This window comes from Cupressus sempervirens, chromosome 2 (genome assembly GCF_028749045.1).
Source record: "Cupressus sempervirens isolate cs-2001-9-10 chromosome 2, ASM2874904v1, whole genome shotgun sequence".
Lineage (NCBI taxonomy): Eukaryota > Viridiplantae > Streptophyta > Pinopsida > Cupressales > Cupressaceae > Cupressus > Cupressus sempervirens.
The window spans coordinates 505,902,733-505,974,821 of NC_143119.1; the positions used below are offsets into that span (position 1 = coordinate 505,902,733).

Sequence of the window (72,089 nt, forward strand, 5' to 3'; positions counted from 1 at the left end):
ATATAAAACTATAATTAAGTTTGTTATTATATTAATTATATTGATGACTAGACATGTCCCATGAAGGGATATGTCTCTTCTCTTGGTTTAGTCCTCATACAAATACAAGAGGACACTACCACCAGACATTATGGAAGTGCTATTATATTTGTCGAGATCCTTTAAAAAACTAACAAGTGCAAGGTGAAACTCTATTATAATCTTCCTAGAATTTAATAATATTGGTGTATGTCACTTTGTATGTCTCAATATATTTGTATCAATTTGTTATAGATATATTTTGATGTTCATTTGTATAAAGTCTCCTTTTAGAGTGTTGTGTTATACATTACTATTAAATCTGGTAGTTCCTTGGAGAGATCAATAATTTTTTCTCAGAATCAAAGGCATTTTAAAAATAATTTTAATAATATACAAGCTAAATTAGTGCCACAATCCAAATATAAGACTAAATTTGTGAATTTTTATCTATTTAATTTCAACTGATATATTCTCTATATGGGTTGGGAACTGAATCTAATAGTTGATGCTTGTAGGCATGCCTCTTTCAATGTTTTCTACAAGGATAGCTACCATCCATTTGGTGCCCCTCCTTGACTGCATCAATCACTAAGCATTTAATGTCATCGAGGAAGAAGATAAAACCTATTCATCAATTGTGTGCACATAATTGACTTCCTCGCTAAATAGATAATTAGGAATGACATGAACCAATATATCAACACGTAATAGATCACTATGTTTACCCATGGGCATTTCATATGATGTCAATGAATAACCATCATGAATTGCATGGAGGATATCATCATTATTATGTCTAGCATCATTAAGAAATAAAAGAGATAATCACACAAGTCCTTACTCTTATATAAATAGAAATAATAAAGTTACATATGTAAAGAGCTAAACCACTATGATATACCACAAAAGAGTTATAATCATCGATATGATATTGGGAAAGGCATTCTAAAAGTTTGTTTAGAATGGAGTTGAATACAAAATCAAGACAAGGAATGATCCAACAAGTACAAAATCTAGTAATTTGAAAAGTACATAAGGATTGGATTAAAAAATAAAGTCAAATAAAGTGATAAATAAACATTAGACAAATCAATACATGTGCTTAAAAATAAATTAGATTGGGGAAAATGGATTGTGAAATTAAAAACTAATAGATCTATTTAAATAAAAAGTGAAGACAAATACTTAGCAAAAAATACTAAGTTGGGTATGAAAGTGTAAGTTCACCAATATATATATAAATGTCTCACGTGTCCTATTGATTATGTTAGGGGATTTAACTTAAATAAATATAATCAATAATAATATCCTTTTATAATTCATTGAAAGCTAAATTTGATATATATGAATATGATAGCAATCTAGAGGGATTATTTGTCCTTATCTACTTTAATGTGATCGTATTATTTTATATGATCATTTAATACACTATGAATAACATGATATATGTTAAATACATAATATAGTGAATCAATGCTTAGACATATTTGATCATTGATATATTTTTCTCGCAATTGAGGTTATTACACAAATGCATTTTGGTCATTAGTGTGTTTCTATATTTTTTGGAGTGGCTTTGTTCGTCTTGGTACACTTGTGGTCTACTTATCTCCTCATCACCTGAAGCTTGTATAATCTATCTTGCATGCCCCTATTTTTCATTTAAAACTGGGTAATATTGGGAAACATCTTACGATTTTTGCATATGTGTAGGAAAATGATCATCTATCAAAACTCTATCATTGAAATTGTATAAACATTGGAAACAACTATCACAAATTTGCCAATGCGGTGATGTAATGGTAATAGTTTTTTTTAATAATAATCTTACGTTTATATTCTCTTTCATTATGTGCAATTTTGGAAGTTGAATCGAAGGCGTGTGAAATACATTATTTGAAAAGTGAGGACAAGGCCTTGGTATGAATTAGTACCAAACACATACCACACTAGTGGTTAAGTCTAAAGTAAATGAAACATTAGAGGAAGGGGGGGTGGTCTTTCACTATTGGTTAAGGGCAGATGAAACATTGTAGGGGGAGTGAATCTAGAGTTATAAGTGAATAATTGACCGGTAAATTCAAATTGATAATAACAAACCTATATGTAAATTGAAAATGTTAAAAGACTATATACATTTTTATGGAAGCAGCTATCCTCCATCCAAACCATAAGTTGACCAATTTTCAAAAGATCGAAACATCATGGATTTTTCTGAAAATTTCAGCATTTGATCTTCATGATCAAAACAACAAAAAAATTGGAAGAAAATCACTACGTTTTCGTGAATCTGAAAAAAAAAGTTTGACTTTGTTTTATTTTAGTACATTTTGGATGGAAATTAGCCTGTCTCCATTTTTATTACACCTAATAGATTAAAAAATTCCATGAGACCACTCAGAGAACTATGGAGCATTCATATTCACAATCACCTCATATATCAACATGAAAATGAAAGTTGCAGATCTAGAGAAAAAACAATGAAAAATTGTGCTCACCCTTTGGAGGAAGAAGAAAGGCTTCGTTTCAAGGTGATGAATATCCCAAGCAGAAGAAGCACTCCCTCCACCGCGGCTCCCACCGCAAAGCCCTTCACGCCCGCACTCACTATACGCTCTATACTTCTCCATTTTCTAATCATTCTCCAAACGTAACATAAAAAACACGGTTTTGAATTTTCTGGGTCTATAAAGAATTTCCTTTTTCCTTCCGCACCAGCATTCATGCAATTCTTTACATCCGTGCTTCTTATTCTCTGTTCTGAATGTTTCAAGTTGCAGCAATTTTTCTCTGACAATAATTTCATATAATTTTGCACTCTTAAATCGCTTGCTTTCTCCATTGTGCTCGCTTTTTGACCGCCCGTTCTCTTTAGCCATCCCTCAGATCTTGAATGTAGCTTGAAAAATTCAAAGAAATAGAGTTTTATCGAATTCTTGCCTCTAAACAATCAAGAAAACGGAGTCTCATAATGTAATCTAACTGATTGTCCGAAAATGAGTGATCCGAATCATATACTCTGGTGTGAGAATGCCCCTTTTTCAGATTGCACAAAATTCTTTACTGGCTTTTTTCCCCCGAACAATCGAAAAAACAGAGTTTTGGTCTGAATCATATACTGTTGAGCTTTAACTCTGGTTTGATAATTTGGGTCATGGAGAAAGGCTGTTTTTTCCATTCAAATTATGATGGTTTGTGACAAAATTTGGCCAAGAAAACAAGAGATCTTAGCGGAGATGTTGAAGGACTCGGCTGAGTTTCCAATATATCCCTACGCAAGTTTCTTATTTAAAAAATGGGCAGTGGAACATTTTACTGAATTTTTTTTGTAACCGTTTAGATAATAATTTTAAAACTAGCAGGGGTAGGCCGATGGTATCTGAAAAAGGTGAAAAAGGTGAAAGTTTATATAAGATGATTGCATATATTTTTATTTTTGAAAATTTATCTAACATCATGAATACTTGGTTTTATCTAACATCATGAATACTTGGTTTACTACAGATATTTTGAAGTCTTGAAAGGATTGAAATCATGCAAGTCATTGATTCTCTTTCTTAGAAATCATAGTCACAAATGGATAATGAAAAATAAAGGTCGATTAAGTCAATCATTTGAGACATTTACATTCCATGTTAGTTTCCATATTCTTTTAGGTTGCCAATAAATTGGTGGTTGCATCCTCAACTACCCTTAGTTTGTGCAAGATATAAGTCATCCATTTGAGGTGAGATTTATTTTGAGTTGTACATTCAAAAGGATTTTTAAGAATAATTAAAGGAGGTCTTCTAGGAAGATTCATTCAACCTTCTGCACATATATCCCTAAATAAAAGTCTCATTTTGAGAACTTATGACAACATAATTAGGAACCTTAAGATATAATAGTTGTTATTTTGTGGTTAGGCATGATTCTTAAATCCAAACTAATTATATCTAGTATGTTCTTGTAGCTATAGACATGGAAAGGTTGATGTTATGCATTGTTTACCTACTTAGAATAACGATCATGGGTATCAACATAACATATTCTTGAGAGTCAACTTGTAGCTTCCTCATGATGCTCCACAAGAAAGTGACACAATTAAATTGAAAATGCCATAAACCTCCCTTTATGAAAAACCACACACATACCCAGAGAGCAAAGTATTATATGACCAGCTTAATAAATGTAATTCTCCAACTCATCATGAGAATAAGGAATGGGCTTATGGGTCCACAAATGACTAATTAATGAAAAAGGGGCATTGCAGGATAGGCATGCCCCATCACATGTTTTTCCAAACAAAGTAGACATTAAATATGTTGGCCCGACAATGGTGAATGTGAATCTAGGGACATACAATACCTTGAAATTTATCAACATTTGCAAAATTGGTAACCATCAGGATCCAATGATAGAGGTTGCAACATTCCACTGATACAATGCATATAAGGGAGAGGACCTAGTAGTTGAGCGCGTTCCAATGGTTGTGATAGTAGTTGTTAACTTAACACCCATACTTGTTGATTTAATATCCAAATTTTTTGACAAGATTGTACCAATAATTGTGATTTTAAAGTTGTCCTTGCTAATGATGACTACCCATAATTGAATGAAAAGTGTCTCTTTTCCCAAAAAAGGGCCAATGGTGTGATGCCACATCAGTTGCACAAGTATGGGGGTCTCCAATGCACTATGACTGGTCTCACCTTTTTTTTGGGCTGTTTTGGACACCTTGACAAAAAACACGCTGATGTGGCATCATATTTGATGATGTGGCTTTGAAACCTTAGTTATAAGTAGGGGACTTGCCAAGTAAGCTACTATCAAAAAATGGGAGTGACTGAAATTTCCACATGGGATTTTGAGAAGTGTGAAGTTAAGGTGCTCAACTACTGGGTCCTCTCCCTTAGTGTGTTCTGAACACTTGACTCCAACTAAAGTGGTACATGTAGCCCCAATTTCTAATCCCCTCTGGACATGGAGTCTTTAAATTGCATAATATATAGTATCCAACTTGAGGTGAAACTGATGAGGTCATATACATATCCTATGTGACTTTGACAGAAAAGGTGGCACTTCACTGTAGCATCAAGGTAACCTCACACAAGAAATAGACAAATCAAAAAAGAAACTTTTGGAAACAACTTAAAGTTGTGACAAAAGTTAATATTTTGAGAAAACTTGGTAGGACATTCCACATCCAACATGCAATGTTTTGAAGGATGTCAAAAAATGAGATTAGTCCTATAAAAATTTGATTAAGATTTATCATTGAGAATTTGAGATGGTTAAAATGACCAAGTTTAGAAGATTGTGCAAATGATAGGAAGAGCATAAATTAAGCACATATTTCACTTATTGTAATAAGGTTCAATAAATATCATCGGTACTTTTGTCTGTACATTAAATGGGGAATGAAAAACAAATAAGATAAAGAAAAGTCTTGATTCTTGGTTGTCAAATTAGAGCTTAAAGAAGCAAATATGAGCCAAATAAAAAACATAATTGTGTGCAATTAAATTGAGTTGATGAATCAACAATATCATTAGAAAACATATCATCATCCATAACAATGAATCCGAAAATAAAAATTTTACCAAACAAACTTGCTTATGGAACTCCCTTAAAATGGAGCATAAGTAGAAATAAATTAAGTCATATGCACCTGTACAATGATTGAACCAATAGAAAGAAACCAACACAATATTAAAAGGGACAAAGAAACACATAGCTAGTGGTCAACATCGAGGACATACTCTCACTTCCTCTAAAACATGCCAAACAAGAATCATAAACAAATAAACATTTATCCAAGAAATCATAAAGGTGCATTTTCCAAACTTGCAATATTTTCCCACTCTTCATGCTTGACAGAAGTTTCTTGCACCAAACATTCAACAATAGATTTTGCATTGTAGTAATTCACCCCAAATATACTTGCATTATGAAACTCCATCTTATTATCTATCAGGGTGCCTATCTTGTCAGAGAATACATACTTGATTTGACCTAAATCTTCATTTATGTTCAATGAACGACATTGGAACCTTAATTTGAATTGCTATCATACATCTCTTGATCCCCAATCATGAAATAGGACTGTCCCAAATGGACTAACTCCATTGATATATACAGAGATATCGGTATCATTATCTGGAAAACTATGACAAAACTTAGAAATGAAATTAAAACCTGCATTCCAATGACATAATAATTGTATTTTTCTCCACCCTCATTTTCATTTGTAAAAATTATGTTTCTATAGTATGGAGAATAATCAAGTTCCCCACTCTGCTTGAGAAGCCACATAAACATTCCAAATGCCACCACAACACACATAATAAATAGAAAGACAAATAACCATATTATCTCTATGTTCATGTGCCCTTCCAATCTGCTTCATTTTGAAGGTGCTCCTGAGCTATTCAACATTGCTTTGGTCTCTTGACTAGCATAAACAACGACACCAACTATCCATGCAATATTTTTCAGCTGGCAACCTTGGAGCACAATGTTTGATGGCCCAAGGGGAATCATTTGGTCATCAATTTTCATGTTTGCAATGAAACCATATATGTTTCTATTTGGTTGTTCGCAACAAATAAGTCCTGAAGGGGGCTCCTTCTCAGGCCTCTTAACTGCAATTTCTTGTTTGGCATATGTTGTTTTCAGATTTGATTCTCCATCAAGATTAATTGCCTGAACATACGCAATTCCATTAGGATCACTCATCTCTAACAAAATAATATCACATGGAATTCTTTCATTTGCATGTATCTTCAAAACTTCACCTACTCTTATGTTCTTCCATTTCTTAGAGCTGAACATGGTACCCTGTAACACTGGTACCTACCTATTATTCTCCTTGTTATTAGATCGATGTCACCGCCAATCCTCCTACCCATCCTTGATAGCTATCACACATAGAACAAATAGCAAAGGGAAAAGTGATACGGTTCTCCCAAAAACTACAAGCTGCGGAAGCTGATTCAAGGTAGCTATCACCGAGAAATAAATGTAAGCAAGTTGATGAAATTGAACAAACAGATTCTTTAGTAGGAATTTAATGACTGTGAATTTTCTAGTCCGAATCTCATTTCCAGTAAACTCATATTTTTCATTTGTCAATTTGGGGTCATTGATATATATGAGCCTATCATTTTGATTTTCACCATTTGTTGTGGAATGTTCCCCCTCCAAACCTCTAAAACCTTGCCCTTTTGAAGAATCTATCTGTCGCCTCACATTCTCTACTTTATGAGCCAAAGGAATGTCTAGCATGTTAGAAATCTCAAATGTGTTTACACAATTATGAGTCTCTGGGGAATTAACTACAGAGGCATTTGGTGCAGAGGCACCTTAATTTCAAGAGAACACAAATATAAAAGCTAGAGAAGCCATTTGTAATAAGTTGTCAAAGGAGGTCTTAATATGATAAATAATGTAAAAATGTTTATTTAATAGATGAATGGATCTATTGGCATCCATCTAAAGTCATTTGAGTCATAATGTTGGTCTAGGTTGGGTTTGTATGAAAGTTGAAATGTAAAAATGCATAAAGTGCATAAAATGTTGTCAAAAATGCAAAAGGGTTAAAAGAATGTAATGGGTTGGTTTAAAGGGTGGTTTGGAAGTTATAAACAACCACAAAATCTATAAAAAATAGATGTATGGTCGAACCAAAGAATTAATGAAAGGAAGAGATACATTTTGAAACAAATTTGGTAATATCCTGAGTTGTTATTTTGATTGTTTTTCAGTTTTAGTGTTGGTTCCAGGTCTTTTATGACCATGTAAATCTTGGAAACCATGTAAATCTTATATATTTGGATAGAATAGTGAATAATATTTCTTTTGGATTTGGTTTGGATTTATTTCATCTAGAAATGAAGAAGTTATGCACATTTTGGTGAAAGTTAGTATTTGCAGATTTGAGAATTTTAGGAAATAGTCATGTTGCAGTGTTTTGTATGGACACATTTTGATGAATCAATACCTCTAAGAATATTCATTGGAAAGATATGTGAATTAAATTTCTTTCCCTTTTGATTTGAGTCATTTTTATGTGGATTTGTGAAATTTATTAGCATTTTAGTGGAAACTGGTTTTTAAAGATATCCATTCGAGATGAAGGCAGTGATTTGTACTTGAAAAATTATTTATGAATGGAAAAAATAAATGGATTATAGATTTGGAAACTATATTCACAAATGGATACTTTGGAATTGGTTTGGTGTCATTTTAATTTTTTTTGTGAAATATATTTGATGCCCTAGACAAGATTACTTCTTTTACTTTTGGTTTATGACAGAGATAATGGATCTAAGTACATAGACTATAACTTGCAGCATATTTTTTTTTTAGGTTCATCTTGGGATATGTTTTACTATTCCTAATTTGGAACAACTCCACCAAATTGTTTTTCAAGAATATATTTAGAACTGAAGTTATGAACAATGCAATCACATATAGAAATCAGGGTATGCAAATGGAGAAGGGTTGATATTTTTGTGTTGAAAAATGTTTTGTTTTGCCTTATGAGATGCCTCTAATACTAACTTTCACAAAAATTTGCATAAATTCTTCATTCATAGATGAAATAAATCCAAACCAAAGCCAAAAGAAAGCTTATTCACTACTCTATCCAAATATACAAGATTTACATGGTTTCCAGGTTGTACATGGTCGTACAAGATCTGGAACCAACACTAAAACTGAAAACAAATCAAAATAAAAACTTAGGATATTACCAAATTTGTTTCAAAATGTATCTCTTCCTTTCATTAATGCTTTGGTTTGACCATACATCTTTTTTTTATAGATTTTGTGGTTGGTTATAACTTCCAAACCACCCTTTAAACCAACCCATTACATTCTTTTAACCCTTTTGCATTTTTGACAACATTTTATGCACTTTATGCATTTTTACATTTCAAATTTCATACAAACCCAACCTAGACCAACATTATGACTCAAATAACTTTAGATGGATGCCAATAGATCCATTCATCTATTAAATAAACATTTTTACATTATTTATCATATTAAGACCTCCTTTGACAACTTATTACAAATGGCTTCTCTAGCTTTTATATCTTTGTTCTCTTGAAATTAAAGTGCCTCTGCACCAACATTCGATGGATACATGTTGTCAGCTGAAAAAGCCACAATCTGCTCTTCAATCTCACTCTTAAAATTGGTTAATCAAATTTGATTTGAGATTCAATTTGTAAATCGATTTGTAAATCTAGTAAAATGATAAAAGATATCCTGCTTCAGATTTGGTAAATCAAATTTGATTTGAAATATGATTTGTAAATCTAGTGATACGATAAAATTTATTTTGCCTTTATTGCAAAAGATTACAATTGTGTAGAGTACTTGGTCTTTCATGATCTTGCATTTACTGAAGGAGATACATGACCCATTAATCCAATCTTACTACAAACCACCTCTTCAAAACAGTTAGTTGTTTAAATTGCCGACTAGTTTTGATGAAATGCTCACCTATAATAGCCTATCGGCTAATTACTCTTAGTGAAAAGAGTTCATTTAGTTTAGTTTAAAATTAATATCTAGGGTATAGAATAGAGTTTTACCAAAGTTTAGAAGGTGAAAAAATTGCTTTTTTTATTAAAGATGAAAGAATGTTAATGAAACTTGATATTCTATTATCTTGTTTTATGAAATGTTAATTTTTTTAATTTAGTTTGATAATGAATCTTGTTAGGAAATATATTTTATTGTTTTTTTTTAAAATAGTAATTTTTTTATAGGTAAATGGTTGAAGCTTAGATTATTTATTATTATTTGTTATTATGTGTTAAGTTCGAGTATATTTGAACTCAAGACCTCCTAGATGAGATGTTTACAATTCATCATTGTATTATAGGCTTTTGTCTTTTTAAATAGGAAATATTATATGTTTATACATTATACAATTTCAATGTATTTGTATCTATATTCTTCTATTTAAATAGCATATATTTTTTGGCCAAGTTGTTATATTTAGGAGAGAAGGATGTACATGAAAACTAAATTTATGAAAGGATTGTAATTCAATTGCTTGAGTACACTTGGTGAGGGTGGTAGTATGTTTCTTGATTGTGTCATCCACCAAGGTTATACGAGATGAAGTTGAGATCATGCTTTAGGAATTTTTTAAAGAATATATGGGTGAATGTACCAAGACACACAACTCAAATTTCTAAATTTCTGAAAGTGTGCACACGCTTTTGAAGAATTCTATAAATGGGTTGCAAATTCGTGACCCATCCCATTTTCTCTTATTTCTTTGTGCTGGTTTCTTCTTTCCCCTCAACAACGCGCACACAGATTATGGAATTTGAAGAATTTTCTCATTCTCCTTCTCAAAATGGCTCCTCGTCATTGGAGATCAAGATTAGGATCATCGAGTATGCTTTCTACTCTTCTTTTTGCATTGTTTTGTATGTTTTTTGCATTGTTTTATATGTTTTTGCATTGTTTTGTATGTTTTTGCAGTTTTGCTTCAAATTTGTTTATTTATTTAAAATGCAATTGGTTTCTTATTAGGAAATTCGAATAATCAATCACCAAATCCTCAGCCTGATCAACAAAATCAAAATCAAAACCCTCCATAAGAAGAGCAAGAAATTCTGCAACCTCCACCAATTGAAAGACCTCCTCCTGGCACCCAAGACAATATAATGAATGAAATAGAAAGAGGAAAAAATGAATTGGAAGCAATCATTGGTAGGTTGAAAGCTTGCAGGAAAACTAATCCTGTAAGAGCATAATTGGCATCCTCCATTAAGTCCATTATGAGCCATGTAGCTTCTGTTAGTGGTCAGTTGGATATTTGGCATGTTAAGAGAAAAGAACAAAGAAGATATTATGCAAATAAATTATCCTATAAAGATGTAAGAAAAAAAGACATAGCAAAAGGTAGCATATGTGCATTGTTTAAAAAGCCTAGAGAACAAGACACTATTAAACATACAACGAAAAGATCCCCCATCCATTGTCGCATACACGATGATATTAGAAATAACTTTTAGGATATATGGTGGATGGTCTTTGATGCCCCTTCTTGCAATAATCATGAGGTTCCAATGTATTTCTTAAAGAAATTGTATTGTGAATTTGTCCTTGGGGAGATCTCCAATTATTTTGATATGTTAGATTCTTAGGGTAGAGGTGGGGGGTCATCATTTGAGGGGCCAGGGGCATGTCATGACCCTAATGTAATTAGGGTGCCTGTTGTCAAGCCATAGGGTGAACATGTGATTGTTTCTTCAATTGTGAAGGAACATGTAGAGACTAGTACTTTAGGGACTATCAATTCTTTGACATAGACCCTCATTCATTGTGCCAATTCATTAGTTGAGGAGGAGTCTTCTTTGCATCATGATCACATGTGCACATCATGTGGATCCTTATGCACATTTGGTAGTCATGTTGGAGACACTATGGATGATGAGCTAGTCATTAATGAGTTCCTGAGTGACACATTTGACATTGACACAGATGTAAATTACAATTATAATAAACTAATTTGATCACATTTTATATGTATAGTGAATGGCTAATTAATTAGCATGTCTTGCCATTGTTCAAAATTTAGGGTAAGAGTGTTGATGGCCCTAGTACAGATTCCCTGACCCCATTTTACGTCTCATCGATGAGTCAAGAGGTATGTATCAATTTAATCATTTAAATTAATACATATATTTATTAAGTAATCATATGAAGGTTTGACAATTTTTTTTTTATCCATGTGCATTAGTTCTCTAATGCACCATCAACATTCACAAGGGACTCTAAACCTAGACATGATACAAGCTTTGTAGAGGTACATTTGTTTCATGTTAATTTAATTCATTTGATTATATTTGTTTCATGTTTCATGCTACATGTAAATTGTATTATATGATTTGTAGTTGTTGACATCTGAGACTTCTCATCTTTGCTAGTCCATCGATCGTGGAGTTACTACCATGATGTCTAGTTCAGAGCCATTGACTGCGGTATGAAAGAGTTTCATAGTTTTAGTTGTTATTTATAATAGTTAGTATTGAAATTTCAAATGATATTTATAAGTATGATCGAGTGATTATATTGATTGAATTGTTGTAGGGCCTTGTTACTCCCTATCATCCATGAACCTTTTTAGGTGGATGTACAAAGTGACTATTTGATGGTGGTAAGAAAATAATTAATTTGTGTGTAAATATATTTGATTTATGTAAGAATATATAGTCCACTAATATAATTTGGGGGGGGCGGGGGGGGGGTGTGAATCAATTATCCAACTATCATCACAAACATTAACCTTAAACAAACTTAACTGTGCGAGTAATATAAACTGAAAGTACAACAAGATACTCATACACAATTAACACAAGATATGTTAACTAGGGAAACCCATGATCAGAGGGAAAACTCCAGTAGGGATGGTACCCACAAGATGATGTACTAATATAAATATTCTTTGTTAGAGGATAGATCCTATTAGGAGTCTTTTACAACATTTAGGACATATGAATCCCTATTAGGAGACTTTGAATCCCTGTTAGGAGACTTGAATCCTATTAGGTGTTGTGTTTACCTTGTTAGGAGTTTTGGAAGATAGCTATACCCATTGCCCAAACAACTTAAAGGTTAAGATCAAAGAACCCACTATCCAAATGATCTCTATATTATTCCTTATAGAATAATAGAATTGAAATGTACTTCCTTCCTCTATCTTTGTCCTGTCAACTAAATTTTTTCTCCTTCAGAGCTTGTAACCATATCTCATACTGTGCATCCAATGATCCCTTGGATTGCTTACACACATTCAATAAGCATTCTACTCCTCGCTTTGCACACTAATACTTCACATTACACTTGATCTTATTCTTCTTCAAGATACCATACAAATGAGGAAAACAACTTTCCATTATACCTTATCTTCATAATAATTGCTTGAGTCGGCCTTGAGGCTTTCCCATTTAATTAAAATTAGAAAATTCATAATTACAATAGAATTTTTGGCTCACAGTCTATACCAAACTTCAAACGTGTGAAACCATTCCTTACACACACGTTGGCATCACCATATGACTATCCTCTATCATTGTGTAATTGTGCATCTCTTCATTACATCTCATATGAAAGATAGTGATGGATCATTAGAACTCTATTTTCCAATGCTCTGTTTTTGCACCACTTCCAATAAATCAAGTGTAACTTCCATACACCATTGAATTAGATTTATTCCTTTTAACCACATCATCAGGATAACCTTAGGAAAATATCCTCTACTATGCATCATCTAAAATGTCCTCAACTTCTACACATCATAAGATTGCTGACTACTATTCTTCCAGTCTTAAGAGAATTACTATGTTGACATCAATGAAAAATATAGTCATGAATGAAACATATCAATACTCTACAATGCTTAGGATACTCTCCCAATGTAGTATTATTAATTTCTAAAAAATTTAAATAAATATTATTCATTTAGTTGAAGTGAATGTTAGTAATATTAGTGATTCTTTAAGTCTAATTAAACTCTTAGTTGCATATAAATAATTTAATATTTACATGCTAAAAATATCCCCCTTTGGTATTGATGGCAACATAGATGAAAACCATCTAAGTTCCAAGAATACCAAATAGTACTTTGCTGGTGTTGGTGCTATTCTTATCTTCTCAAATCCTTTTCATCAATCGAATCTAAAATTCTTTGGAACATTGCTTTGTTCATCTACTTCTTTTAGGATTGGCAATAATTGTTCACAGTAAACAACTTCCAATACTTTATGGGTGCATTTGTGCACTTCCACTTTCTTCTACACACTTACATTAATATTTCCTATATCTATGCACTTACATATCCTTCTACACACTTACATATTCTTCTGCGCACTTACATGAATCTTTCTAAATCTCCTTAAAGAGATAACTCTCTCGCATCGCCATCTCAGCTGGTGCTTCTCTTTCCATTTCTTATTTAAATTTTCTCAATATGTTTTTATGAACATTCTCTTCCCCATTAACATAAATGTCAAAGGTGTCAACCACAATTATCAATTATTAATCAACTTCTCAAATTATCAACTAGCTCGAGTGTCCAAAGACACTCTTCACCACCAATTACCAAGATTCCTTCATGACTTAGTACATACTAGATACTTCCCCATTTAGGAAGTATCAACATTTAGTCTAGTCTAACCATAGTGTTCTATACCACTGGATTGATGTACTCCTTGCATCATCTATTCTGAAGTAGGTAGGGGCATAACCCCTATAATACCTCTTAGGTACTCAAACGTATCTTTAGGCAAAGGCTTCATAAAGATATCTATAATCTGATATTTAATACTTACATATTCCAATCTTATTTCCTTCTTTGCTACATTCTCTCTGAAAACATAATACTTAATGGATAAGTGCTTTGTCTTAGAATGAAATATTGGATTCTTAGACATACTTATTGTACTTGTGTTATCATAGTAAATGATAACTATTAGAAATGCTTTAGAATAACTGAGAGGGGGTGTGAATTAGTTATTCAAGGTCCAAATGTCCTATTCAAACTTTTCACTAAGTATAGTGAGCCCATTCATTCATTCATCCAAGCTTTAACTTTTATAACCAACAAGTTATTGTAAATCAACATGCAAGCATAACACATAGAAGATCAACACATAACACAATGATTTATGTGGAAACCCAATTTGGAAAAAACCACTAGTAACATGTTACTGAATTCTCACTCTTCTGAAGTGATCCCCTGTGAAAGGCCTGCCCTGTTAAAGGCTTACAACACACTGTTAAATGTGACCTTGTTAGAGGATTTAACCACCTTATTAGAAGTGGGCTTGGTTAGAGGACTTTAGAACACTCACTTGGAATGCCACCCTGTTAAAGGATTTACAAATGGCTGTTAGGCCAACCTAAGTCCATATGATTTTTCTTTATCTAATACAATTTCTAGAGAGTATTAGAAATTTTTTGACCTGACTATAACATACAACTTATCTTGCAGATCTTAGATCACTTTTTAGCTCATACCATTGCCTGGCCTTCAATCTTTGCAACTCTGACAGCTTGCCCTCCTTTCAAGCTTAGGCTCCTTGAATCTTCATGCTCACTATACTAGTGCAATCATCTATTCATGACCACTTGTAGAAGTAGACCCTCTGTGCTCTTCCTACTTCTAGATGTCTTCTCCTTGACACCCTTCTAACTTTTTCGCAATCTGGCTCTTTTGCAGCAGCAACATCAGTAACATTTGCTTCTTGGTCTATGACTCCTTAAATAAAAGTCTTGAAATTCCTTTTTCCACTTGATTCTTCCATTCTTTAATTTCAATTGGTATGGATTAGGTAGGATTCATTGCATTTAACCCATATTTTGTTTCCTCTAGAATCTTCTTCAACAATCATCTTGAATTCACCTAAAAATAGTTTACATGGATTTCTGTGCCACCAGCTCATCATCCTCATCTTCCAACTAGTTCACAAAATTCAAGGTAACCACTTTTTTGGCTCAAATTTGGCAAATCTTCGTTATTTGAAATAATGTAGCAGCTTGGCACTATTGAAATACTGGTGCTCAACACATACTGTGTTACTTGGCATTAACTAAGATTTTCTAATGCTCGGCACCTGAACTTCACTCGACACTTGAAGATCACTCAACACATACTAGGATTTTATGATGCTTGGCTTCAACTAACTTTCTCAGCACCCACTAATGATCTTAGTTTAAGCTTTGCAGTCAACCTTGTTACAACTTCTGCATCCAATGTTTCTAAGTGTGACCAACCTCTGTATCTTGAAGTATGTTATCAATATATCATTTAATCATTGTCTTAACTGATCCTTGCACTTCATTACAACATCATAACTCAACCTTTCCCTTAGGTGCTTTTGTTACATCTTGTTGATCAAATCCTCTTCATCAATCAACTAAGTGATAATACTTGGATCTTATAAGAAAATATCATTCTTACAAATAGTAGGTTTGACATCAATGACAAAGCAATGATTGAAAACATTATTTTAACAACAATCTTCCTTCTTTGCAACAATCTCCTCTTTTTGATCTTCAACAATGAGCTTTTCAATCAGATTTCTAACAATCTACCTCTTTAGCAATCGATGGCAAACAAAACTGATCAACCATTAGACTAAACTATTCAACCCCAAGCTAACTAGGTTAGAATAGTAAGTCAAATGCCAAAAAGTAAATTGTATTTTCATTAGTTTTCACATCTCCTTCTACTATCTTGATTGCTTCATTACTACTTCTCCCTCTTAGTTGTTGTAACCTTGTTCTTTTGTTCTTCACCCTCTATTTTTCTCATCTTCTTCTATTCTAATCAACCTTTGATTATCTCTATCAAATTCTCCCTCTATCAGTATTTGACAACTTCTCCCTTCGTTTTCATTCTTTATCTTCAAAATTTGTTGATCAATTTTTTTGCTATTTCTCCCTCTTTGACAACAATGCCAAAGACATATTAGCATCTTAATATACAAATGTAGCTTTTATAGGTTCATTCAATTTCTCCCTCTGTCACCTTGCGTGTGATTGATTTGGAACTTCAACACTTCTACTACTTTAGGCATGAATCCTAAAGTAAACATTCTCTGCATCAATGTGTAAAATCTTCAAAAATTAGCTCATTTGATGCAGAACATTCTTGATTTTTATTCAAGTAGCCTTGGCTAGGGGTATCACCCCTAACTTACCTCTAAGATAATCAAAAGCATCTTTAAGTAGTGCTTTTGTGAAGATATCAATAATCTATTCTTTTGAACTAACATATTCCATCTTCACTTGTTTGTCTTCCACCAACTCTCTTACATAGCGATACTTGATTGCAATGTGCTTGGTTTTAGCATGCTTTACAAGGTATTTTGATATGTTGACAGCACTTGTATTATCATAATAAAGTATCACAAGCTTAGTTACATCGTCCTTCACACGTTGCAACAAATATTTGATCCATACAATATTGGTGCAATTTATAGCAGTTGCGACATATTCAGCTTCAACAGTGGACTGTGAGGTACAACTTTACTTTTTGCTGGTCCATGTAATCAACCTTTTTCCCAAGAAAAGTGCTCCTCCACTGGTGCTTTTTCTATCATCAATGTTACCTCCCCAATCTGCATTAGTGTAGGCTTTCATTTCAAAATTTTCACTCCTCTTGTAGTACAAACCAAAGTCATCAATTCCTTTTAGGTATCTTAGTATTCTCTTAACTATCATTAGGCGATTTTCTCTTGGATTTGTAGAAAATATTTCCACTATTCCAATAGCTAATGCAATGTATGGTCTACTATGTACAACATATTACAACTTTCCAATCATTGATCTGTACAATGTTTGATTCACTTCAACAGACTCATCATTTTTGGATAGCTTATGTCCTATTGCCATTGGTGTGCTGATTGGTTTTGACTCTTCTAATCCAAATGTTTTAAGTATCTCCTTGATGTATTTAGATTGGGTCACAAATATGCCATGCTTCAATTGATGTACTTGTAATCCAACAAAGAATTTGATTTCTCCAAACATTGACATCTCAAACTCATGCTTCATTTGATTAGCAAAATATTTGCATAGAACATCTTTTCCTCCAAATATTATATCATCAATAAAGATTTTTGATATCAAAATTTCTTTGCCTTTTTCAACTTTGATGTACAAGTTTTTGTTGTCATCTGTTCTCTCAAATCCAATTTTCACAAGATATTTGTCTAGTCTCTCATACCATGCTCTAGGTGCTTGCTTCGATCCATAAAGTGCCTTGTGCAATTTGTAGACCATGTCCTGATTCTTGTGATCTAAAAATCCCTCTGGTTGTTCTATGTGGACATCCTCTTCTAGTATACCATTCAGAAAAGTAGACTTAATATCCATTTGGTAGACTTTGAAACCTTTGTATGCAACATATGCGAGCAATGTTCTTACTCCTTCCATTCTTGCAATAGGGGAAAATGTTTCCCCATAATCTAATCCTTCTTCTTATGTATAGCTCTTGCAAACTAGTCTAGCTTTGTTCCTTGTTATCTCACTATTCTCATCAAGTTTGTTTCTAAACACCCATTTGGTACCAATCACATTCTTATTAGCTGGTCTAGGAACTAGGGTCCATGTTTTGTTCTTCTCAATCTAATCTATCTCCTCTTCTATGGCTTTATACCAATCATCATCTTGTAGTGCATCCTTCACTATTTTGGGTTCAACCTTGCTTAGCAGACATGATTCATTCCTTAGTCTATTCCTTGTCATTGATCTGGCATCCTTGTCACCAATGATTTGATCTGTAGGGTGATGTCTTCTTACATACTTGGAAAACCTTGGTTTTGTCCTTCTTTCCATGTTTTATCCTTTAGCTTCAAAGTTATTTTGTTCTTCTTCATCTGGCACTTCATCATTTCTCTCATATAGACTATTTTCAAAACTAGAATGTGCATTTTCTACATTCCGTGGCTCGACTTCTGAATGCAGCTTGGCATTCATTGGCTAAGACTAAATTTTTTTGCTGATTCCCAACTTGATTTGCAGCATTATCTTCAACAGTAATTCCTTCATAGAAATATATAAATGATCTATAATCCTCTGATTGCTTGGACTTTTGCATGCTCATCAAAATTTACATTTGCACTCTCGATAATCTTGTTAGTATTAGTATTCAAATACTTATATGCTTTTCTTCTAGTGGAGTATCCAAGGAATATGCCTTCATTACTTTTTGCATCAAACTTGCCATTTCTAGTATCTTTAAGATTATAGCATTTACAACTAAACACTTTGAAATATTTAACATTACATGAATGACCATACCAAAATTCAAAAGGTGTTGCATTTGTACCTTTCTTAACTTGAATTATATTCAGTGTGTAGACTGCAGTACTTACAAATTCTCTCCAGTACTTTACTACAACATTTTCTTAATCATCAAGGTTCTAGCACAGTCAATCACTGACCTATTTCTTCTTTCAACAATACCATTCTATGGTAGAGTTCTTGGTGCTGATGTTTTCCTTTTGATACCTTTGTCATTATAGAATATTTCAAATTCTTTTGATGTAAACTCACCTCCTCTATTTGACCTTAGGCATTTCATGTTCTTTCTTGTTTCCTTCTCAACTTTGACCAAATACCACTTAAATATTTGAAATGCATTAGATTTTTGCTTTAAAAACATAGCAGTCATCATCCTAGAATAATCATCTACAAGTAGCATTATGTATCTGTCTCCTAGGTAGCTTTGCACTTCTATTAGACCACATAAGTTTGTATGGACTAACTCTAGTACTTCTTTGGAAGTGTATGTTTTTCTTTTGAAACTGGACTTAGTCATCTTCCCTAGCTGGCATTGTTTGCACTTTGTATTTTCAGGTTTCTTTAATTTTGGCAATCCTCTAACTTTGTTCTTTTTGCTAATATTGATCAGATTATCAAAGTTAACATGACACAACCTTTTATGCCATAACCACACATCATCAAGTCTAACAACAAGACATGTTGCATCTTCCATATCTAGGTAAAATAAATTACTCCTAGTTTGTTCATGTTTTCCTATCAAATTTCTATCAGTGTCATAGATCTTAGTAGTTTTGTTTCCAAATTCAACTTTGCAACCTACATTGGCTAACTGTGATACACTCAACAAGTTGTAGTTCAATCCTTCAACATAGTATGCATTATCACATGAAATTTTCTCTGTGAGTTTAATAGAGTGCTTTCCTTTGATTTGACATGGAGCATCATTACCAAATCTAACACTATTTCCATCATATTGAGTAAAGATAATGAACTTACTTTTATCTCTTGTCATGTGATCTGAGCATCTACTGTCTATGATCCACTTGTCATTCTTGTTCACACAGGTAACCAATGTTGTTGCTTCATCTTCATCTTTATCTCATTCATCCTTCATGGCCATATAGACTACTTCATCATCATTCTCATCAGAGTCTTCTTCAACAATGTAACATCTCTTGCCTTTTTCCTTATAGTCCTTTCTATCATCTTCTCTCTTGTTCCTATACTTGTTTCCTTCTTTGTAGTTCTTCTTCTATGTACATCTTGTAGCAATATGACCTACTTCATTGCAATTGAAACATATGATAGGGAGCTTACCTTTGCCTCTATGAAATCTTCTAGCCAGTAGTGCTTCTAGTTGTTCCACATCTTCCTCATATGTGTTGCTATCATTGGATGCAAGCTTTCCTTTTCTTCTCTTCTTGCTTGATGTCTCCTCTTTAGTGTCTTTTATTGTCATTTTGGCCTTGAAAGTAGACTCAAGGTTCTCAGGTTTGTAGTTATCAAAATTGGATAATTCAAATGTAGTAAGTCTTCCCACTATTCTTTCAAAGGTTAGTGTGTTTCCTTGTACACACCTTAGCTCTTGGATGGCTGAAACTCTAATAGCATAGATAGGGAGCAGAGTTCTTAAACATTTTTTGATGATAGTTTCTTCTTCCAATTGACCACTTAGACTTCTTATTGCACTTACCACTTGTTTCATTCTTGCAGCATATTGAGTAGCATTTTCACCTTCCTCCATTTTCATGTCATCAAACTTTCCTCTTAGGCTTTCTCTCTTTGCTCTTTGGACATTCTAATCTCCTCCATAGATATCTGATAAGGCTTTCCACATCTTGAATTTGTAAGGAAACTTAGGTGCAGAAAAAGCTTCCTACACTAATCTCATAAGGAAAGTATGATGCAAATCCTATTAAAATCTTCTACACTTATAGATTCAATATCATGTAAACAACAATATTGTAGCCAAACATGCGTATAGAAAATAGATAGAGAAAGGAACACATAACACAAGGATTTTCTGGTGGGGGAAAACCTTTCGATAAAACAACCCCACCCCTTCAAAACCTGCATAATGTATTATCTTCAACACGAGGTTACAATACACTTGCAATGCAAGCTCAACATCGATAACAGAAGACTCCAGTAGCTACTTGCAGTACCAACAATACACCTTTTTCGCATCTCTTCACAACCCTAAAAATGCTTATAACATGCACTTCACTTTAGGGCTACTCCCAAAAGGTAAACCGTATTAGGGTTTTAATATTCTCTGAGAAAATAGGAACCCCAAAATTTTTTTTGGGGCGATGCCCCAAACCCTACTATTGGGGTAGAGTGTACAGTACTCAAATATCTTAGTTGCCACATGTCTTCACCTGTCATTTAATCTTCCTAGCATAGCTCTTACATGTCATAGGAATCCATCATAACCGTTTTAGTCATGATCTCCTTACACACAATTCAAGATGTCGACACATCAACATTATTTGCAAGAAATACATTTTACAAAACAAATAATAAGAATAGGAATTATACAAGGTTGAGACACCTTATTCCTAGTAGAATTCGGTGTAACAATCTTTGATGTCATCATATTTTGCATAATTAAGTGAAGAGGCAATTTCTGGCATTGCTTGATTGTGCTCCTTCTTTTTATTCAAATCATCTGCAGTAAGAGGTCCTGCTAGATTTACATGTTCTGTTCCAATTGAGGTTTGTGCATAGTCACCTATTGATCCAAGGTGCAATTTCATTAGACTTTTCCATACATCAAAGTTGTCTTTGTTGAGCTTGGGAACTTCTCTCTTGGACATCTTGATCTTCCTACTTCTAGTACCTTGAAACTAAATTAGCAGATGGCTTTGATACCAATTGTTAGAAATGCTTTAGAATAACTAAGAGGGGGGGAGGGGGGGTGAATCAGTTATTCAAGGTCCAAATGTCCTATTCAAACTTTTGACTAAGTATAGTGAGCTCATTCATTCATTCATCCAAGCTTTAACTTTTATAACCAACAAGTTACTATAAATCAACATGCAAGCATAACACATAGAAGATCAACACATAACACAGTGATTTATTTAGAAACCCAATTTGGGAAAACCACCAGTAACATGTTACTCAATTCTCACTCTTCTGAAGTGATGCCCTATGAAAGGCTTGCCCTGTTAAAGGCTTACAACACATTGTTAAATGTGACCTTGTTAGAGGATTTAACCACCCTGTTAGAAGTGGGCTTGGTTAGAGGACTTTAGAACATTCACTTGGAATGCCACCTTGTTAAAGGATTTACAAATGGCTATTAGGCCAACCTAAATCCATAGGATTTTTTCTTATCTAATACAATTGCTAGAGAGTATTAGAAGATCTTTCACTTGACTATAACATACAACTTATCTTGCAGATCTTACATCACTTTTTAGCTCATACCATTGCTCGCCCTTCAATCTCTGAAACTTTGACAACTTGCCCTCCTTTCAAGTTTAGTTTCCTTGAGTCTTCATGCTCACTATACTAGTGCAATCATCTCTTCATGACCACTTGTAGAAGTAGAGCCACTATGCTCTTCCTACTTTTAGATGTCTGCTCCTTGACACCCTTCTAACTTCTTCGCAATTTAGCTCTTTTGTAGCAACAACATTAACAACATTTTCTTCTTGGTCTATGACTCCTCAAATAGAAGTCTTGGAATTCCTTTTCTTGCTTGATTCTTCCATTCTTTAACTTCAATTTGTATGGATTAGGTAGGATTCATTGCATCTAACCCATATTTTGTTTCCTCTAGAATCTTCTTGAATAATCCTCTTGAATTTTCCTAAAAATAATTTACATAGATTTTTGTGCCACCAGCTCATCATCCTCATCTTCCGACTAGTTCACAAAATTCAAGGTAACCACTTTGTTGGCTCAGATTTGAAAAATCTTAGTTATTTGAAATAATGCAGCAGTTCGACAATATTGAAATACTGGTGCTCGACACATACTATGTTACTTGGCATCGACTAAGATTTTCTGATGCTCGACACCTAAACTTCACTCGGCACTTGAAGATCACTCAGCACACAGTAGGATTTTTTGATGCTCGGATTCAACTAACTTTCTTGGAACCCACTAATGATCTTAGTTTAAGCTTTTTAGTCAACCTTGTTACACTTTCTTCATCCAATGTTTCTAAGTGTGACCAACCTTTGTATCTTGAAGTATTTTATCAATACATTATTTAACCATTGTTTGAACTGATCCTTGCACTTCATTACAACATCATAACTCAACCTTTCCCTTAGGTGCTCTTGTTACATCTTGTTGATCAAATCCTCTTCATCAATCAACTAAGTGATAGTACTTGGATCTTATAAGAAAATGTCATTCCTACAAATAGAAAGTTTGACACCAATGACAAAACAATGATTGAAAACATTCTTTTAACAACAATCTTCCTTCTTTGCAACAATTTCCTCTTTTTGATCTTCAACAATGAGCTTTTCAATTAGATTTCCAACAATAACAGGCTCTAAAAACTCAATCCAAATGTCCTTCAATATTTGTTTCATCCACATAACTTGATTATAGTTATTTGCTACTGCAACAAACTCTGCCTTAGTTGTACTCTAAGAAATACACTCATGTTTCTTTCTCAACCAAGAAACTAATCTTCCTCCAAGAAAGAATGCTCCACCACTAGTGCTCTTTCTATCATCCATACTCCCTACCCCATTTGCATTAGTAAATGTGCACCAAGGTAAAATCACTTGATCTGTCATACCAAATTCCACAATAAGATGTACCCTTTAAACATTTGAATATCCTTTTTACTGCAACATAATGATACTCTTTAGGATTAGCTTGAAATCTTTCTATAATCCCAACTGCATTTTCTATATTTGGTCTGGTGGGAGTTAGATATTGCAATCCCCAATCATAGATCTATACATTTTTTGGTCAACTATAGGTGTTTCATTTTTACTGGATAACTTGTGACTAGTTATTATGGGTGTACTAAAAGGTTTGCAACTTTCCAAACCAAATATTTTCAAAAAATCTTGTAGATACTTAGTTTGCAAAATAAGTATCCCATCTTTGTTCTACACAATCTGAAATCATAGGAAAAACTTTATTTCTCCTATTATGCTTATTTCAAATTCATCTTTCATCTCTTTAGCAAACTTATCACTTTCTTTATCATTTCCTCCAAATATTATGTCATCCAAAAATATTACAATGATAAAAAAACCATCATCAATTTTTCTTAAATACAAATTACGATATGTTGTACCTTTGATAAATCCAAGCTTAAAAAAATACATGTCCAACCTTGCATACTAGGTTCTAGGTGCTTGCTTCAGACCATATAGTGCTTTCTTTATTCCGCATATAAATCTTTATCTTCTACCAGAGGGAATCCATCAAGTTGCTCAATGTAGGCTTTTTCAAGTTCCCCATTCAGAAAAGCTGACTTGACATCCATCTAATAAACCTTGAAATTCTTGCTTGCTGCATAAGCCAAGAACATCCTTACTACTTCCATTCTTGCTACAAGTGCATGTGTTTCTTCATAATGTATGCCTTCTTACTGAGAGTAACCTTTGCAAACAAGAATGGCCTTGTTTCTCATAACTTCTCCTTGCTCATTCATTTTATTTTTGAATACCCATTTGATTCCTATCACATTCTTTTCTTTACTTCTAGGAAGCAATTCCCATGTATCATTCTTCATAATCTGATCTAGTTCTTCTTTCATAGCTTGCATCCAGTTATCATCTTTACATGCCTCATCTGTGCTCTTAGATTCGACTTGAGAAATTAGACATAATTCCTTATTCACTCGGTTCCTTGTCATTACATCTTTATCCTTGCTCCCAATTATTTTCTCTAGATGGTGATTCTTTGTCATCTTTTAGTTGGAAGTAGGAGTTGACATTTCAACTCTTATCTCTTTGCTAGGTTTAGATCTCTGTTATTCTCTATGCTTAACAGATACATCATTCTGTAGGTCATTGTTAGTCTCAAAAATAACTTCAACATTTTGTCTTACAATTCCAAAATTATCCTCTTCTTCATCAGAATTATAATCTACCATCTTCTCTTTAATACCAAACTTTTCATCAATCCTTACATTTGCGTACTCAACTATTATTTTAGTTCTATAGCTAAAACATCTATATGATTTACTTTTGAATGAGTAACCAAGAAACATACCTTCATCGCTTCTAGGATCAAACTTACCAATATCAGCATCTCTCTTTATGTAACACTTACTTCCAAATATTTTGAAACATTTGACTGATGGTGAATGACCAAACCATAACTCATAAAGTGTCTTGCTTATACCTTTCCTGATTTGTACTCTATTCAGAGTATATACTATAGTATTAACTTCTTCTCTCCAAAAAGTCTTTGAGACATCATTCTCAAATAACATCCCTCTTGTTGCTTCTGCTATTGACTTGTTCCTTCTTTTAGTAATCCCATTCTGTTCAAGTGTTCTAGGTGAAGATAAATGTCTTTTGATTCCATTCTCTTCACAAAACATGTTGAATTCTCTTGAGGTGAACTCTCATCCTTTATCTGATCTCAAACATTTAATTTTAACACCAGATTCATTTTCAGCTCTATTCTTGAATATCTTAATTTTTTCAAAAGCTTCAAACTTCTCTTTAAGAAATTCTACCCACATCATCCTAGTGAAATCATCAACAAAAATCATAAAGTACCTTTCACCATAGAATCCTCTGGTTCTTGTAGGACCACTCAGATCTGTGTGAACAATCTCCAATATCTCTATAGTAGAGAACTTCTTGCTAGGAAAAGATACTTTCCTCTGCTTAGCCAAAATACATTCTTTGCAGATAACATTAGTAGGCTTAATAATCTTAGGTATATCTCTTACTACAAATGTACTACTAACTTTCACAATATTATCAAAGTTTATATCACATAATCTTCTATGCCATAACCAACTATTGTCAACCTTTGAAACCAAATATGTTATTTATGTAGGATTCAATTGAAATGCATTACCTCTGCATCTAATTCCAATACCAATCAACTTACATTTATGTGAACTACAAAAAATATCCCTTGTCTACCAACTATCCAACACTTAGAAAATTATGTTTCAAACTATCAAAAAAGTAAATATCATCAGTGTTAGTTTTACCATCAAGAGTAATAGATCCAATCCCTATAATATAATAGGCTACATTTTTACCAACTCTAACAATACTTCCATCATGATGTCTAAACTTACCAAATTTGTTCATATCACCAATCATGTGATGTGAACATCCACTATCAATTATCCAATTCAATTTCTTCTCAACTTGGGTAACTATAGTTTCTTCTTCTCTAATTTCTCTATCAAGATCATCTTCCTTGATAGCCAAAAATCCTAATTCATCATCACTTTCACTTTGTTCTATTTCATCAAATTCTTCATCTTCATTAGCATATAAATAATTTCTATGCTTATCTCTTCTAGGCTTAAATTTTGTTCTAAATGTTTTCTCTCTTTTAGGACATTTAGATGCATAATGACCATATTCATCACAAGTCCAACATTTAAAGATTTTCTTACCATATTTCTTTGTTCTTACTAGAAGGGCTATTCCTTCTTCAATCTTCTTATCTTCCTTAGATTTGCTACTACTAGCAAAGTCTCCTCTTGCACTTGCACTTCTTGATAAATTAGGTCAAATGTTTAGAGCACTGAAAACTATCTTAGCTCTGGCTAATTCTATAGACTGTCTCATTTATGCTTCTACAAATTCTAATCTCCCAAGTAATGTTTCATTTGTGAAGTCTTTGGTGTAGGGCATAACTAGCCAAATCATTTGAGCTTTTTGCATGAATGATAGTGTTAAACTTTTCAAAATCTTCCATATAACCTCATCATCTTCTTTAGTTCCACCAAGAGATTAGATTCCACAATAATTTTTGATATTCCTCTAACATGACTTCTCATAGATTCATCTTCCAACATCTTAGCATCTTGAAATGTGAAAATCCAAGTTTGCAATTGTTGAGCTGTCATTTTACATGATGCTAAATGGCAAGAATTCTTGCGAATTCCTCTCTTGAAAAGTTGATCTTGTGGATCAACTCCAAGGTTCTGAGTTGTCTTACGATGGACTAAAATCCACTCAGTTGAAGATAAATGTGATTGTTCACAAGGATTCCTTTGTTGGTTCATTCTAACTTGGGACGAAATGAAGAATCTGCACATTGTTTCAAAATAACACTAAAAGAACTATGTTTTTGTATTTTATGTTTTTTTTATGAATGCAATCTAACCATGCAACTAGTATGAAATCCTATTCTAATAGGGAGGTTAATAAAGAAAATAATGAGAACTAAAAGCAAATAACTTGAATTTGAAAGCAAATAACATGAAATTGAAATCCTAACGGACATAAACCACAAAAAATAACATGCTGCGAGTTAAGCTTTTGAAGAAACCGGTAGGTAACCAATGAAAATAGGAGCAATGCTTCTTAGATTCCATTGATGCAATTGTTGATGGGAACTTTCAATAACCAAATGATGTTTCACTCTTGATCAAATCGCAAGGCCATGAAAAGTGTGCTCATGTGAGACAAAGAATTATGCAGGCACAATTTGGTGATTTCTCCTCGAGCTCGGTACGTCAGTGAAATTCGTAAATTTGTAGCAAACACCAAAACTAAAAGATTGCACAACTAGAAACAACATAATAAAACCTTTGGCTCAATCACAATCTCATGAAAAAAATCCACAAAACAATGACACATTCAGGTAAGAATAACTACACTCCAAATGCTAGCACCAAAAGCATAACTTTATTGCATAATAACAGCAGCCCCTGATTACATATTACAATAGGGTATTTATAAGAAATCATCTCCTCAGTTTGTGTTGAGAGTGAGAGATATCTTCATGCAATAAGATTATTTTAAATTAATAAAATAAACTAATTATATACAAACCACCTATCTAACTGGTGCCTGGTAGGACTCCACCCATTTTATATTCATTAATCGGATGCATGAGCCTTTACATGTCAAAAAACAAAGAAATTATGAGAGAAAACCATGAAAAAGCTCCAAGTCAAAGTGGAAGTTTTTGGAGATGCCAAAATTAGAAGTTGATCCTTCAAAGGGCGTTAGTAAGAGTTAAACTACCGTCAGAATGCATTTTCGATGCATGGAAAGCTCTATTTTTGGAACTAGCAATTAATTGTCAGTGCACCTTTGGAATTACGGAGCTATGAAGCTACAAACCTATGTACCTGTGAACCTACGGAGCTTCATAGCTACGGACCTACGGATCTACAGAGCTGTGAAGTTGCAGATCTTGGCAGGGTCAAAATCTCAAAATTTCACCAAGTGTCAAAATTGAAATTGTGGCATTTGGGTTTTGTTCTTCTTCATCCTAAAGGTATGTTTGCATGTTTGCCCTTGAATTTATCTATAATCTCAATGATTTTGGCCGCATCTGGAAAATCCAAAGCCTCATATTTGTCCTTGACCTTTCATCTGTAATTGTCTACCTCAATTCGAGTATCAGCAAAATCCCCAAGTTTGGTATCCAATTCTAACAATGCTTCCTAGATTTTGAAGGCCTATCGGATGTCCTCCTCATCATCAATTTCTACAAAAATCTTCTTAAAATTCTCCACTACTGTATCTACAAGTAGCAATCTCTTGCATTCCTAATCTTCAAAAATATCCAAACAAGCATCACTATAGTGCCTCTCTTCTTCCAAAATTTGTTCTTGGGCCTGATCGTTGAGCCGATGAATTTCATCATATAATGTTTCCATTACCTTATTGCTATCTTCTATCTTTTCTATCCATTCATAAATCATATCTAATTCATCTCCCATATATACATCAATCAAAACTTGGTACCTTTGTCCCTTTATGGCTTGTAGAGTTTGTAAATCTTTGCTCCAGGCCCATACTTCATCAATAATGTTGAAGTCCTAACTTCAAAATTGCCACCATTTTATTCACATTTTCTTATGTAGCATGCAACATCTTTAGGTTTTTTCTGATAATCATGACTCCTTTTTCCTCAAAACTCTCCCACCATTGCTGATAGGCTCTCAAAAATGGATCCATATGGACTGCTCCCCCTTCTCTAAGAATAGCATTCAAGGTCTCCTTAGGGCACTCAAGATCAAGAGGACCAATGACTTTGGCCAAATATCCCTTTAGGATCTCAACTTGCCTTCGAAGTGCTTGGATTTCCATCTCATCCTCCCCATGTTCTTCATGATTTTCTTAATTCCCATGGTCACCATTAATCACAATGCATCCCATGTGGATTTTCCCAACATGAGATTTTTCAATTCATAATCCTTGGGACCAAGGTTTTCTACATCTATATCTCTAGGAGAAACAACTACCTATGCAAACAACTCCGTGCTATTTTGTATACTTGTAACAAATGCCAATGGTATTGCCTCACGTGTTGGGGACTCAGGTTTATTCAAAATTTCCACAGTCTCATAAATTTCTTCCTTTGAGACTTGGAATCTGGGTTTGGAGCTTCTTATCATTTCCTTTTGCAACCACCTTAGAGTGTGTTCAACCAAAGGTCTTCTTATTAAAGACGAGGGAGTATGCTCTGCAACAATTATTTCTGTCTATGAGGGCTCTCCTTCTATTTTCTTGGTCTCAGTGGATCTGATAGCTTACACCTCAGTATCTTGGGGAGGTGATTGAGAATATTTAGCTATTTGTCCCTCCTTTGATGCTTCATTGATTGTCTTTTTTTCTAGTTGCTCCTCTTGCGACTGTTCCTTCTAAACTTGTTCCTCTAATCTTGGAAGCGAGGGAATAACCAAACCTTTATCTACCACCGTAGCTTGTGGTGAAGATGGATGAGTAGGATCGAGACCTTGTGTGCCTGGTGGTATCTACGTCCAACCTTCCTATTGAGATTGACTGGTAGGAGTATGCCTAATCTTGCCATCAATTAACATCATTCCCACAGGCATGAAGTCAAAATCAGACATTTTAAATACATCATCCCCTTCTTCACTTTTCTCATCTACCCACTATTGCACTTCATCTTCTAAAGAAGAGACTTGTAAGGGTATTTCTTGAGTGGATTGTGATATGCTCAAGGTACTCCTCCTTTCTTCCTCCATGGCTCTAGCTAGCCGGGTTCTTCTTTGTATAAGCACATCTTCCTCTTCATCTGTCTCCTCTTCTTCCTCTTCTTCTTCTTTTTGAATGGTTTTAGGAATAAAAAGAAAAGTCACCATTCTCTTAGTCACCCTTTGCCTTTTCTTCATTCAGATCTTAATCTTCTTTTGTTTTATAGAGGCAAAAGGGAAAGCTTGTTCTTCTTGCACCGGAGGGATAGAAACTTGCTGACTCTCTTCCTCTTCTAATTAGGTAGGCACAAAGGGAGGTAGTGGAGGATTATCCTAGACTTGAGAAGCTCTGATATCCTCAGATCCTTGTACCTCTTCTTGTTAATGATGGGAAGGTGTTTGTACTTCACCCTATTCTGCTTGAATTCTTTGCAGGGAAATTCTCTTCCTTTTATTCTTTCTTGTCCTCTCTGGAGGATGATAGTATCCAACTGAGCGATCAAGTTGGTATACTGTCTCTGGCCTAATGGGAGATTGGAGCACAAAAGTAGGAACTGTAGCTTTCCTTCCTCTACCTTTCTCAGGGCGGGCTTGAGCATGGAAGACTACATTGTCAGGTATGGGATCAAGTGAAAAAAGCTGCTTGATCCATTCCTTCATTATTCTAATCACATGTCTTGCTTGATGATTGATATCATCGCCCTCCTCCTTGTCAACTTCTGCATTCATAATGGGTCTTTCTCCAATTTTGTCTAAGTTGAATAGGGGATCCAATAGCTCCTTAGAATTTTGTTGCCTTATTTCCTCTGGAATATTTAGATTGAGGGTCTTCTCTACTAGATACAAAGTCATCCTACAATAATCATGTATGTAGATATCATAGTCATTTGTTGCATTCATCCAATGATCTTCAATAGCATCTTCATGATGAAACTCTTTCCCAACCATACTCTCTACTTTCTCGACATTATCAAAATGTATCCTAGGGGAATTGTACTCCTCAAGGGGATAATTATCCCATTCCCATTTGAAAGTCAGAATGTCTTGCTTCCATTTTACCTAGTATGGTCCAATGACGAGAGGCCATGTCCAACAAGGTCTTCTTTGTCTCTTCACCCTTTCATATGCATATTCAATCTGCTGGGAAATCTCCAATAACACCAGCTTGTCACTCAGATATCTGGGGAGTTTCTTGGGGTTGATAGTGGCAACACCTACCCGTAGGCATGTAAACATCTTAAACTAAATGAAATAGGCCCCAAGAGTTTTTATCTGTGCTTTTGCTTCATCAGATAACCTCTTTCTATAATCTCTTTCAATGAATCGAATGATTGCAAAAATGGATGCATCATTCACGATTCTATATTCCTTGCTTTGAGCAGATAGTTTCTTCTTCACCAGTTGAGGGTAGACTATGTAAGGCCAGCCATTGGGATCCTGCATGTTGCCCTTTCTATACAATCCAAGATAATTTGTTGCCCTTGGTGCAAGCAGGTATACTATGTAAGACATCATATAAAACTTCTTCTTGTCTTTCACCATCCTCAATTGCTCACACAAGTTTTCACTTAGTGTGGTGGCCCAGTCTAATGGTATCTTTGATGTTTTGATGGTCTCAATAAAGTTGATCATGAAGGTATTAAGGTGGCTTGCTATAGGTAAACCCATGACTCTGCTCAAAAGGATGATGGAGTAACCAATATCCTCCTTCATATATCCTTGAGTCATATCCACTTTGCCTGTTATCCTTCCTTGAGGAGGTCTCTCAATGAGATAAGATGACTGTATAATATCTGTTTCCTACTTCGTATGTTCCCTATACCATCTCTCTACTAATTTGTAGGAGAGCCTAATGAATTGATCTTCTCTTGGGAGATGGAAGACCCTCTCAATGTTGTCGGGTCGAAGATCAAGGACCACTTCTCCTGTCACACTTTTTACCACTCTCTCATCATGAATAAAATGTTACGCCAATCTCATTACTAGTTCTGTTGATTGCACTGATATGGGATGTGATGCTGCGTTCACCAACCTGGAACGTATCAAGGAGGATACTAGACCTGACCTCTCAATTGGCTTATTATAGGTTTTCAGGAATTCTCCTAAGTCTGTGTGCCCTAGATCAGTATCTCTGATTTTTGCATAATCACCGTGAAAATTTGATTTGGATGGTACGCCTTGGAATTTGAAGACTACAGCTTTGGGTGCTACTCCAGATGTTGATGCCATTTAATCACCTACACACACTGAGAAAAAACATCATTAGTTCTCAGATAAAGCATAAAATATTACATTAAAAAAAAATAGGGGAAAAAAATGTCCCCTTAGGTATTTTGAATATTTTTTATCTTTTTATTTTTTAAATTTTTTTAAAAAAATAAAAATAAAAATAATTTTTTTAAAAAAAGGTGTGGGGTTATGATGTGGATGCACGTGCAAGAGGCACAGGGCAAGCGTTTCAAGTAGGGGCACGAGGGCTTGAAAGGGGCGACACATTTGATGAAGCGCGCGACATATTATTGGAGGCGCAATGCATGGTGCCGGGTAAGCACGTGAGCGCGCATAGGTGCATAGTGTCATTTTTTTTGAGGGCACATAGTGTTGGAAGAGTGCTGCAGAAGGTAGGTGGACACAAGCGTGGACGCGCGTTGCATTGCGTGGAGGAAATTGTGGCATGGACGTGTGTTACGTTGTGCGCAGGGAATTGGATGACGCGCGTGACGCCAGTAAGGCGTGTGCATGGTAGAATGGTGGTGGTGGTTTTATGGGCATGAGCAACACCATAGTCTTTGAGAAGGTGCAACGAAATGGATAGGGCGTGGGCATGATTTTATGGGCGTGCGCGACACTGTCAGTGCTCGTAGCGCAAGAGACAAAAGGTGCACAGTTTACCTTGGGAGTAGATTGCCAAAACATGGTGAACAAAATAGAAATGAAAAAGAGATGGGTGAGGGGAGGGGGCTTTTATAAGCCCAGCGCACTGGGTGAAATGCACAGTGCACCTCAGCGCGCCGCACATTTCATCTGTGTGCACGTGCAATGTGCACTCATCATTTCATTTTTTTCATTTTTTTTGCATTTTTTCTAATTTTCTAATTTTCTAATTTTTTGTGTTTTTTCTAATTTTCTTCTCCCAGCTCTCGAACTGTGAGTCTGAGAGTCGAAAAAAAAGTAGGGGGTCCCCATTCCTATTGAGGAATGCGGCATGTGTTGTGGACACCACAACAACAATCTCATTCTTTTTGCATGAGCATCACCTTCAAAAGTAACTTCTATTGCTTTCCAAACTTCATGAGAAGTTTGAAATGTCTTTACTTGATTATATTCATTCTCTAGAAGAGATGATAGTAGGGCTTCTTTGGCTCTCATGTTACACACGAATAGATCTCTTTCTGCCTCACCATATTCATCTAACTTTGATTCTTCAACAATTGCTTTCTTAACTTTCATCAAAAGCCAATATCCTAGACCCATGCCTAGTAGATGAGTCTTCGTCTTTTCCTTACAACTATCATAGTTGGTGTTGGTGTTTTAAAACTACTAAACAACAAAATGTTCAATACCAGAATGATAACACTCATACAACCTAAGGATCAGCTAATTCCCATTATCATCTACATGAGTAAATTGTTTGGACCCAACTTCAACAAAACCAAAGGATGGTTTCCTACTCTTTTGGCTCTGCTAAACCAAGGCAGGTGTACCTAGGGATAATTTTAATACAAACTACTGTGTAGAGATCCTTTTAGTTTCATTCTGATTCTCATCTATTACCCACTAACATATGTGCAGTTTACTTCAATTCTTTCAATATTTTCAAACTTGTATGCATCCCTTATTTGTAGATCTGGTCCTAATTCTCCTAGAATTTACAAATATTCCTAGAAATAGCAGCTACCTAAGACTCAGAGAATAGATATAAATGAGTATTGACCAGCATTTATAACTTTGAACAAAATGGAAATATGATTTTGATTTTATAATAAAATGATTTGACACGTAGCATTAGAATTCATCCTTCTTACTTCTGACTCATGAGACCAGTGCCTTATCCATTGGGCAAAGAATTAACTATTGGTAGGAGATCTAATTCAGATAACTTGTAAATGAATTAATCAATTGTAATCACCCATCTCCATTCTTATGAAATATCCCTTTATGAATTCACAAACCCTACTGATTTACTGAAGCATTTATATAATTTCTTGAATTAAGAGCAACAATGAAATTAGTATACAACCCATCCAGATTGCATTCAGCCAATTAAACCTTATTTAAATGACTTCAAAGTATACAAATCCATAAACTAGAGACAGAAACTGATGACACAAATACAGTGTAAACACCCTTTTGTATTATCCTTTTCATATGACTAATACAGTGACCAATAGAAAACCAATTGAAAGCCTAGAATAGATTATTGTTTCTGTCATTCAATATGTTATCAGAAAGTACAATGGAAACAAACTCAAATCAACTACACTCTATTGGACCAACTGAATGTACTTTTCTTAAGAAACACCAAAATTCTACAAGTTTCGAACCCTCACAGTGCTTTGAAAACTCATTTATATAGCATGAGTTGCAACAAGCAATGAGCAATTGTGATTTGACAAGTGTTCAAGAAACAAAACATCACACAAAAGACAAAAATAGTCACAACAGAATGCTAAGTGCATCAAATATTCTTTTAGGTAGACCCATTCCTATTATTGCTGTAAATCATCAACTTCTAATTTGTCTCTCATTATTCTGGATCCTCAGAATATGTGGCTACCAAGCTAGCCAACGAGGGGTGATCTTGTGATGCCCCCAAATCAGTTTTTTCCTGCAGGTTTTCACTGCTTTCACCCTGAACAGGCACTATTACTTTTCACCTTCTTCTTTCTTCAGTTCTAGTGCTGAAGTGTCAATGACCTACACCTCACCTTTTTGTTCCTTTTCATCATCTGAACTGCTTGTCCAAAGGAATATCTGCCATCTAGGTGTTAAACTGTATATCATTTGGCCAGCTGAACTGCAGGCTATCATTTTTTTTTTTTACTATATAATCAACCTCCTTTTCAAAACCAACAAATTCTTGCTCCAAAGAATCAAAAAATTACTAGACTTTAACCAATTCCTCTATCATGGTGGCCCACCAAGCATGCCCCTTTTCATTAACAACTTTATTTATCCTCATGCAGAAAAGGTCATCCAGTTCTTTACTCCATTCATCCTTATTTTTCAATTGATTCTTTCTATCCAAGGCACAAGGAAACAAATAATTTTTTTGATTCTTGTACTTATTCAGGTAAGAAACAATTTTTAGTTATAGAGCAACTCTCCTGTTATCAAAATCTGACAAGTCATTAGCAATATCATACAATTTTTCAATATGGTCGTTGGAAGACCTTATAACTGAATAACATAAAAGGGTGATTTCTTTTTCCCTTTTCCCCCACTTGTTAACAATAGGCTTGAGGGCTTCATCATGGGTTTTTAGTTCCTCCCATATACTTATTACTCTTGCCAACTGATCAAAGAACAAGGGCCATTCAATCTTATCTACTAAATACATTAGGGCCTTTCTAAGCTTATCCTCATATTATGTATTTAACTCTACATGTAAGGCCCATAGCTTAATTTTTTCTTCTTCAAAATCCTTAGCCGTATAATATTCTAGCCTTTGAGGCGTGTCTAGTATTTCTACAAGGGGCATGGATTTAAAAGGCTCCACTGGAGGATGGGGGTATGTTATTCTAGGCCTAGTAGATTTCCCCATTAGCTTGTTTTCAAGCTCAACTCTCCTTTTTACCTCCCTATTATAAGTCTCAAGAACTATTTCATACTCATTCTATAACTTCATCATAACGTAGTCCTCCTTGTTGGTAGTAGCCAATAGAAACTTGGAAGAGTCCACATTCTAGTGTGCCGCTTGCACATGTGAGGTATTAGCAACTCTTTTCACAATTAAGCTTCCCATCAACCCAGACTCATCTGACTGCAATGATGTGGCTCTGGATCCTCTTCTTAGTGACCAACTAACCAATGTAGCTTGATCTTCAATGAATGCAGTGCCTTAAAAGTTCTCTTTATTCTGGTCTTGCAAAGTCAATTTATTTGAAATAGAACTGAAAACTAAGGCATCAAAAATATCCCAATTTGGAAACAATAAAATGTTAGATGCCTTGACCATTTGCCTCCCCTCCTCATGGCTTATATTTTGAAATTATTTCACATTCCTTCTTTTTTTTGGTTTTGGATGGAGGCTTCATCCATTTCTAGATGCTCTGTTTTCAACTTTTTACATTTTTCTTCAAAAATTTTCATGTTTGCCCTCCATGCAAATTGCTGAAAAGCACTAGATTTCACAAAACTATCATCAGCCAAAAATTGATGACTTGCCTATTCTAACACAGGGTCCAATTCCCTACCACTATAATCTACTATAGTTAGATCCAAACTTGAGAGGGAAGGTTATGGAGGATTACCCTCATCTAATTCTGCTTGAGTAATAAAAATACCTCCCTGTGATCCAATCTGTTCAATCTGTTCACCAGTGAGTTGTTCTTCTCCAATCCTCAGAGGGGATTGAGTGGGTGAATATTCCTCAACTTGAGGCCTTTCTTTTGTTATTACCTTCTACCTCTTAGGACTAGGCTCATTAGGTCTCTCCTCTTGGGCTATACTGGTGGATCCTATTATTTTCTTGCCCTTATCCACATGAGCCCTTTTATTCTAAATTATAGTATACCCAAGCCTCTTTTGTACAATTATTTGACCAACTCCTACATTAGGAGTAAAAGCCAACCTCCTCATGACTTCTCTAGCCTTATCAAGATAAGAATCAATAAAAAAATTGTTTCTTTTCATTCATTGCTTCCATTATTCCAGGGAAGTTATTCATGAGCTTATTTATTCTATCAGCCTCTGTATTAGCATTATCTAAAGGACCATAATCCCAATCAAAACAATGAATGAATTCTAAAATTCAAGAATAAACTCTCCATTTTTCTTTCTTAGTTTCCTGTTGCTACAATGAGAATTCATTCCTTATAACATCCTCTGGATAATAAGAATCATGCTTGACTTGTCCCAACTTAATTCTATGCCTTAATGTCTAGTTGAAAAATCCCACAGAATCACAAAAATGAGGATGAGAGACATCCATCATATAGTGTTCCAAAATTTTATACAAAAAGAGCCAACCTCCTTTGGTAATCAAAAATTGATGGGCCACTGTGCAGGTAGGGAAAATTGACCCTAGTTGCCTTTTCAACAAAAACATTTCTTCTACTTCTAATTGCCACAAAACTTCAGCCATTCCTACTTTCAAAGGTACTTGGTAGGGCAAGACATGAGGACTCCCTTTAAAACCATAGATTCTAAAAATAGTAGAAATAGAGTAAGGGATGATATCTCCCCAATTATGTGAAACTTTCAAGTTATGGGGGTTATCCATAGGCCTGATGAGACTCATTAGTACCTTAGGGATTGTGGGATTGTCACTCAATATGAGGCATCTCAATTTAGAAGCAAAATACTTATTAAATCTGACAAAACTGGCATTACTTGCATCCTAGGTCATATTTGCACTCCACAACTGGACTGGTAGTATTTCCCCATTCTCCTCTCAGTTCAGTTCCATCTCATTACCAAAAAATGTCACTCCTTTGAACAAAAACATATGCATTAATAGAGAGTAGTGACCAAAAGTTTTTTCCACCTTGCCCTTTGCAATCCCAACTAAACCAATGTGAATCTCTTCAGCCAAAAAGGAAGCAAAATAAAAAATAACATCTACACCGAAGGAAGAAATTTGAACCATCATGTACATGAGGTCAATGGGCATGAACTCCTACTCATCTTCACCAAAAACTCGGCACAAGGTCCTATATATCTGTACAACCCGAGAAGTGAAAAGACTCTTCTTAAAAGGCTCTCTAGAGGCTGTAGTAATTATTGGAAAAGTTCCTATTGTACCAATATGTGACCTCAATGCACCTCCCCTAATTACATCCTTCTTTGCTTTGTATTCATTCTCTAATTCTAGAAAATTGATTTGCACATGGTAATCTGACAAAGGTTCTCGGTGAAAAAGCTTTCTAATTTATTCAAGACTAATTGAGACTAGAGGCACACCATCCTTTCTTCTCACAACCCTAATGGCTTGGTCATAATTCTTGGCAATGGCTTCAAGAAAATCATAATCCATGAAAACACTCGGAACTACTAACTTTCCCAAATCAAAATTCCAGACATTAGCATTCGGGGCAAACAACTTCCTTTCTAAAAACCACTTTTTAAACAAGATAAGACCAGTTTGAGTAGTTGTTGCATCCCTAACCTAGTTCCCCTTTTCATATAGGCCATCCACAATTTTAAGCCTAGGGTTTAAGGAAATCAAATTTTTAACTTGTGTAGGTTCAGTGGTGGACTCTAGAAGTAATTCTAACAAATCATCATGAACATTCCTATCCATATAATTAACTTGCCCAGAAAAAGCTTTCTTAGGAGGCATCTTGATAGTATTGGAAGAACTGGAATGCCACAACGGTTGTAATATGAGTACTTACTTGACTTGCTGAACTTGTTCTTCTTTGAACCTATTTAATTGATCTCGAACAACTGAGGAATAACTTCACGTCTTTACCAGGCTTAACACAATACAATCAATAGGCTCTTGTGTTCAGAAAACTTGCAATTTTTGTTTGCGTGGGATTGGAATTAATGAAAATCTCCTGTGCTATACTCTATTTCTCCCATACGTGAAGCTTTCACTTATCATAAATGCACAGAACAAAAAAATAGAGTGGCGTCGCACTTTCTTTTTAAACTTGTGCCGTTGATCCTTGAAAAATCCTATGATCTGGGAATGAAAACTAAGCTGACTCAATTTTCTTCTTAACACACTGGCAGTCAAGCCAATAAAATGCCTCTATCTATACCTTTCCTTCAAGGTTGGCACTTCAAACTGGGCCCATGGATGACCAAGGACATGTGTCATCAACTCGCTAACTCATTATACATAACTTTCAAGTACCTTTCCATAATGAGCTAGCGATAACCACTGATTTTTTGTTGATCGCATGGAAAATATTTGAAATGTCTTTTGAAGGAAACAACGGTGGGCCCCTTGCTTGTTAACTCGCTATACTTATTCATCACACATCTCTTCATAGCTAGTTAACAAGCATCATCGATCCATACTTGATCTTGTGGACCATAATTTACTGCAACAGTGGTGGGCCATCACTTGCTAACTCACTATACTTAACTTCCAATCATTTTTCCATAGCGAGTTAACGATGGCCTTTGATCTTGGTTTGATCTCACGATCAGAAATCTTTGTACTTTATACATGGGGAGTGGGTCCAGGATATTGATTTCACTGAGCTGGCTCAACACACTGGCACACATATACATTTTCCAATTTCTTAATGGCATCATATGTCTTGGGCCTTGCCATGTTCGTGATTTTTAGGCAGGTTGCTACATCATTACCAAAAAAAAATACCAACAATCTGGCTAGTGATATGGCGAGTTCTGATGAATCAAAGTTTTTTGGCTCAAAGCTGTTCAACAGGATGCCACCATGTAATTTGATCTGCACAGCTCAACCTTATCACATCACTCATTTGGGGCCCACTTTTGAGAACTTTTAGTTACATCACCATTTTTCGATCAGTCGCTACATTGCTATTGGTGAGAATACCAACTACCCGGCTAGTGATATGGTGAGTTTTGGTAACCATTAAAAATGACACCCAAAAAAGGGAACTATGAATGACATTAACCTGCAGAGAAATAAAAGTGAAACCTACACCATATCTTCCTCGAGATCCTCAAAACTACTTCTTACCTCAAAGAACATCATCTTTGCAAAATCTGGGCATTCGCTATATCGCCACGGGCAAGTCACAAGTATTTTTCGGTAGTGACTTGGCGAATTGCTGGATAAATTTGAACTTCGATGACACCACTTGCAAGTTTCTTCCATGTACATTTCTTCTTGAAGCTGACAGGTCCGGGACACAACACGTGGTTATAATTTCTTCATGCCAACACATTTTGCGGCACTAGATTCCACTTTTTAGTATCACACATAATTCTTCGATGATCGCTACCTCGCTATGCATAACATGTGAGCATCTTGCCATAGCGAACATGTGACAACTGTGGATTCAAATCAAATTAGATGGCAGGATTAAAAACCCCCTTTTCAAAAAGACTTAACAATGACGACCAAGTAGGTGGAAAAAGAATATTCGCTCCTTGTCATTTAAAAAAAAAAAATTTCGTGCCAAGATCAAACTTAAAAGGCCAAACCTAAGGTTTTTTCACAGATTTTTCAAAGGTATCAAAATACTAAACCAAAAACTAAACCCTAGGACTTAACAACACAACTCTCATCTAATATTTTATTATCATGAGTCTAAGAAAATTTGATACATAAATAATCAAACCAATAGTTGGCCCCATTGAATCTTGGACTATCCTTCCTGAATATATTTGCCATCGATCTTTCATAAGCCTTATCTTTAAGGTCCTGATGGTCTGATACCAATAGTCAGAATGTATAGTCCATTGATATAACTGAGGAGGGGGGGGGGGGGGGGGGGGGGGGGGGGTGAATTAGTTATCCAACTATCATCACAAACATTAACCTTAAAAAAACTTAACCATGTGAGTAATATAAACTGAAACCACAACAAGATACTCATACATAATTAACACTAGATATGTTACCTAGGAAAACCCTTGATCATAGGGAAAACCCCATTGGGGATGGTACCCACGAGATGATGTACTAATATAAATATTCCTTGTTAGAGGATAGACCCTATTAGGAGTCTATTACAACATTTAATACATATGAGTCCCTATTAGGAGTTGTGGAAGATAGCTGGACCCACTGCCCAAACAACTTCAAGGTTACGATCTAAGAACCCACCATCCAAATGATTCTATATTATTCCTTGCAGAATAAATGTACTTCCTCCCTCTATCTTTTTCCTATCAACCAAATTTTTTCTCCATATATTGTAACTAGATCTCATATTATGCATCCAATGATCCCTTGGATCCCTTACACACATTCAATAAGCATTCTGATCCTTCTTTCTTTGTGCAGTAATAATTCACATTAAACTTGATCATATTCTTCAAGATACCTTACAAATGAGGAAAAAAACTTTCCTTTATACCTTATCTTCATAATAATTCATTGAGTTGGCCTTGAGGCTTTCCTAATTAATTAAAATAAGATAATTCATAATTATAATAGCACTGTCGGCTCACTGTCTATACCAAACTTCACATGTGTGAAACCACATTATGTGCACATGCTAGCATCATCATACAACTATCCTCTATCACTATGTAACTGTGTATCTCTTCATTACATATCATATGAAAGATAGCAATAGATCATTAGAACTCTATTTTCTAATGCTCTATTTTTGCATTGCTTCCAGTAAATCAAGTGTAACTTCCATACACCATCAAATTAGACTTACTCCTTTTAACCACATCATTAAGAAAAACTCAAAAACATGTCCTCTTCTATGCATCATTTGAAACACCCTCAACTTCTGCACATCATAAGATTACTGACTGCTATTCTTCTAGTCTTAACAAAATTACTGCGATGTCGACATCAATGAAAAATGCAGTCATGAATGCAACATATCAGTACTCTCTAATGCTTAGGATACTCCCCCAATTTAGTATCATCAACATTAATTCTAAAAATTTCAATGTATAATAATTATTGATTCATATCTAGTTAGAGAGGAGCCTAAACAAGAGGGCGAGCAAGCATGTGGGGAAGACCCCATCATCCCCATCATCTCCCTCCATGCAATAGAAAAAGACCTCTACGGATTTGTCTCCTTCCCCTCATGGGAAGGAGAAGATATAGGGATAGACATACACATGTATAGGAATTAGTGGATGTATATCTTGGATTTTATGTTAATGAACACATTTGACATATATTTGATGCATATATGGCATTTTATATTTGATGTATGACATATATTTGATACATGACATTATTAGACTTATGAAATTATTGGCTATCATAATATATGATATGTTTTTTCATTTATGAAATTATTGGTTATCATAATATATTATATATTTCTTCATGCATGATGTTATTGGTTATCATAATATATTATATTTTTGTTCATGCATGAAATGATTGGTTATCATAATATATTATATTTTTGTTCATGTATGACATTATTGGTTATAATAATATATATCTTATTTTTCTTATTTATTTTCTAAGTACATTTCATGTATTTCATTTTAATGCAATTTGCATCCAAAATGATGCAGAATACTCACACCAAAAGCTAGTGGATTCCCAACAAGAGCACTTTTAAGGAAAAATACTTTTACCACCTTCCTAAGTGTCTTCAAAGACTATTTCCAACTTGGTTACAACATTGAACAAACTTCTACCCAAATTCACAAAAATACTTGGTCACTTTCCATATTCAAGACTTGGGAAGCAATAAGGGAAAAATGAGCAAATTTGAGAAATGGATCCTAATCAACTTCTTGCTTCAAACTAGCACCTTAGACACTTCAAAGAACACCTAATGACAAGGTCTCCATAACTAGTTTACTCTCCTAACATGTATTTTACAAAAAAAATGTGGTTTTTAGACAACAAGTTTTTAGACAACAACTCTGTTTTTCCTCCATTAAACCTAGCAAACAAAATAGGTATTTGGATACTAATGTAAGAAGTAGGTGGTGATACTAGATTCTTATTACCAAACACTGAGCACTAAGCTTCTTTCAAGCCTACTATACATATAACCATTAGTCTCTCAATACTCTTCCAAGGCTAGAGACCAGGTGGTTGGCCTACTCTTTATGCCACCCTCACCTATTCCAAATGTCTCTACCTAACCCTTCACAACTCAATCAACTACCTCTCAAAATACCCAACACCTCCACTACCTTACACCCTCCAAGATCTTTCACAACACCATACCCCAATAAGCTTCCAAAAGGCTTAACTCATTGCCATTAAGTGGTTTCAATATTTATGAGGTGCTATACACCTTAGTGGGACTCAAAACATCAATTCTCACAAACAAACCTAAAGAGGCTCTTTCTTGTAGCCCTATCTTTGGGTTTTTAAGGTAGGAAATCAAAATCTCTCCAAAAAACTACCAAAACCAATGAGGGATTAAGATAACGAATACTAAGCTTGACTAAATTCCAAAAAAGTAGACTCCCAACTATTTAATAAAGCATATAAGTAGCTGGCCTAAGTCTAGAAAAATAGGCCTAAAAAATACCTTCTAACTGCCAACTCATTAAAATTTCAAATAACAATAAAAAATGAACTTTTTTATAGTTTTACCTTACCAAGATCTTACAAACTTATTACTTTCAAAGTCCTAACTATTGAGGAGATACACAAACCTCCGAACCTTTGTTATAATGAGGCTTTCCTTGCTGAATAAGATAACTATCTCACAAACTTCAGTCTCTCATCTATTCCATCCTTCCAAAAGATTCTTCAACATCCTATGAGTGAAAAAATATTCCAACGTTCATGTAGACCATACACCAACCTATGCCACATTCTTATTTGCTAATTCACTATATTTTCTTTGCAACAACATATAATTTGCTAATTTTTGGCCAACTCTTCACAAAGGGAAGTGATTATGTTTCAAACCCATGAGATGGCTATTAAGACAACCAAGAAGATCCTTAATATCTTCCACTAACTTCATTCAATGATAACATGTAGCTAAATTGGTGTTTCATTTTGACAAAGTATGGGTTTGTTGTTCTAAAATAGGGAGTAATGATATTTGACAATAACTCAATGATCCTATATACAAGTTTAACATCAGTGCTGATTCCTTTCCATATAAAAAGAACTTAATATTCACCAACACATTGAAACAAAGGAGAAGATACTAAGATTGTAACTCAAATACCAATATGTGTTGATTTTCACAAAAAACAAAACAAACTTGTAATATACAAAGTTATACATCATAATCTGCACTTTTCTACTCCACCTCTCTTCTTCTCTATCTTCTACATGGCAATGTATTATTATTATAGAGAAAAATAAACTTTCACCTCCTCTAAGAGGTAAACCGAGATGGATGATTGTTCACCTTCCAAAACTTGTCATTTTTTTGCAAAAAAATGTTGACCACAACTTTTTGCCAATTTTACATTTTTTTGCACATATTTGAATTTTATGATTTCTCATGCTTTCTAGACACCCTAAATAGGTCCAAAATCTCAATATGACATTTTAAAACTTCATTAAACTTCATTTATGGCCTTGTATGGAAATTTTCCTCTTTTGACTTACTTTGACCCACATTGCTTAACACATGAACTTGGTCAACATGAACTTAATTGAACACTAAATACATGAATTGGAAAACTAATCCCCTAACCTATCATGAAAAAAAAACCTAATAATTATGACTCCAAAATCCAAGGAGATGGTTAGGGTACTCCTACACCATACTCCCCTTGTTGAAAAAAACTCAAGTCCCTTGAGTTTGCTGCTGGGACTTTGTCTGATGTTGATGTTGCCTCCTTTTTCACTTTTTTGCCACCTTGTCCAACCATTTTCCTTCATCTCCTTCATATTTTTCCAAATTATTCTAACCTCTACTATCTTTATTGGAGGCCTAATTGTGATATTCAATTATTCAATTTTGTCTTGGACTAAAGGAATGATCAACATTGTGCCAATATCTAGTGGAATCCTTATCTAAGGTACCTTGGCTCCATACAAACCAATAAATTCCATCTTCGCCCAAGGTTTTCCTTGCCTTGGTGACAAAAATACAATATATTGATTACTCATCATACTATTTTCCAAAAATGATGGCTTCATCAACAACTTTATCCTTACAATTTCCATAATTTTAGTCCTCTGATTACTAAGAAAGCATGTGAAAGTATAAAATGAAAAATATGCAAAAAAATGTAAAATTGTCAAAAAAAGTTGTTGTCAACATTTTTTTGCAAAAATGAAAAATTGTGGAAGATGTAATGTCATGTAGAAGATAAGGGGAGTTATATGATCACAATACCTGCATGTTTTAGATTATGGTAAAAGAAAGTTTTGAAGGGACCTGAAACCCTTTATAAAAAACTAAAGATAAACATTTAAAGCACTAATAGATTTTACAAGGACTTGAAAACTAAAGTTAAAAAATCCAAACTAGGTTTTATAGGGACCTAAAACCAAGAGTTTAAACCAAACAAAATAGCTAGGTTTTACAAGGACCTAGAAGCTAGAGTTTTAAACAAACGAGAAAGCAAAAGGAAAAAACTAGCAAAACCACCTCGACTAGAATCCAACATGCTCGATCCACAACTTGTACCTACAAAAACTCCTTGATTATATTCACCACCTCTTTACCTACTTCCTTAATACTCTGGATGATATCAACAGGCAAAGGAATAGGAGCCCCAAGAGCTTGAGTAACCTTATTCCTTGTGCTCTACCTTGCTCTCTTACTAGGCTCACCAGGACTCCTTACTCCAGTATTGCTAGGTGACATAATTTCTTCATTGCTTTTCTTTCCCAAACTAGTTGCCACAACACAAAGGCTGGAACTAACCTATTCCATTTTTAGATCACTTCCCTTTATTAGTTGATGAAGATCCTATTTGTAATCTTTAAGCTTATTAGGAATGTTGCTGATATGCACTTCTAGCTAGGTAATCTTAGCCCATTCAACATCCAAATCTCTTTGCATTATCCCCATTTTATTTTTGAGTTCCATTAATTTATTATACATCCATGAATCACCTTGAAGAGAAATTTTTTCCTTGAGATTTGCAGTGTAAAGAAAGGAGATCTTAGCATCATCCCTCCTATCATCCACATTCCTAGGCTATGAGGAAGTAACATCATTAATCTGGGTATCAGTGTTTATAATCTAGGTATCAGTTTTTATGTCCATATTCTCCATCCTTTCCTCGTTCATCCCTTTACTTTGGCTATTATCCTTACCAACAAGGTCTTTGTCTTTATTCTTCTTTCCTATTTCCTCCTCCATTTTCTCCTCACTAGCATTATGTAAAGGGTGATCACCCAGTTTATCATCCTCCTCCATGTAGGTATCTGAGCTCGTATTTCTATCATGACTTCCCTCCACATAATATTTACTAGTAGACACCCCTTTACTCCCCAAGTACCCATCTAGGTTAGAGCTAAAATCCTCCATTTCCATTTTTTCATCATTTTTCTCATCCTTCTTCTCATTATCTAAAGTGGAGGAAGATTTAAAGGTTCCGCTCGTTGTTTTAAATCACCATCTTATAAGTTGACACCATACCTTTGTTTCTTATTATGGATATGGCTGAGAATTAGTAAATACCTACTGATTGCATGGAAAATACAGAGGATCAACAATTAAAAAGATGACAGTGGCAATGAAACCCTCATGGAGACAAGGGTTGTAAGAATATGCCTTCTACTCAATGACTAGGAGCCTAAAAGCCAATAGTTGGAAAGGTTTTGATAAGGTAATGGAGTATTGAAGTTTTTTTTATTTGAGTTCTTTGAGAGTTTTGAGAGTTTATAGTTTAGTATTGATAGGTAATTGGAATATTTTAGTTTCTTACTTGGTCTCTAGCCTTAGAAGAGTCCAGAGGGACTGAAAAAAATATGTTTGGAAGGCTTGGAAGAAGCCTAGTTATAGAGTTTGGTAAGAAGAACAAGATTAACACCTCCTACTTGCATCACCAACTCTAAGCCTTATCCAAAAAATCAACATTTTTAGGACTAAAAACACCATATTTCCAATTGCATGCGTATTATCCATATGTTCACAAGTTGATAAAAGTTGCAAAGAACCACAAAATAAGAATGTGCCATCCAAGCATCATGAGTTGTAAAATTGTTGACCATCCCCTATTTCATATAAAATGTTGGATATGAATTCTCTTGAAGATCTAGGTGACTCATTCATGTAACAATCCTACAAAACAAACCTAGAATGCAAAAACACACACATATTCTTAAAAACATCAAAATGATTAGAAAATTCAATATGTATCCTACAACAACAAGTTGTGCATGTGTGATTTATCTTCACATAAAAAGGTTTACCCATCTCAAAAAAATCTTTGACTTATTCACATTTGAGGGTACATACCAATAAATTTTGCAAAAAATTGTGTTTGAGTTGAGTCCAAAAAATATTTTGCATGTTGGTCATGATTTTGGCTACCAATCCTCCTTCTTAGAAGATCTCTTTGATTAGGGGAAACACGCATGTTATTTGTTCAAAAATATTTAATCAATGATTTCAAAGCTTCCCTAATTTCTTTATCCTTTCATAATAGTCTACCGCTAACTGTCCATAACTCATTTTTTGTTGGATCTTCCAATCTCTGATGCCTTACCATGGCTCTCCTTAGAGTACCTCTGTCAAATTTTAATGTTTTTCTTATCTTTCTCATGAGTCAAACTTTCTTCATTTGGGTACTTACTATTGTTGATGTAAGCACACATCTTGTGATGTTACTATCTTTGGTGTGTGATTTATAACCCACTTTTTCATATGAACTCATTAGATCCTTTACAATATTTTTTTCATTTGAATCATGCATCGTTCTTAGCCCAAGAATCTTCATGATGGGCCTAAATTTCAAATTCCTCATTAGTTCAACAAATAATTGGCATTGACCTATAAAGTTAATTCTTCAAAGAATAATCTCCACATACAATTAACTTTTGTTTGACAATTATGCTTGCTAATCTTGTTAGGCATTGATTTCAAAATTTTAGTATCAATATAAATCAAATATTTTGGTATTCTAAAACGAATTCTAGAAGGTGTTATAATCTCTTTCGTTTCCTCAACATTTTGAACATCAACATAAGGTTGAGAGTTTTGCATACCTTGAACTAAAGATGATGTGCCTTGGCAATAAGATGTAAAAGATAGAATATCACCTACTTGATATGTTGATGTTGTTCCTTCAACATGATATGATGGAGTGTGTATATCATTGGATATAGAAATTAGAGTCTTTTCAACATGAGATGATATGAATCCAACATTGGAAGATGGTGTAGCTTCACAATTTAATTATCTTCTTGAGCATAAGAGTCTCATTTGTTCTCTTTGTCTTTCCAATTCTTCCGCTTTGTTTCTTTGTGTCGATGGTTCTTGTTTCTCTTCGAAAGAAAATTCTTCATTATTGCATTGTAATTTTCTTTGTTCATGTATTTTATCTCTTTTAATTTCTAAATCTCTCTCCCTCTCTTCTGCTATTTGAGTTTTTGGTTTCTTCCTTGGCATGAAGATGATTTCTATATGTCAAATTATTCAAACATTTGAATTACTCACAATTTGTAAATTACAAATCATTCAAATACATATACAAATTAAAATTATTTCAATGAATACATAATATATATTAAACAACTTGTCAAATTTCTAACCATTTCCAAATAACAATTCATTCAAACATACAAATTTCAATGAATTCACTATATATTAAAAAACTTGTCAAATTATAATGAAATTTGTCTCCATAGTAACAAAGAATATTTAAAAAGGCACTAACTTTTTCTATAGAAAGAATGTTAAAAAAGCCTTCAAATAGTGAATTCAATGATTGAATTTGGTGTTTTCTAACTTCCTGGTGTAGGGAACCGATTCAAGGACAAGGAATAATGGGGTCATCATCTCATTAGCAACTAGGATTGGCATTTGACATCATCACAATTTGAATTATGATGAATCACATTAGGTCTTGGTCTCTTGTAAAGGAAAATGCATCAAGATGTTTTATAAATCTTGTTTGTATTTGTCCCATATGATCTTTAGTTAGGAGTTTTGCTTTAGTATGGGTAAATAAGGCCAAAAGGTTCTAAACTATGGTTTGTTACATGTTTTTGATCTTGTCTTAGTCATCTAATAAGGTTAGGAGTAAGGTTTTGTTGTTTAAAGGAAAAATTGTATTTTTTTGCAAAAGTCTAACAACAAATTGCTTAGTGACTTTTTGATAAGAAGTTGGAAAACTTGGAAAATGACATCCAATAGCCAAAATATGGTTGTAGTAATTGGAGGGAGGCTAAATTAGGAGGTTTTTTCTTTCTCAAGTCAGAGAATATCATTATACAAGAAGAAACTTTTGAAATCAATAAAATATACCTTATTTTTGTGCATTTTTGTTGTAACTACGATTGGTACGGATTGGTACAGATGTTCTAACATCTGCAAGTGACATGGTTAGATAGAGGGGAGAGTTAGCATGCTATTAGAGTTGGTTTGAAGTCATACATAAATCAAGGAGCAAGTTGTGTTGATTCTTGTAAAAACTGATCTATCAAACCCTTAAATCTAGGGTATTCATCAAAATAGGGCCCTAAATTGACTTCCCATTAGTGGATTTGTATGGCCAATTGGAGGGATTAAGTTAGGATGAAGACTGATCAAATTCCAAAGGCACACATTTAGGGGATGGAGTTTTTAATTTTTCCTTCCTTGCCCTAGGCTAAATATCTCAATGTATTTAGCATCTAGCGATTGTGTTTGAAGGATTAGATGGCTAAGAAGTATTTATTTGGCTAAGTGAGAGTGGATTTGGTGTATTTTGGAGTTAGGGAAATTGTTAGAAACAACATTTCAATATCATGAACCCAATTTAGAGTAGTTCCTTAAGAAACCACACCTAATTAGGTCTATTAGGTTTGTGAGTCTTAGGACCATTTTGAGATGCTGGAGTAGGGTTGGAATCTAGAACCTTGTAGTCTCTTAGAACTCCCAAAAGGGTATTAGAATCCATAATTAATTTTCCAAGTATTTTGGAGAAAATTTGAGCTATTTGGGAAATATCAAGTTAGGAGGGCTAATTGGGCATTAGACCTAAAAGTGCAATTTTCTAGTTTTCATAGTTTGGTGATTGGTGAAAGAAAGTTATTGAAGGATCTTAGTAAGGGGAAAAATTGGATATTGTAGACAATTAGTTTAAACTTTCCAAGCCCTTGTAATCACATTTTTGAGATCAACAATTTCTCAAGGAATTGAGCAATATTGCATATTTGTGAGTGAAACCACCTTTTGATGTCGAGTCTCTACATCAAGTGGTATTAGAGCCTAGTTGATTCTAATTTAGGAGTCTACATAGGAAAAGATGTCTAAAGGTAAAGAAGGGGATGGGGATATCCCTTTGAGGGTGATTAACATGGAGTTGGCCAAGATAGTAAAGGAGCAAAGGGCAAAGAATAGAGCCATTATGGTTGATAATAGAGCCATGAGAAGAGAATTGGATAAGTTGAAAGGGTAGGTAAGGAGAGGAGACATTGAATATTTAGAGGCAAAAGAGGTGGAGGAAGAAGATCCACCCAGACTAGCAGAAATTCCAAAAGATCAAAGGGCTATGTTTGTAGCCTGAGAGAGGGTAGGGAAGAAGAACAAGGGAGACCTACCTATGTTCCACGATAAGCTGGAACTAGAGGAGTGCATGGACTAGCTAGAGGCTCTTGAAAATCATTTTGAATATGATGATATACCTACAAAATAGAACGTTAAGATTGCTAAGTCCAAGTTGAAGGGACCAACCCTTAGTTGGTGGAACTTCCTACAGAATGAGAGGGCAAAGGAAGAGAAGGCACTCATATCAACTTGGAAGAGGATGAAAGAGGAGATCAATAAGCAATTCATCCTAGAGGATTATGAGATCATTATTCACAAGAAGCTATAAAACTTAAAGCAACATGACCTAGATGTAACACCTATACTCAAGAATTCCATTCCTTATCTTTGAAGGCAAGAATGTATGAAAGTGAGAAACAAGAGTTGGCTAGGTACATAAATGATCTTAAGTATAGTATTCAAGATGAAATCACTCTAGTGACTATGGAGTCTATTCATAAATGTTTTCAATTAGCCTTGAAGATTGAGGATAAACAAAAGAGGAAGGAAGATCAGAATAATAGAAGAGGAAGAGGAAACAACTATAGAGGAAGGGGTAGGTTTCAGAATAGGAACTTTAACAAAAACCAAGGAGACTAGGAGAGGGACAATTCACCAAGGAGAAACTCTAGAGGTGGATGAGGTAATAGTAGGGGGAGATTTGGAGGCAGAGGATAGGGTGTCTTCATAGGGAAATGCTTCTCCTGAAACCAAGTAACAACTTGTAGTATTAGTGGTCAAATGAGGAGTAGAATGGTATGGAAGGTTTTTGGAAGTTTCTTTTAGGTTACCTAGAGATTTCTATTAATTTTTCTTAATTGGGTTTCCCTTAAAACATTGTATTTGGGAAAGCCTTAGATGACCCTCATTTCTTGGGAAATTTGGAGCTTGCACCTTAGAAGTAGCTTTAAAGTCTAAGAATTTGGAATTTGAGAGACATTCCAAATGGGTTTCCAAATATCAAATTATTTTTTGTGTTTTTAAGGGAGATTTGGATCTATTAGCCAAAAACCAAATTCTGAGGCCTAATTGTATTAGGTCTATTTGGGTCAAAGTGGTAGTTAATGTTATGGCTATTGCAATTCAAGCTTGAAAATTTGGGACTAGTTGAAAATATGTTAGTAGACATGCCTAATGTCACTGGAATTCTCTATGGATTCCTTGTAGTCCTATTTACCTTGTATCTTGACCCATATAAGAGATTCATTATTGTTAGCATGAATGTTCATGATACTACATTGGGGGAGTATCCTAAGCATTGGAGAGTATTGACATGTTGATTTCATGAATGTGTTTTCAATTGATGTCAACATAGTAGTAAGTTTGTGAAGACTGGCAAAGTAGCAGACTGAGATCTTAGTTGTATGAACATGATTTTGAATGTCTAGTGATGTGATTTCATGGACATGTTCAGTAAAGTGTCCCGATGACAAGGTTTAATGCACAAAACGTAAGTGAAAGATATACAGAAGTTGTACTTTATTTATAGAGAGCACTACAAAGACAGAGTGCTTGGAAAGCATTTTTTGATGTTTGTACTATATCTTTCATCTAAGATGTAATAAGAGGATAAGCGGTCAGCCTATGATAGAGGAAAATTAGATGGTGACATCCGTGGATGTGTAAGCCCTAGTATTGCACGTGTGAAGTTTTGTATACATTGTGAATCGACAATGCTATTGTAATTGTAATTAATTAATTATCTTATTATAATTAATTGGGAAAGCCTCAAGGCTGACTCAAGAAATTATTATTATTTTTTTTTTTAGAGGGGTAAATGCTTTGACCTAGAGCTATGAACCAGTGAGGCCACAAACAGAGTAAGGTGAAAAGGAGTAGGGTGTTTATTGAATGGGAGTAAGTGATCCAAGGGATTATTAGATGTGAGTTTTGTGATCTAGTTACAAGATCTGAAGGAGCAAAAGTCTGGTTGATAGGATAGAGAAAGAGGAAAGAAGTACTATTCATTTCTATTATTTTGCAAAGAATAATGCAGAGATCATTTGGAGTGGTGGGTTCATTGGTCTTTCCCTTGAAGCTATTTGGGCAGTGGGTCCAACTATCTTCCACAACTCTTAACAAGAGTGACACAACTCCTAATAGGTTTGAATCTCCTAACAAGGATTCAAAGTCTCGTAACAAGGACTGATATATACTAAATGTTGTTATAGACTCCTAACAGGGTCCATCCTCTAACAAGGAATATTTATATTAGTACATCATCTTTTGGGTATCATCCCCACTGGTGTTTTCCCTCTGATCAAGGATTTCCCTAATTAACATGTCTGGTGTTATTTTCTATGAGTATCTTGTTATGGTTTTTGATTATATTGCTCATATGGTTAAGTTTGTTTAAGGTTGATAATTATGATAATAGTTGGATAATTGATTCACACCCCCCCCCCCCTCTCAGTTATATTAGTGGACTATATATTATAACTATTGGTGTAATTAAATATTTACTAATTATACTTTACTTAAGTTTACTTAGGTTAATGCATTAGCATATTAGTTGTCATATAGACACCTAGGAGTTTGTAGATTCATATGAGTTGTCATGATGACAACATAGTAGTTTACACTCCAATTGAGCACATGTTGTCGACTACATCTCTTTATGAGATACACCTTTGCATTCTTATCCTCTCATTGTTGCACACACATTCATGCACAATGGAGGATAATCCACTCTTGGTGGACATGTGCTTAGTTGTTATGCTTATCTCTTTGCTGACTCCTAGTCATATCAATTGCCTTTATATACAATGCACTTCTTTGATGAATTCATCCAAATATCTGATATCCAATCATCTGATATCCACTATCATTTTATCATCATTTGTCTCTCTTGTGCTATCTATTGAGCTTCTTAATCTTTGGCATTGAATTATTGTCTTAGGAAAAGTCTTACATAGCATCAGATCTATACCAAATTCTTACATGGTATCAGAGCCATAGGAGTTTCATTGCATAGCCATTGGAGAGCTTTTTTTTTGTAGGTCAAGAGTGGAGCTTGCTGGTGCAAATTAGATATTGGTATCATATTCAGAAGGTCAAAAAACCCCCAAATCAACTTTTTTTCATCAAAATTAGAAATTTGAGGTGAAATCTAGAGTCATTTGATTTTTGGAGGTGTGACAACAATGATTCAGGAAAAATAATTACAAAGGTGATTTTCAAATAGTGATATCTCCCTCATACAGACTCCTTTTTTCGAGCAATTTTTTTTTGTTTTGGGGTAGAATTTTGTGATCTACACATTGGTGTAGGTTGTTTGTGATCTTTGTTACTCAATTTTTCTAAAAGTTGTCAATCCTAATTTTTACAACTTTAGAGGGTTCATTCGAGCTCATATGGACACATATTTAGGTGCTATTTTTTTGAAAGTGCATACTTTTTTGTCTACTTTCCAGATCTAGTATCAGTTTGGAGTAATTTTGAGTAGACATAGTACTTTTAGTATTTGGTCATTTTTTGGCCTATTTTGACACTTGTAATTAATTAGATCCTTGAGAGATCTTGTGTCTTATCTATATGAGTCATATATAGCTTCATATTTGCTGTTGTAACTATCAAAATTAGAAGTCCACTTTGGTTCATTTTTACAAGTGGCCAATTGTACTCGTACTAAATATCAAGTGCCAAAGCATCTTTTTTTTTTGTTGTTGGGGGGGGGGGGGGGGGTGTGCATTGATTAGTACATCATGGATGAGGAAGATTTAATTACCTTGACAACACAAAACTATAAGTAATGTAGTGAATTAGTTGTCACTTATCTTAGTGAGCATAATACATTTTCATATGCGAAAGGGCTTTCATATAATGGTGACACTGTTACAATCATTTGTCGTGCACTCTTTCTACATATGGATATGGAGGTTATGGATTCACTTGATGACATGAAGTCAACTAATTTTTATGATATTTGGATCTATCTTTGGGAGATGTATGTAGATCCACATGTTCCTCCATTCCCAAAAGATCTTTTACCTCCAACTGTAGCTACTAATTCTCCTATTGATATTGCATCTACTATTGCTCTTGATGATGCTTGTATTCACATAGTTGTGGATTCACATCATTCAGTGCAACAAGATATAAATTGTCTTTGAGATTTAGTTCCTTGGGATGACTTCTTGATAAACATTGTAGGTTTGTTTGTGGATTCCTACATTGAGGAAATGGGAGACACTATTGATGATATACATATTCTCTTTATTGAGGATGATCCTTCTTCAATTGTTGCAAGGGAACACTCTAACCCTCATGATTCTCTACTTGATCTTTCTTTTGAGTTTGACATGATTGTGGATATTTTCTTACAACATTTGCAAGAGTTCCCTTTCACTTTAATACATTTGAGTCTTTGGACATTGTTTTACATGAATCTCAAACTTCACTTTAGATTTCGGATTGCATGTTTGATCATACTCATGTGTTGTAGATTCCTATGCGGTTTCCTAAGACAAATTACATTATGAGAGTTCTTCCTATTGATTGGGGAGGATTCTTTTGTACACCCATGCCACTATTTCTCCCTCAAGGGAGAAATATTATTCAATTTTCATGGTGTAGCTTGTACATTGATCCAGGAGCATATTTCATGGGTATAGATTCTACATTGATGGGGGGCTTCTTTTTTTCTCTTCCTACTTCTTCTTTTGAGGAGGTATCTTGGTCTTTGGAGTTTGATCCACATTCCTATACAAAGTAGTTGCTATTGGTTCCTTATCTATCACCTTCTTCTATTGGACTTGATCTTTATTAGTTCATGACATCTTCATTATTCAAAGACATGGTGTCACATCTTCAAACTTTAGAGACAACATACTTCATATGGATTCCCCTTCCATCTTCCTATCCACAATGGGAAGCCTTCTTGCATTTATATTTGATGTATCTTCTTCCTAAGGTGATAAATATTGTTTGTAGGCATTGGATTCCCTTTTGTCTTCAAGTACTCATCATTCTTGTAGGAGATCATTCACTATGGGGGGATTTCATTTCTCCTTATTTCCTTCTTATGGAGGGATTCTCTATTGTATATGCATGATGTATGTCATAATAGGGGGGTCTTGATTACTCCATCCATACATGAAACTTACATTATTTTTCTTCTCTCTTTTTGGGGGAGGGTTTTTCCAATGTGGTTTTCCCTCTTTCTTTGCTTTATGAGAGATTGCATTGCATATCATTTGCACTTGTATATTGTACATGGGTATCTGACATGGCCTAGTAGCTGGGACCCATATTGCATTATTATCTAGCTTTTGTGAGCTTAAGTACATTTCCCTAAGTTTCACTTAAGGGGGGCGAGGGGGGGAGGGGGGGGTTTGGTGTAATTAAGTATTTACTAATTACACTTTACTTAAGTTTGCTTAGGTTAATGAATTAGTATATTAGTTGTCATGTAGACACCTAAGAGTTTGTAGATTCATATGAGTTGTCATGTTGACAACACAGTAGTTTGCACTCCAATTGAGCACATGTTGTCTACTAAATCTCTTTATGAGATACACCTTTGCATTCTTATCCTCTCATTTTTGCACATACATTCATGCATAATGGAAGATAATCCACTCTTAGTGGACATGTGCTTAGTTGTTATGCTTATCTCTTTGCTGACTCCTAGTCATATCACTTGCCTTTATATACAAGGCACTTCTTTGATGTATTCATCGAAATATCTGAAATCCAATCATCTAATATTGATTCTCATTTGATCATCATTTTTATCTCTTGTGCTATCTATTGAGCTTCTTGATCTTGGCATTGAATTATTTCCTTAGGTAAATTCTTACATGGTATAAGAGCTATACCAAATTCTTACAATAACAATTAGTATTAGAGCATTAGGTCCTTGAAGGATAAGCTTAATAGCTTTGGGAGATCATGGCAAGAAAGATTACTCCTAAGTCTGATAGAGGAAATTTTGTCTCATAAAAGATAGAGCTTCTTGGTGAATTATCATGTGTAAAGATTTGGATATTGAGTTTCTTGATCTAGAATCCTTACGTTGCATAAAAAATAACTAAAACAAAGATAGATCCATATGTGAAGAAGAGAAGAATGTCAAGGAACGTATCAATTGGTTTATGAAAAGAGAGCCAGAAGGTATTAAAACATTTAAATATTAAACATGTAATGATTTTGGTCATCATGCATCTAAATATCCTATGAGAGCAAGAAAATCTAGAAAGAGTTCACTTTTTGATGAAGATATTAAGCCTAAAATTATTAAGGAAGAGGTAGTAAAAGAAGAGCTAGCTCTAGTAACTATTATTAAAGATGATAATTATGGAATTTTTAGACATAACATTGAAGTTTTCTTTGAGACTAACAATGATCTACTAAATGATGTGTTAACTACTAAGCAAAGAGGAGAGCAGAGGTTTGAACCTAGAGATGAGACAAGAGTTGAGATATCAAATCCTACCCCTAACATGAATCTGACAAGGAATCACCCTCCAAAGAAGATAATTGGAATCAAAGACAAAGGTATGATGACAAGAAACAGAGTTAATGAGGAGATATGCTTGATTTCTCAAGTTAATCCTAAAAGTGCAGATGAAGCATGTAAAGATGATCATTGGATTCAAGCAATGAAGGAAGAATTATATCATATTTTAAAGAATGAAACATGGGAGTTAGTTCTTAGGCCTCAAGAGAAGAATGTGATAGGAACCAAATGGATATTCAAAAACAAGATGAATGAGCAAGTTGAAGTTGTGAGAAATAAGGCTGGACTTGTATGCAAAAGTTAATCACAACAAGAAGGCATAGGCTATGAGGAGACGTATGCCTCTGTAGCTAGAATGGAAGTAGTAAGAGTTTTCTTGTCTTATGCAGTGAATAAGGAGTTTGAAGTATATCAAATGGATGTTAAATCATCCTTCTTGAATGGAGAAGTTGAAGATGAGGTATATATTGAGCAGCCTAAAGGTTTTCCTCTAACAGAAGAAAATAATATGGTATGCAGACTAAAGAAATCTCTATAAGGACTGAAGTAAGCACCTAGAACTTGGTATGCAAGATTGGACAACTATTTAGAAAAATTTGGATTTGCTAAAGGTACAATAGATAGTAACTTGTATTTGAAAGAAATTGAGAATGGATTGTTGATAATAGTAATATTTATTAATGACATCATATTTGGAGGTAATGATGAAGTAGGTGATAATTTTGTTGAAGAAAAGAAGAATGAATTTGAAATGAGCATGATAGGAAAAATGAAGTTTTTCTTAGGATTACAGATTGTGGAGAACAGTAATAGTATTTTCATTTCACAAGATGAGTACTTGAAAGACTTGTTGAAAATATTTGGATTGGAAAGTTGTAAGCCTATTGGTACACCTATGATAACTAGTCACAAGTTATCTAGCAAAGATGAGACACACACAACAAAGCATAAGAAGTACAAATCCATGATTGGAGGTTTGCAATATCTGACTCACACTAGACCATATATAGAAAATGTAGTTGGGATTGTATCTAGATTGCAAATTGATCCTAAGGAGTATCATTATGCAATAGTAAAGAGGATATTTAGATATTTGAAAGGAATATTTGACTATGGAATTTGTTATGATAGATAGAGTCATTTCACTCTATGTGCATATTTAGATGTAGATTGGGTAGGCAGTATGGATGATAGAAAGAGCACTAGTGATGGAGCATTTTTCCTTGGAGGAATATTGGTTTCTTGGTTGAGAAAGAAACAAGATTGTATTTCTCAGAGTATAGCTAAGGTAGAGTATGTTGTAGCAAAAAATAATTGTAATCAAGTTATGTGGATGAAATAGGTGTTGAAGGATATTAGAATTGAGTTTGTAGAAACTGTTATCATAGACTGTGATAACACAAGTATAGTAAGTACGTCTAAGAATCATGTATTGCATTCTAAGACTAAGCATATATCTATTAAGTATCATGTGTTGAGAGAGAAAGCAACAAAAAAAGAGATCATATTGGAGTATGTGAGTACTAAAGATCAAATTTTGGATATCTTTACCTAAAGATACATTTGAGTACTTGAGAGGTATCCTTGTGGTTATACCCCTGCCTACTTTTGAGTAGATGATGAAGTAAGTGCATCATTCTAGTGGTATAGAGCACTATTGTTAGACTGGATTAGATGTTGATGCTTCCTATATGGGGGAGTATCTATGATGAGCTAAGTCATTAAGGACTCTTGGTATTTGGTCTTGAACAATGTCTTTGGACACTTGAGCTAGTTGAAGACTTGGAGTAGTAAATTGACATAATAAGGCCTTTTTCATTGATGTCAATGGGGGATAATATGCATGAAAAAAATCTCCTAAGTATGTATGGGGAGAGTGCATGGAAGTCTCTACTTTATTAGAGAGATTTAGAAACATTCGTGTAAAGAAGGAAGAGGAATATCTCTACGGGGGAGATATGCAACATGAGGTAGTCTAATATATGGTGAGTTGTTTACTATGAACAATTGTTGTCGATCTTAAAGAAGAAGAAGAACATAGAATTGTTCTAGATTCTTTCAAATCTGATTGATGAAGAGGATTTGAGAAGATAAGAATAGCAATAGCAGAGTATTGTTTTGGTATTCTTGGAACTTAGATGTTTTTCATCTATGTTTCCATCAATTCCAAAGGGGAGATTGTTAGCATGAATGCTAATAATACTACATTAGGGAGTATCTTAAGCATTGGAGAGTATTGACATGTTGCATTCATGACACTATTTTTCATTGATGTCAACAGAGCAGTAAGTTCGTGAAGACTAGCTGAGAAGTAGACTAAGACCTTAGTTGTACAGATAAGTTTTTGAATGTCTAGTGATGCGTGTTCATGGACATGTTTAGTACAGTGTCCTGATGACCATTTTTAATGCACAACAAGTAAGTTGAAGATGTATGGAAGTTGTACTTGATTCACTAAGAGCAGTATAGAGATAGAGTGCTTGGAAAGCAATTTCTGATGTTTGTATTGTTGGAAATATTCAAGACTATGCTAAGTTATTGAGAGGGGAGGGGTGAATCAGAAAATTCTAAAACTTTAACAATTTCAATTCTTAATCCAATAAATCAATTAGCACTTAATTTGTCACATCTGATCTAATTGCATGCATGAGAAATTGAAAACATGAAAGCATTCATAACACTTGAACACAAAGATTTGGTAACCCAAAAACCTTTTGAATAGAAAGTAAAGCTAGGGTGGGGATGATACCCACAAAAATTATTACTACACCATAAAGTTGGCCTATTAAGGCTTACATTGATCACTTCTGATGATTTGGTCTATTAGGAGCAATTAGGACTACTAGGTCCACCTTGTGAGAGGATTTACAAACGTACAATGGAGTATGCACTCAGTAAAGAGATTTATAAAAGACTATTAGGTCTACCTTGTTAAAGGATTTTGATTGGTTCACCTATTAGGATGAAGTAATAGATCTTTGATTTGCAATTGAGTTTGTTGATAGAGATTCCTTAGTATACTGATCACCTTTCTGTGATAGATATGTCTCTACTGCTCCTTATATTGACATGGCCTTCACAATTCACTCTTTATTTGCTGTATCCATAACTTGAACTTTTTGCATCCACATTTAGATTACAATACATATGTTCACATTCACATTCTCACACATTGGATATGATACACTACATTACATATATATACCAATCCAAATTACAAAATTTCAAAGTCAACCATGATACAAGTTAACACAAATATTACAAAGTTGGCCCACATAAAGATACTTGGGTTCTGAAGATTGACTCAATGAGGTTTTGATTCTTGACATCCACTATCAATGCTCGACATCATCATGTACTTGGTAGACATAGGAGCTCGGTCCATACTGATCACTTTTAAGTAGCCTTGAACTTGGTCTGCATTGGTGACTCAATAGATATTGTGCAACTTGGCAAACACTGAATCACTTGGTTAGCATAAAGTAGCTCAGTTAACACTGGCTTTGCATCACATGAACTATGAACTCGGTAAACAATTCAATGCTTGATAACCACTGATAAACTTAGTGTATACTAAAATGCACAGTTTAAACTGCTGGACTTCACACTGACTGAATCTGCTTGGTAACCACTAGGATTAGTCCAAAAGACTTTGTAGCAATTGTAGAGCTCTGTGGCTACTAAATTACATGGAAAGCACTATAGACTATTTAATGAGCTTAGTAGCTACCCAAAATCTAAATAAGTGTGTGTCACTAATAACAAACTTGACTGATATGTCAACAATCCCCCCCTTTGGAATTAGTGACAAAAACACTTATAGCCCAAAACTGAATACCTCGTATTCATCACCACGTGATACTAGCTCGATATATTTTTTAGATTTTTCAAAATTGATCTTTGTAAGTATGCAATATACTATACATCTTTTTTTATATAAGATCTCCACCATAGAATATTTCTCCCCCATACTATGTGTCTCTCTATGTACATGTCTTTCTTTTCTTCAATATAACTTTTCTCCCATATACATATAACATTTCTCCAATGTAACTTTTCTCCCCCTTTTTGATAGTAATGCCAAATATTTATTCTAACATATTTACATAGAGAAACCAAAATGAGATAAGAATTCAGAATGTACCTTGAGGGTGATTGCCAAGGTTTTATCCCAATTTTCTTGTAAGACCTTGCATATATGAATTTTAATTTGTACCTCTACTAATAGTTCAATCATGTAATCCACAATAGAGAAGTTGTTATCATGGATCAGAGTCTTTGAAAATACAATATGTTGAGCAGATCCTTGCTTCTTCTCTTAACAATTCAACTTGCACGTCTTACAAAAACCTAATTTTCTTAAAATGTGTAGAGCTTGAACTAGGGTCAAGCTGTAGATGTTGAGCACTTTCTTTAAGATCTATATCAATTTTGGACAATTTGTCCTTTACTTCCTTTGTATACTCAGTGACATCACATAGTTTCCCAAAAAGTGATGACCCATTTGAATAGGACACCTCAAGATTGACCAAAATTGTGGAAAGCTCAACTTGATAAATGGCTATTTGCTGAGAAATGTGCTCCAACACTTTATTGTTAAATTTATTTTCAGCCTTTTCAACCAACTTTTCTTGAACATTGGTGTCTTCATTGAATTTTTGGACTGCCTCTCCTAGCTGATATAAAATAGGTTGAGAATAATCAACCTCAATTCCTATTGTGTCAGTCAAGATATTCTTGGCATCATCAATTATCTTATACTCTCTATCTCTCTCCTCTCTTAATCTTTGTTGTTTGGCCTTTTTCTAGAGGAGTTCATCAAATATGTGCATTTGGTCTGTAGAATGATTGTAGATATCCCATTGGGAATTACTATTTCCTCATCTAAATCTATGTCTTCCTCTATCTCCTTTCCTTTCCCCAAAAATTTTGTACTTGGTTGAGACTTAGGCTCAACTGCTCTTGCACTTATTGCTTTTGTACCCAAAATGGAAACAATAGTAGACATACTTAAGCTTGTAGTAAAAACTAATACAGTACTAATCGATGGAATACTTATAGAAATACTTGAAGAATCCAAAATTGATGAATTCAAAATTATAGAATCCATTACTAAAGTAGAAAAAACTAGAGAGCTTACCATGAATGTACTCAAAAATTGAAAGTCAAAATTGGATAAGTGAAGATTGAAGAACTCAACTCGGTAGATGAAGGAGTCTATAGCTCAGTGGATGAAGTGGAAGTCACTTCTGTCAATGATATGCTGAGCTAAGTTGGGGCAAAGAGTGATTGGACATTTGATGTATCAGTAGTAGTCACAACCAAACTTGCTGAAGTTGTCTCTGTACTTGATGTAGTCAATGGTTTTCTCGAGGAGTGAGGAAGTGAGGCATTGACTATAGTAGCTATCTTGACTGGATCAATCTCCTCATCATCTTGCTTTTCTTCCTCGGTAGCTTCTGGACCTTGATCCTCTTCATCTTCTTCATTATCAAAATGAGTCACTTCTTCAATATTTTCTTCCTCATCTTTCTCCTTATCTTCTTCTTCATCAACATCCTTTATTTCAATTGGAAATTCACTTGGTTTATGAAGATGATAAATATTTTTCCAAGTTTTTGTAGCATTTCTAATGACATGCTCAATGTCCTTGATTAAAACCAAACAAGTATTAAACCTTAGAGTCAACTTTTCTTTGTTTTTCTTTAAAGACTCTTTCACCTCAGCATCTGTTATGCTTGGTGGTAACTACCTCAGGGTTTGTGCATATATTTCTTTGACTATTTGCATAGCAAAATCCTATCCGTGCTTTATCTTCTCTAGCAATTCACTGGATACTTGAGAAGTGATATGGTCTAGTGAGTACTTCCACTTACCCATTTTGATTAGCACCAGTTCTTTAACTTGCTTCTACTTAGCCTCAGTCCTGATTTCATATTTCAAAGATTTAAATTTTTTTATTACTGCTCCTTCTTCCAATTTCTTTAACCTATCCTAGAAGGTGGGTGGAGTTTTGTTGAATACAATGTCACTTCCTTTGTTTCATGACCTCCTTGTGAAGACTACAGTGGATGACTTTATATGCTTGGTGATGATCACCTTGCCCTTATTCTTCAAAGGTTCTTCTTCTTTTTCAAATTCTTCCTCATCCTCTACTTGTTCTACATCCTCACCTTTACCCTCGGTTAACAAGAGAGGTGCACTTGATTTTAGTTTGGCTATCCTTCTCTTCCCTTTGTTAACCACCTACGCAAGCTTTATTTCTAGCTCTATTATGGCCTTAGCTTCATCATAAGTTCCAAAATAAGGGGCCTTGGGATCAACAAATTCATTGACAAGGGTTTCAATGATATCCTTTGTCTCATCAATATTCACCTCATATCCAAGAGGTTTGACCTACACAACTCTAGGTTTAACTTCCTGGATATATACCTTGTCACAGTCCACCATGAAGCATACATCATCCTTGTAGTCTTCAACTAACTTCTTCAGAATTCTAAACCTATTGTTCAGTTTCTCTTTGAACACATCAAAGTAGTTGTCCATTATGTTGCCATAGTTCTCACCTATTTCTGCAATATATTCATTTATTTGGTAAAGTATAGCCACATCTTTTCTCTAGACTATAGTGCCTATAGAAGGCAATAACTTATGGAAATAAAAGAATAGATAGTTAATAGTGAACCAAATTCACACAGGTTCCTCTTTGATGTTCTAATACTTTTCATGTTTTTATTGAATTGCCTCAACAATAGGTCGACAAGGCCATAAGATAGGTTGTTTTTAACCACTTTATATGCCAAATCCATGGCTTCACATGACATGCTGTTAAGAAATCTTGAACTATATATTTTATGTGCAATAACATGAATTCCAAATTTCAACTCTACATTTATGACAATGCTTATTTTCATACCTCTGCCAGCCCACTCGGCTAGGGTTTTCTTCTCCAACTCTGCTCGACCTACAATTTTTGTTGTTTTGGCTTTGGCTAGCATGGGGAAGCTAGTGATTCGATAAATCATCTTCTTTGTTATTAGAATTGGCTGTTCTAATCACATCTGTCCATTATGCATCCAGCTAATGATAAACCTAATCCATTTAATTTGAAATTCTTGGGGCATATGGTGAATATATGTCAATCCTTTTTCTTCTAGATCTTGATGCTCAAGTTTTATGGTTCCATCAACACATAATTGACCTAGGGCATCATCCATCTCTAGAGTACCAATGTCTTGAATTGCACATTTAAAATGAGTATGAATGTTGTTAACAAGAAGTACCTTAGGAGGGATTTGGGATTGAGCTTTGCTTGGGTTTAGGGTTTCAGTAATTGCGGGTGTGAGCTTGAAATCTAGTGCTTTCCATTCAACTCTTTGAACCAACATGTTAGACGCTTTCTTGACCTTGCTACTGCTGGATGCCATTTTCACTTAGTAGCTTGAGAGAACTTCGAAAAAATTTTGCAAATTTTTTTCTGAAGTTGCTTTGATTACATAGAAAATAGCTCTTTGCAATAGCACTCAAAAATTCATAGTAAGAAATGAATTCAATTCCATGCCTTTTGTTAAAACTTTACCATTAATGCTTAGTGCAGAGGTAGATAAGTTGATAGACTATCATCCACTATATGGCATTGATTACTTGGTGACATCTCCATGATTCAGTAACCATAAGTGCCTTTGTTACTCCTGACCTTTCTTGGTAGAAACTATGACTTGGCCTTACTCAATAGAAAAGGTAACTTAGTAACAACTGATACCAATTTTTCTTAGTGATCCCTTTGTATCTTGTATATAGATTTAGATCTTTGTCACCTTTCAACTAGAACTGATTCAGATATCTTCTTTGATAGCTTGGTTCTAGTTCTTCCTTGAGAACTTACTTAGGAATGGTAGAGTCACCCAATTCTTAAGTGACTTGACCATCATTACTTGGACCGGTATCCTCAGTAGACTTAGGAATCCACTGCTATCTCATCTACTTTTGGATGTTATTAGCCTTTGCTTTCTTTTCATCTTTAATTTTACCAGTATTCATATAATTCTTAGCAAGATGACCAAGTTCTGTACAAATAAAACATCTTTTAGTGACATCTCTTTTCCTCATATGGTGTTTAACATAATTCATACCAACCACAGTAATGACATCTACACTAGGTATTGTAGTCCAACCAAATATTGCTTTCATAATTTTCTCTTCAAGATTCAATGTCTTTGTTTTGAATTTTGATGTCTTATGTCCATGTTTCTTACATTTATGAAAATTTCCTTCAAATCTTGGTTTCTCTTTGCATTCATTATCCCTATGGCCATGTTGATTGCAATTGTAGCATTTTCCATTGAATTTTGCCTTTCCATTACTCCAACATTTGTTTGATGTATGACCCATCTTATCATAGTGTTTGTAAGTAGGTCTTTGATTCTTTTAAGCACCTTGTTTGGAGAATTCACCTTCTTCTTTGTATCCAATTCTTGCTTTTCCTTGTCACCTATAGAGGTTTTTCTCATTTAGTTGATCCATGTTTGCCTGACATTTCATCATTCTCTCATTGATTTGCTTCTTAGTGGTTAGGTCATTCCTCAATCTTTCATTGATTTGTCTTTAAGATCTCAGATCATTTTTTATTCTTTCATTGATTTTCCTTTCAAAATTTAGATAATTTCTCATTCTTTCATTTTTAAATCTTAGGCTCATGATTTCCTCATTTACATTGGAGAGCTAATCAATAAGGTCTGCTCGCTAAAGGGATTGATTCTGAATTTCATTGTTTCTTCCATCTATCTCTTCTTTTATCTTGTTTCTCTATTCCAAGACTTTACATAACCTTACTGACTAAATTTATTGTTCTCTTTTCATGTTTCTTACTTCTTCTTACAGGGAACCATTTTTCTCTAGGAGTTCTTTGATTGCATCATTTGCTTCATCTTAGCTGCTTGAAGGGTGAAAGTCTTCACTTCTTTCTTCAATGTAGAGATGATCATTCATTTGATTTGCAAGTTCCTTTCTTATTTTCAAAGATTGGAAAAGTTTCTCCTTTTCTTTCTTGAGTGGGCAATGGCCATTTCCAGATGCAACTTTTCATTGTCAATAGCTTTGTCAAGTCTAAATATCTCCATATCCTTGATCTTTGCTCGATCTATTAAGCTTTCTCTTGAGAACTGTTGGTCTGATTTTTCACAGTGCAGAGAAACTTAAAAATTTTAGTGAAAAATCATTTAAGTCATTATATTATGTAGATTAGGGTTTCCTTGCTTATATTTTTCAAATTTTTGGGTTGCCCTAGTCTTGCCCTGGTTCATATGTTGTTTGAATTCTCTTAAATTCTCAAGCTTTGTCATCAACATAGTTATTAAAATACCCTAAGTATGTAAAAACTTGAGGTCTCTTTTCAAAATTTCAAAAGGGTTTGTAAAGCACTTAAGTTTTTCCCTTTACGGTCTTACGGTGTAGGGTTTCATGTAAGAATGAAATACCTTCTTGCTCATGTTTTCGTGGTCACATTTTATCATGCAACTTAAAGGCATAAAGGAGTTCATGTTTTATGGGGATACATTTTTTCTTTTCATAGTAGCCAAACAATTCATTTTGAGGTTCCTCGATCATACATTTGATTCTTGGGCAAAGAGGTATAAAGGCTTGTTATGTTTTGAAAGTGGTATTATGGCTTTACGGTGATAGGCTGAGAAGAGAAGTGAAAGGAGCTTGAAAATGTATTCTCGATCATATGTTAAAGTGTTAAGCGTGCGAGTGTAAAAGGTTTTAAATGAGATATGTTATGTCGCTTTACAAGATTACGAGTAAACAATTGAGCAGGTGGAAAGGTATTGAGTTTTGATCTACGCACCTACATTCTAATGAATGGTGTAAGGGTTTAATACCTTGACATGGCATAAAGGGTGGTTTATACATATAAAAGGAGCTCATAAGAATGAAAGTATTGTTCAGTTGAGTTTACATGCCTTTGCTTCTTGGACTTGTGGACAACTGTGAAGCCATATTATAGCAGTGATTGTGCTAAGTGGGACCTGTTGAGTTGTTAGATGGGCCTTGAAGTGAGCGAATCAAGTGGTGACATGTCATACATATTAGGTGTGCCCAACCTGCATGGCAGACGACTTAAGTTCTTCATTTTGCATGTGCTTAAAATCAACGAAAATGGTCTTTTCTAGTTTTTTGAAATTCAATTTGGGTCGTTGATAAGTGAAAGGTGAAATTTCTCATTATGCCTTTATGATTGCATGGTAAGCATATGAATGAAGAGTTGTTTCATCCCTTTCTCCATGGTTATGATTTAGGTCTGAGCGTATAAGCATAAAAGAGTAGATAAAGGAATGAAGAGAAAGCTTTATGCTACTATGAGAAAGGAGAAACATAAGAGTGGGATGCCATTTGTAAAGGTTTTCCAATGATACGAGGCTAAGGTAAGCCATGTAGGCATAAAGGAGAAATAAAGAAAAGGTAAGAAGCATTACGATGCCATGGTAAAGCCTTAAGCGTATGACTAGAGAATGGGTATGTAAAGTGTTATGATGTCTTGAGTAATGAAATGAGCATAGTAGCGTAAAGAAATTTGTTGAGGTTTTTGGTGATACGTGTGTGTATGAGCATAAAGGGTAAAGTGAAGATTGCAATAAAGGTTTTATGCTTATACGAGGAAGGTTTGAAGTGTAAGAATGAAGGTGCATGTTGGGGAGGCTTGAGATTCTATAGTAAAAGGGTCTGTGTAAGAGCATAAAAGAATTTTCAATGCAATGCTTAACAAACCCTAATGCTTCTACACTTGGGGTATTCTGAGGTGTCATTGGACAAATGTAAAGGCTCGCCAAGGGTGTTTTTGGGGGTTATGAAGATTGAAAGATTTTGACTCAGCGTAAAAGTGAAAGACTAGAATTTGAAAAGAAAGCGGCTGAGGTGTCATGCTAGTTTAGAAAAATGGAAAAATTCACCATGGCCAAGTAAAATAAAATACTGAAAAGGACATTAGGATCAAATTTCATGGTTGATGTTCCTTGTTGTCAGCCTACGAGGGTGGTATTAAAATTTTGTGCATGTAGAATTTATTAAAAAAGTTGGTAGACTGTATGATTAAAACATAAATATTTGATTAAACATTTAGAATATTGCCATTTCTAAGAATTTGTGTTCTTGCTCTGAAAATTTCTCCAAGTATCCATAGCATTGTGATTTCTACATTATTGTGCAAGAGTTTAAAGTATAATTATAGAGAAGATGGCTGACAAGGAGGTTTAGGAGGTTCCTACAGAAGAGGTAGAGGTTGAAGATGAGGGTGATGATGTTGTAGAGGTCATGCCTAAAGGGAAAAGGAAGAAGGTTGTTGTAAAAATTGAGAAAAATTCAAGGGTTAGGAAGCCTAACAAGCATGTTAAAGATTGGTTAAAAATTCTTCCAGGGTCATCGAATGCCATTTCAAAAAATGACAACATCTTCAAAGACCCTTACTTCCTAGTCAGGGATGCAAAATGCCCTAGAATTGATGGTTTTAATATATTCTTATATTTCTACCAAAACAAAACTAAAAATGTGCCAGTCTATAACCCATAAAATAGGAATATAGAAAAGTTGATATTCCCAAGTGTTTGTTGATGTGGACCTACTAAAGGTGTATGCCTAAAATGTGAGCACACTTCTATGGGTCATTATATTCAAGATTACTCAAAAATGAGTTCTCAAATGGCGACTCAGTGCAAGGGTTTGTAATGGAGGCCCTCAGCTTGACCTAGTTTGTGTCCATGCAAGTACACCATGAAACAAGAGATTCAAGGATCCAAAAATATGCATGCAAATGAAAATGAAAACTAATCTAAATGATAACAATGCAAAACAATGCAAGAAAAGAAATCTAATAACAATGCAATACTAATCTATGAAAATAAATATGTCTCTAAGATAATATGAAAATACAAGGGTGAAACCTCATGATGGAAGCCGTGGACGCATGAGAGAATAAGACAAGAAGATAGAAGTTCTCCACAAAAAGCTTTGATGCTCAAACTCCTTCTTCAAAAATTGCTCTCCAAACCTTTTGCATAGCAATAGCGTAATTGTGGATGAATTGTGAATAAATTGTGGATGAATTATGGATGAATTGTGGATGATTAAAATGAAGAGAAGGCTCTCCCTTATAAAGAAAATTATGGAGGTGACAGGCTTCTCACAACCAATATGGGATAATAGAGTTTGATCCATGTGAGACAAAATTCCACCAATGAGAAAAGAGGAGTGGTTGAGAAGAAAGTGGAAAGAGGATAAAGATAAGTCCCACTTAGAGATATGTGCATTTAAGTGTAGAGAAAATAAATAAAATATTTATTTAATCTTTATTTAATTTATTTCTTTTTTTAAGTGGGTTTAATTTATTTAATTAAAAGGGAGAAAGTTCTTTTAATTAAATAGGAAATATTTAATTAAATTAAAAGAGGGGTTTTTCTCTTAATTAATTAAATGTGGATGAATTTAATTAAAAGAGAGGTTTTCTTTTAATTAAATGAGAATTTTTTTTATTTAATTAAAAGATAGATTTTCTTTTAATTAAATAAGACTTAGGATAAAATGATCAACCTTAGAAATAAAACAAATTGAATTTGATCAAGGAAATTGATTTAAATTTATTTAATAAAATATTGCAAACCATTGATTCAAAAAATTTGATAAATTGATAAATTGAATAATGGGGGCCCATAGTCTAGGTGACCATTTTAGGGTGCATAAATTTGCCCCTCTTTGACTAATGTGTGATCGATTTGGGAACACATGTAGTCAAAGAAAGAAATTGAAGTGTGAGATTGATTTGGGATCACAAAACAACCCAGATGTGTGGTCGAATCGGGAACACATCAGGACAAAGAATACAAATAAATTTTGAATTGAAAAGTTCAAGGATAAAATTGATAAAATTGAATCAAGGATTGAAGTTGATAATTACTGCCCCCTTGTGATCGAAATCGAAATGAGATAGAGGAGAAACAACAAATTGATAAATTTGATCAAATCGAACAAAAGATAAAGTTCTTGATGTAAGATGAAAGATATAAGAATCATAGAACCAAGGTAGATCATCAAGCATGAAATATTATGCCCCAAAGATGATTTAGAAGAAAAGAAGTGGGGAAAAAGAAAATTGAAGATAGAAGTTTGAATGATATAGAAAGAAATAGAAAGAAGAAAAGAAAATGCCCCAAAATCAATCAACTGTTTAAGATAGAAATTTTGATTGAGATCACGAAAGAAGAAAATGACATGAAGATCAAAATGTGACCATTGTTGATTAAAAGTCCACAAGAAAGTTGAAGGGAAAACCCTCTCAAACTCATAATGCAACCTAAAAATGCAAACTAACATGAAGCCTAAAAATGCAAGCTACATGAAAATGCAATGGTGTACTTGAAAAAGAGCAACTGTAACATAGGATTTTGTGTTCATCATTCATTATAGAATGTTAAAGAACTTATTTTCATCATTGGGCGATTATTAACGGACATCAAAAAATCACACAATCAACACTAGTCACAAGTGCAACTATGAAGATATGAATGTAATTTATATCGGATTGGAATGTGGAAAGATTCTAACATAAGCATCAAAGACATAAAGGTCAAGATGACTTCAATGTTAGCTTACCCAACTTAATGTAGCAAAACCATGCTCGCATCAAGGCATAGATGCTAGGATGACTAGAAGAATGGTTGTGCAAAAATAGTCAAGGATGATGCCTCAAATCTCCTAAGTGTTTCAAAGGGACAATAAGAGACACTCTAGAGTTTCAAGACCACACCTGCAAGCAAAAAATAAATAAAAACATGTCCCATGCCCCAAGTCCTCTAACGATGCATCATGAAGAGACTTATCAAACAAGGACACTCAAACACAAATTAATAATAGTTAGCACACAAAGGAAAAACCATGACATAAGTCAAGCATTAAGTGTTGCATTTAAAATTTAAGTGTGTTAACTGATACTGAGTTCCGAGGATAAGGATCAAATGCTTGCAGAAAGGGAAGATCACATGATGATACTGTATGCGTGAATATGTGGCCTCTGCTAACACACACACTTCAACACGGTCATTGTATGTAGATTCATCTCGAAATGAACATTGGATTGTTCATCCGAAAATCAGCCTGCAAAGCGACCTGTTGCCTTCTATCTAAAGGGAATTGCTTGTTAGATATCCTCAGATTCGAGGTGTTTAAGCAACCAGACCCTGTAAGAACAAAGGATTTGAATGCAATTTAAGCTATATGAATGTGCAAGTAATCTATATGAAGTACAAGCAATTAATCTAAGAAATAAAAGACATTAAACTAAAAATGTATGCATTATTAAGCTAGATGAATCTAAACTAAGAATGCAAGATGTATGTAAAAATATGAGCAAATGTGAGTATGAATTCCAGCAGCGATTCGATGCAAATTCTCCAAAATTCATCCTCCAAAATGAAGAGATGAGGGTCTCTTAAATAGACTTTCTTGAAATCTATCAACGGTTGAGATCAATTCGGATCAACGGTCAAGATTGATGATGAGGTTCAGTCATAAAGGGAGATTCCCAAATTAAAAGGAGTTAACAGATTTAATTTGAGTAAAATAAGGAGTTAACTGATTCAATTTGAGTAGAAAAAAGAGTTAACTGATTTAACTCAATTTTGATCAATAGTGAACTGGAAATTTCCCTTTTTTGAACTGAAGAGAGATTTTTGTGAAATATTTAATTTAATAAAATGAGATATGCTCTCATAATTACTTTTTCTATTTAATTAAATAATCTTTAATTAATTAGAGACAATTTCTTATTTAATTAAATAACTTCATTTAATTAATTAGGAATGGCTTCCCATTTAATTAAATAACTTTGTTTAATTAATTAGAAGTAAGTACTCCATTTAATTAAATAATTTCATTTTAATTAATTAGAAATACCTTTCCCATTTAATTAAATAATTACATTTAATTAATCAAGATAGGCGTATTTGTTAAATTAAATAAATTTAATTCCCAGAATTGGTTGAGATGGCAATGAGCCAATTTTGGGGTATATTACAGATACTGGGTAAGACCAAACCAATAAGTGTTGAAAAACACTCGATGTCAACAGTTATATTAAAAAATACAATTGGGGTGGTGTTGAAAAACACCATTTGTGAGGTATCCTAAAGACTAACAGATCCAAGAGACCAAAGCTAACATAGTTATGACCCCTAGACAAAGACCAATTCCAAACCAATGCAACAAGGACAAGGCATGATGGAGAAAGGCTAAGTGT

General features: G+C 34.3%; 1 pseudogene; it reads right to left on the bottom strand.

Moving 5' to 3' along the window:
* Positions 1-5,824: 5,824 nt before the first annotated feature.
* On the bottom strand, positions 5,825-46,146 carry LOC149573207 (phospholipid-transporting ATPase 1 pseudogene; annotated as a pseudogene).
* Positions 46,147-72,089: the final 25,943 nt, after the last annotated feature.